Below are 72,089 nucleotides of genomic sequence, written 5' to 3'. Positions count from 1 at the left end.
CAGTGACCTCTATCATGAGAAGGGGGGGAGGGTATTTAGAAATAAAGTCCTTAGAATAGTAAGGAGGGTGAGTTTTATGACTCAATTGCATTATGAAAAGAGTACCTTTACAAGAAATCGCTACCATTTCTGCGAATCACAAGTATCACACGGTAATATTCATTAAGCTACAAAATTAAACTATTTTTTATTGCATTAAATTAGCGGCTATACAACCAACAAAATGTTTTAGTGAGGAATTAATGCAATTTTTAAAACAGATTTATACTCCAAAAGAATTAAATTAAAAGGCACTTATAAAAAGAATGGGATTGAAGAGCCTTGTTATAGGTTAAACTAAGTAAAATAAGAAATAAATGAATTTCGAACAATTAATATGACGGCGATGGCGAAAGATGTCATTTACGTTAGTGATGTTCAGCCTATAATATGACGATATTTATATTACATGATTTTGCCTCTAGTGACGTGGTAGTGAATGTGAAAATGATACTGCAAATTATATCCACCATTCTTTGATCTATTTTTATCATAATTTAATTTTAAATAAATAGTAGACCGAGATAAAACGATTGACATTTTGCATTTTTACCATAAAAATTTAGAAAGCAAATCAGAATACATTATCGTTTTATCAGCCCAATTCCTAGCCTATAGAATAAAAAATAAAGTGTAGTTCTTAGCCTATAATACTTTTGGAGCTACGATTAATTTTGTGAAGTGCGCTATTTTCTCTCCCAAACCAGCGTAAAATGGCTAAGCACCAGGGTAAAGTGGTTAAAAAATTGAATACAACTTTATTGTTTTATTGAAATTAGCAATTTTTACATGTTCATTCAAATTAGTGTTGTTAAACAGTCCGATTTGGGTAGTATTTAAAACAGCCTGATTTAGATTTTAAGCAATATTATTTTATGTAAGCCTGGAGATTTTGCTCAAAGATAGCAGAAAGGTTTGGACCTCTATTTTCCAAATCTCGGGGCTTAATTAATATTATTTTGGTTAAAATATTTATCGGGCCTTTTTCAAATCGACCCAATTCAAATAAATAAAAAATCAAGTTTATTTATAATAAAAAATTCCCAATGATTCAATGACTTACCACTTTCAGGAAGGTAGTAACTGCGCCGTGAAGAACCCCATAGGGGTCTCGTTATTAGCTTGGGGAGGGTGAGGCATGATGTCATTGGAAGTTCAGTACACGATGTAAAACGATTTTCAAAATCAATTTTTTAAAATTAGAAAAGACGAACTAACCAAGATTTGCTAAGCCCCTAAGGATATAGCTTAAAAATCGGTGTGCTCTGCTCTCCTCGACAAAATAAAAGAGTTTTCGATATTGTCCAAATTTTAAATAAAAATTTATCCAATCAAAATTATGTATAGAAGGGTATAAATTATCTCATTTTTATTTTTAAAATTTTATATTATTATCTTTTTATTGAATTGTTATGCTAATAAAGTTTTTAAATATGTTATCAGAGATCTACCGGAATATGTAAAACTAGTCAGGAATTTTTGGAGAATTTTAGTGGCCCTGCTCGAATTTTTAAAATTTATTTTGAATAATTTTTGGCTGTATTTTACAAATTGATTCAAAGGGAAAGTTTAGCAGAAAGTGAATAAACAAAAAGTTTAGCAGTAAGTGAATAAACAAATTCAAATAGGCCAGCCCAATTTTTTATGTTTTATCTATATTTTGAAGGTATCAAAACGGGTAATAATTTAACGTTAAACTTTATTAGTTTTTTAAATGTATTTTTATAAAAATATTACATTATGTCGTAAATTAAATTTATATACAAAAAAAAATTGTTCTGAATTAGTTTGTTTGGCTTAGATTAAAGACCTTGAATGAGTTACAGCCCGATGGTCGATAGGGAGTAAGGTAAAGATCAATTGTTTAATTCCTGAGAGAACCCATTTTTTCCTAAAAACCTACTTGATCAAGTAGCTAAGGATTCAAGGGATCGTATAAAGGTTAGAAAAATGAGGGTATGGTTAATATAATATACATATATTCAAATGGGTGTTATTGCATTTTAAAAATTTTTTGGTTCTGTTTAATAACTCTTAATTTATATATGTTGATTGCATCATATTATATAATTACCGTTAAAAAACTATATGACCCATTTATTTATTTTAAAATTTTAAAATACGAAATATTTTTAATGCTGAACTCTAAAATTTATTTCAATTTTTGTCAATTTTTACGCAAAAAATAATGATTCAAATCTTTAAACTCGATTTTCTCATTTATAATAAAAGGATAAGTAAAACCAAAAATTAAGGGACGAGACACATATAGAAATAAATAAATAAAAATCCAAACTAGAATCTCATCTTTTCGACGTATTTACCCTCGTAATCAATATAATCGAAACATATGGGATCAAAAAGTGTCCAATTTTTGTAACTAAAGCTAGCCCTTGCTACGAAGTCTAATTTGATATCGGGATAGGTTTTCCCGATAAAATTTTTTTTTTTAAATAAAATTTTTTTATCAAATTCGTTTTAAAATCTTATATTTTGGTTACTCGAAAGCTCCCCTTGGTATATGATTACATTATTGATATCGATCGAGACTTCTTTATTATTCACATCGTAACCAAAATGAATGATCCAATGGTATATTGCTATTATATTATTTGAAAAAAAAACATTATTCTAATTATTAGCATTATTAATAATAAAACATCAACTACAATTTAATAGGCCTATTACATTAAATAATACAGGATCACACTGAACGATAGAAAAAAAACATGTGTAAATAACATTTTTTATATTCGTTTCGATTCGAACATCATATATTAAAATAATTTTAAAAAATGTCAATTCCCTATCTTTCTCGTTCATTCGAACTAAGTTCATAAAAAAGAACATATCTTTGAATTTTTTAAATTTTTTCTTCAATATTTAAAAAGGTTGGTATATACCTCCAAAATATTTTTTTAAATAAATATTTTTATTATTTGATAAAATAAATACTCAATAATTTTAGGATGAATTTTATATTTTATGAAAAGTATAATCGAGAGTTAAAAAAAAATTTCTGACATCCAGAGTTGTTAAAGTAGCGCGCTACTTAGCGCGCTATCTTTTTTAGTAGCTATAGCTAATAGCGGCTACTTTTTTTGTAATTATTTAATTTTTTAGCGGCGCGCTACTTTTTTTGAAAGTTTTCAAAAAAACATAATGAAGGTGTATAAACATGAAAATTTAAATATAATATCATAATTAATTATAATTTTTATGATTTATTAATTAATTTTGAAATTGAAATATATTTTCAATTTGTAATTTATATTTTCATTTGTATTATAAACCTAAATCACGTGTTAATAATTTAAAATGTCATCGCCTATGGATATCCAAATCGTTGAAAGGATTCAGATAATGATATTAATGAAATGGAAGATACTAGGGAAGAAAATGTTCTTAATAGCTATAAGACAAATATCCCATTCCCTAGATTTGAAAAATTTTTTAAAATAAATATAAAAACCAAAACTGGCTTCAAATTTATTTGTTTAAAATGTAAAAAAAATATTTCCTCAAATCAATCCAGTTATAACCTCAAGAAACACCTAAAGTCTAAATTGTCATTTTTACATTCTAATAGTATTTATTTTATAAGACTGTTCATGCCAATAGTTTTAAGGAAATGGAGAAACATCTAAATAATTTTGGTATAGGCGACTCTACATCCAAAAAGACTAATTCAATTCAAACCAAATTAATTAATAATACAAATGCCAATATTTCTCAGAAATTGGCTGATAGTTATTGTTGATTTTATAATTGATGCAGTTCACGTTCAGCCAATGTCCTTGGTTTATAAAATCATTTACCATGATGATTAAAAATCTATCCACTGGTACAACAATTTTATATCGCCAGACACTAATGTATAAAATAGCAGATAACTTTAAAGTGATGAAAGATGCTCTAATAGTAGAGTTATCAAAGATATCATATATATGTACCACGGCAGATAGTTAGACACATTAGACAAGGTAAAAACTTATAAAATGCAACAAATTACCATAAATTTATTTTTATTACATAAATTTTTTTTGATCAAAACTTAACTATATTTTAATATTTATAAATGTTGATTTTTATATATTTACTATACAATAACATTATTAGCAAAAAATAAAAATTTTTTATAAATTTTTTTTTATAAAAAGTAGCTAAAGCTACTTTTAAAAAATAGTAGCTAATAGCGCGCTACTTTTTTGACAAATAGCGATAGCGGTAGCGCGCTAATTTTTTTGATAAATAGCGATAGCGGTAGCGCGCTACTTTTAAAAGTAGCGATTAACAACTCTTAAAAAAATTACCTTATTTATTTTCTTTTCTAAAAAAACCATAAAAACCTTGCCCGGAATCATTGAAAAACGGTAAAAATTTATTTTTATCTTTCGACTTAAAACGGCAAAAATTAAAATAAAGAGAGATCACAGGGTTAGAAAAATTTAGAAAGAAAAGATTAAAAATAATCACAAATTAAAGAAAAAAAATTCAAAAAAATGATATTTCAGGATTATTAACGACAACAAAAAAATTATAAAGTTTTTTTTAAAAAAATATACAAAATATATAATAAATAATGATTTTTATTTTTTGATCGGGCCTTTTCCTTTGTTGATCAGACTTTTCCTTTGTTGATCAGACTTTTCCTTTTTTATCAGGACGTTTCTATTGAATGGGAAACCCTGTAAATTAGCTGTAAATTTTATTTAGTTTTAGTTTGGGTAAATTTATTAAAAATAATAAATATTAAATTAGTAAAAAAAAAAAAAAAATTCAACAATTTTGAAATTATATTATTTAAGATTGCTTTAAATAAATTCAATATAAAATAAATAATTATATCTAATTCACATTTTTTTGGATCAGCTGTTATGCATGATTCACTTTTAGGGGGTATTAAACCGTCGATGGCTGTTTCCGGTGCAATGTTTCCGCCGTTTTCCAAATGATAATAATAATTTTTCTGGTTTTTTGAATATTTTCTTTGTGTGTAATATATTTTATTAGGAAAAGAATCACATCAAAAAATCATAAAATTTTAATTATCATTAAAAAGATTATACCATTGTAATAGTCGGAAAAAATGTAAATTTCGCAAATGGATAAATTCATAAAGTCTCTAGTGTCGAAATACAATAAAATAACTTTCCCGGGGTTTTCGCATTGTAAGTTTATAATAGTGTTTATCTTATGTTCTAAATAATCGTCAGTTTCTTTGGATTTTTCCTTGATTACTTTTGCACAAAATTCAAGATTCCCATCTTCTATATATATGTCTTCGTAGTGAACTTCCTGAAAATTTTCTAGATACAGCATACCAGTATATATAATCAATTTTTCGATAATCCCATGATCTTTTAAAAGTTTAAGGTCAAATTGTTTATAATTAAAATATGCGTTTTGAGATCAAAAAATATTAAATTTTAATAAGTTACTTTGTTCAGATCCAAAATAAATTTTAAATTGAAAATTGGAATAAATGCCTTAAATATCGTCTAATATCATGGCTATCCAAGGATGATATACATTTTCGAGTGTCACGCATGTCTCAATATTATCGTCGGCAATTTTTCCATTGAACCCCTTATTTATACTCTCAATCCTTTTAACTTGAATTCTTTAGGAGTTTGGTTGAAAATATTTAAATTTATAATTAAGAACATTTTAAAGGTAAAAATAATTTTCTTATCAAAATTGATAGAAATCATATAAAATTTAATTCGAACTATATTACATGGCCACTTAAATATTATTTATAAATTAAACTGTAACAAGCTGCAGATACGGCCTAGAACGGGCCATAAAAATAAAATAAATTTAAATTATATCGATTATCTGTTAAAAAATGTTGGAGAACATGTTATAAAGTTTTAATATTCATTTATTGCTCAGTTCATATTTTCAATTTCTATTTAAACAATTTGCAAAATAGCCAAATTTATAAATTTTAAAAATTATGAGCGGGAATGTAGAATGTTTCGATAGGCGCACTTTCTTACATACCTGGAATGCGATTTCAGCAGAAGGCTCTAAGTAGGCTGGAAATAATTGACAAAAAAATCACCAGCCGGTTAAGAAATAAAATTTTTTAATTTGGTTTGGGCCTAAAGTTTTGACTTCTGTGGGTTTCTGCTATAAAAATCTAAGGATTATAGATGGCTTCTTTACTTTGTGAAGGAATACATGACTTCATGATATAAAAATAACGGACCAAATTCAAATGCCCTTATGCATATTGGATATTAAGTAGATTTCATACTTAAAAAATAAATAGTGTAGGGGAGACCGGAGTAAAACGATTGATATTTTGCATTTTTACCATAATATTTTGAAATATTAACAAAGCAGAACAAATTATATATTTATAAGTAGTCAAATCCCTCATCTACAAAATAAAAAAAGTGTAACTCTCTGCCTACAATACTTTAGGAGCTGTGATTTATATGTGAAGTATACCATTTTAGCCATTTTACCTTGTACCCAGGGTAAGTTGCTAAGCATCGGGAAAAGGGATTAAAATAAAATTGAACATAACTATATTATTTAATTAAACGAAATTTGCAATTTTGACAGATATTCATCACTTTTAGTAAAAACTAATCAAAACAATTTCGGAATGTAAAAAATTATATCAAAGATAGCATATTTTGAATGTGCCCATTTTAGGCACATCGTACATTTCAATTATTCTTCTTCTTTTCCACTATTCATATATTCCAAATATAAACTATTTATTAATGTTCCCTTTTGCACAAAATATCTTTTGACATGATGTAGACGTAATATTAAAAAAATTTTCTTTTTATAGCTTTAAGACGGGACACTTTAACCGTGTTACCAATAGCAACTCTACCCCTAGGTGATATATATTGATTTTAAATTCTGAGCCTTAATATATTTTGCTAGAAGCAAAAAAACTAGAGGGTGATTTTTATCATTTTTGAGTAAACACGGCTTTTTGGCAAAATATGTCAAACCGCAAAAGTTTCCAAAATAGGGACAGAGGTAAGTAATTAGATATAAAAATACATCTTCACACTTCATTTAAAGTCTTTATGCTCAAGAAAGAAGTTATTCTCGTTAACATTGTTATCCCGCCAATCACTTTACCCCGTTTCCCACTAATAAAATATATTATCCAATAATTATCTCCCTAGTTTTAATTTAATAAGAATATAGTATTATTTTTTAGGCCCAAAATTTTATACAAAATTCAAATGGTTTCAAGTATATCAAAAAAAAGCAACATGGTATAAATTATCAGGCCAGTACTAAGCGAAATGGGAGGGGTAGCCGCTCAGGGCCACCAAAATTAGACTATTTTAAGAATCGATGTTTTTTATGCAAAATTATAATTTAAAAAAATTAAAAAAAATAAATTATGTTTAATATTATTTTATTGCAAATTATTTATATTTCACTTTATGGTGTTTAAATGCGCATTCAAATTGAACAAGTTTATGAATAAAATTTTGAAAACCCTCTTTCTAAAAAAAGGGTTAGGATTCTGGTTCAATGAGATATCTTTGAACAAGGTTCAGGTTCAGGGTTCACCCTCCAGAAAAATAATGATATATAAAATTTAGAAAAAATAACAGAAACATCAGTTTATTGTAAATATTTTACTCTATTTGTTCTTTAAAATTTTATAAACGAATTTTCATGATATCTTCCAAAATCTATGTTAAAATTAAACTAGCGATTTTTTATGTCTAACTATGATAGGAGAGTGCAATGCAACTTACATTAATAAAACTATTTTACTTTGTGATTTTATTCTTTTCTTTGATCTTAGAACTTTTAATTTAATAATTCAACAAACAAAAATAAATATGTGCTGGTAAAATTTTAAAATTTTTCCACAAAATGGAGTATTATTCTAAAATATAATAAAAATGTTTCCACGAAAAATGATTTACTCAAAAAATGTTTTCAAATTAAAAATAAAAAATAATTATGTTTTTAATAGTTTAGATTATTTTTATATTTAATTTTAATATAGTTTTATATATATATAATTTTTAATATATATTTTAAAATAAATAAAGTTTAATATCTTTTTTAAAAAACCCGGAACCCTAAATTTTAAAAGAAGGTTCGGGGTTTGGTTCAAGTAAATATCGAGGATTTGAAGGGTTCTGGTTTAGGGTTGATAAAATTAGTTTTCTTAAGAGAACAGATAGTGAATTTCTTTTATTTTGAACAAATTTTGGATGTGCACGTATTTATCTTTTTGAAGAACACCTTTTTTACATTCATTCAATTCACAATATTTAAACAAAATTTATTTTTTTTAATTTAAAATAATCTATCAGCTGAAGAGCGTGCCCCCCCCCCCTCCCCGACAATTTTAAAAATATAAAAAGGCTCAGACGCATAATCAGCAAGATTTTTTGAAAAAATATAAATGGGCTTCATGAATTGTGAATTGAAAAGTATTCTATTTCAAATGGATTATATTCTATTTTAAATTAAATTAATTATTATTTTATCTCATGAAAATTATAAGTTTAATTTCTTACATTTTTTGAACCTTAAACACTAAGAAAATTTTATTTAATTTATCTCTATTAATAACTATGATTATAAAATTTTTAAAGTGTATGAAATCTTCAGATATCAAAATAGACAGAATTTGCCGAATATAATTATTTCTGAAACTTCTTGTGCTACAGGAAAAAAGAAACTGCAGAAAGCCTGCACTACAAGATGAAGCCTTCGACATCAAGCTGTTACAGCATTTTTTGTATCTAAAAGAGCCTATTTGGTATGCTCTTGGAAAAAACACATATTTCATCTAAAGCTAATACATTATTAGATTTAATATGACTGTTTTTTTCATTGGAGTGTATTAATTACACAACAATTTTATGCAATATTTTCAAAAAAATCCAATTTTAACGTGGACTCAATTGAGGATCATTATAAAATAACCATTTTTATTCCAATTTTGGATTTAATTTTTACTCAAATCAATAAACAATTTGTGATTTATCAAATGGCTCTATCAAATTTACAAATACTATATATCATAACTTCTATTGATCTGAGAATATATCAAATCTTGATATTGAAAAATTTAATATTTATTAAAATTTTATTCAGAGGATATAAATGTATTTGAAGGCCAATTAATTTCTAAATTTAAATATGAAAGATTCATTTTTGTAGATAATCCTCCAAGATATACAGTGGTAGCATTACATACTTTAAAATATATTTTATAATCTAAATATATTAAAATTACTGTATAATTTGACAATGATACCAATTAGTACAAGCACAAATGAGAGAACCTTTTCTTCATTACAGAGAATAAAAACCCATTTCAAAAGTACGACATTTTATAATCGATTGAATAGACTAGCTTTATACTCAACGAGATCTAATCCCTAACACAAAACAAATAATCAAGAAATTGGCGCAATCGCAAAGAAAATTAAATTTACATTTAGCAGAGATATTTTGACCAATCTTTTAAATCATTGTAAATATTAACTTTAAATAAATTGTATTTTGCTTAAGGATACGATTTATAATAATTGATTGCTTATCGTAAATATACTTTCGATCAACATATAAACATATTACTGTTAATTATATTTTTGATCTTTTAATTATGTAATAATTAAAACTATATTTGATTCTTATAAAACATTTTATATCTTAAACAACAAATTGGCGACGATTAATTTTAAAAATACGTATTAAATTAAAAGGTTAATGAGGGGAAGAATATTATATTATGCCTGATGAAGACATGAAGATAGTTCTTAAGAACAAAGAAACATCAACATCTAGTCAATTTCATATTCCAGAATTTTTCAAATTAAAAGTGAATACTCAAGACTATGTATATAATTTAGAACTCATCTTTAAAGTTAAAAATTTGCCGATCATAATAGAAAAAAGATCTGTTACTAGCAAACATAGATGCGGATAACTTAATAAAAATAAAAAAATTTCATTACCCAATTAATTTAGAGAGCATTAATTACATAACTTTACTTGATAGTTTGGAGAAAATATTTAAGGATATCTCTAGTATTTTCCTACATCAAAATAATTTTTATACCTTAAAAAGAGGCTGAGAAACTATTATAGATTTTTAGATCAAATTAAAAGTATTTGCTCACTTTGCAATTTTAAATCATCTGTTGAAGAACTTTTAAGAGATATTTTTATCTTACGAGTAGGGCTGCCTGAGATGGATAAAGCGCTTTGGTTAAGTACACAGAAGGCATATCACTTTTGAAGATACCGTGCGTATAGTGATCACGCTGTCCAGGTAGGAGTTAATCATTAAACATAAGCCGACGCATGGTTCCAAAAACACGTATTTTAAAAAAATAGTTATAATAACGGCAATAAATTCAATAATTATAATAATAAAAATGCCAATAAATTGAATCATAATAATTATAAATCTAGTTTTAAACCTAACTTCATGCAAAAAAGGTCATATGCTATCGATGCAGCAAGGCAAACTATAGCAAAAGATTGTAAAACTCATACCATACAGATGAATCTACCACGGACAACTCGCCTGTTATTTTCTAACTTACCATGGATGGGAAACAAATAGTTTACGATACCGCTGCTGCGCGCAGTGTGATAGCTGAAGTTGTCTGGAGACGCATTGGCAAATAATCACGATATACTTCCAGAAGAAGTTTAAATAAATAAAATAAATGTTCCCACTTTGAATATTATTGCATCGAAATTTCCTCAAGTTTTTTAAAAAAAATTAGGAGAAATAAAACTCCGACAAGCAGTTAGCATGCAACCGAACGCATTATCGATAGCTTTACCAGCACAAGGAATTTCATTTCCTCTGCCTCATACCTTAGAAGCTGAGTTGGACAGACTTTTAGACGAAGGCGTTATCGAAAAGTTAGATTCAACAACTACTCCAATTACTTGGACTACGCCAACGGTTAATATCTTTAAAAAACCCGGTGCCGGATATGTGGAGATTTTAGTTTAAACAAATATTTAGCGATAGATAACGATTTACTACCAACTTACGCCGACCTAACAGATAGGATCGCGAGTGGTAAAATATTTTAGACTATAGATTTAAGAGATGCATTTAAATTCGGAGTAATTCCAGAATGTAGGGACCTTTTAGTAATTTAGACTCATGTGGGTTATTGTCGATACCAAGAATCCCTTCTGGGTTGACTACCGCTCCGATAATATTTCAACACGCACAACCTATTAAATTTAATTCCCATGGTTAGTGTGTTTTTAGACGAAGTAATAATTACGGGCAAGAATAATTTTGATCATATAGTTAATCTAGAAGAAGTATTAAGAAGATTTGATAAGGCTAGACTGACAACGACGATTGACAAAATCAAAATTGGTGAAAAGTCAATTACTTATTTGCGCCATGTAATTGATTCGGAATTCATCCTACAGAAGATAAGATGATTGCCATATAAAATTATAAAACACCGTCAAATATGAAAGAATTACGTTCGTTTCTTGGGATGGTGAATTAACATGACTCGTATATATAAAATTTATATTCTATTTGTTCTCCTTTACACCGACTAACTAGTAAAAATATTAGTTGTTTTGGTCAGCTCAAGAAAATAAAATATTTAATAAAGTTAAAAATATTTCAAAAGTCTAGGAACTTTTATTGCACACCGCTTTCTTACTGGCCAAGAGAAATTGATTGCGCACGCATCATGAACCCTTTCGGCGGCTGAAAAAAATGACGCCACCATTGACCGGGGTGCTTCGGCGATCAGGTTTGCTATCGAAAAGTTTCATCAATATATTTATGGAAAACATTTTATTTTGGTTCGGATCATAAACCTTTAAAATATATCTTAAGTGATAAAAGAGACATAAATAAAATAACAAATAACCTTTTAATACAGCTATTAATTTACGACAATGAGATAATTCATAGACCCGGTAATCATAACAAATGTGCCGACTCTCTGTTCCGTTTGGGGGGTAAAGAGAGAACACCCAATGAGGTTACATAAAAAAAACAAAGATGAAATCAGAGAATTAAAAATTAATTTAATAGAAGATTTATCATTCAATCGCAGTAAAGTTATAAGTAAAATGAGCTATGATATCAATCTGAAAGAGATTATTAAATTAATTAAAAATCATTAGTATATTGATAGTATAAATAATTATTCGGAGATTTTAAAAAATTTATCTTAATTAAAGATAATTTTGTTCTAAGGATTATTATTTTATATGGATAGGATTATTATCCCTGATAATCTAAAGGAGGTTTTGAATGTTATTTATCAAGGATATCTTGAGATAATGGGGATGAAATCATTATGTAGATATTATACTTTTGGGGAAATCGATCATAAAGTTGAAGATCTCGTTAAATGCTGCAAGAGTTTCCAGGAAGGAAAACCGGAGTTGAAGAAGTGCTGCCATACAATTGGAACATTCCTAACCGACCTTCGGAACGAATACACATTAATTTGACAGGCCCCGTATCTGGAAAGTATTGGTTAATTCGAGTAGACGCCTTCACCAAATAGGTTGAAGCTGCAATTTTAACCCATATTAATTCGGCGAGTGTAATAAATAATCTGCGTAATTATTGATAGATTTGGTTGCCTCGCTACATTGTTTCAGATTTGGAATTCAAAATGTGCCTTTTTAAAAACATCATAAAATATTTTAGATTGCCCCCTTATAGCCCCAAATCGAATGGTTTGGCTGAGCGCTATATACACACGATAAAGACTTGTTTATATACTGGAAGAAGATATGGGACTATTGATCAGTTAAATTTCGCGAATGTTTTAATCACTCACCGAAATACTCCAAATGCAACTACTGATAAATCCCCTGCCGAAATCATGTTTGAAAGGCCGCTCAGGACTGTTAGATTAGTGAATATTATCTAAAAGAGAAAGAACTGAAAACGCATTATGGACAAAAATATTGTAAAGATAGAAACGTTGAGCCCCGTGAATTTGAAGAGAAGCAAAAGGTTTGGGTAGAAGAGAAAGAACTGATGGATGGCATCAAGGGACAGTGGTTCAGCGGGAAAGTGCGATATTGTATGATGTTGAGTCTGAAGTTATTGTAAAAACAAGTATGCCGACCAACTGAGGAATGCTCATATAAGCTAAGGAAATACCCATAAGAATGACGGAAGATTTGGACAATACAGACATAACTTAAAAAAAAAGAGTTTCGAAACTCCCACTACGTTATGATGACGAATTCAATTTGTAGAGGGGAAAACAGTAATTTAACTTTAAATAAATTGTATTTTGTTTATGGATACAATTTATGGTAATTTATAGATTATAGTGAATGTACTTTCGATCAATATATAATAGTGAGCACAAATTGAGCGTTGCAACCCTCCGTTTTAAAAGCGAAAATGCATTTTAGATGGTATTGTGCAAATTGGATTTTTTAAGGCAAGCGTTAAAAAAAGCAAACTGGTTTGATTTTTTTATGCTTTTTTAATTTGCGCTAAAATTTGAAATTGGATACAGAATGTATTATCTCATATATTAATTGATATTATATCATTTAGAATATATTAATTGATATTTATATAATTGATATTTATATAATTGATAATTTTAAAATATATTTATATAATTTTAGAATATATTTATATAATTTTAGAATATATTAATTGATATTATTATTAGAATAATAAATTATATTTTTATTAGCATGGAGATGGAGTTTCCACAGGTAGTTGAATATGAACATATAAAATTCATGAAGCCAATGATAAAGGACAGAAAAACTACTGATAATTTTAGTCCCAAAGAAACAGGCGCGTAACCAATGGGAGGGGGGGTTGAATTTCTCCCCACCCCCCATTGCAAATTTGACTAATTACATCTAATAAAAATTTTACAAATATTTGAATATAAATTTCCCAACATAAAACTTATTTTTTATAAATATATTTTATTAAAATTTCCTTTCCTTGTGAGTAAATTAACATTATTCAAAAATATTAATAAAACCTTGGCTCAATTTCCTAATATTTTGAATTGAAGTTGTTTTATATTCTTGCATGTTTGCCTATTACAACATGTACGAATGAAAAAACTTTTTCCAAATTGAGAAGGTTGAAAACATATTTATGAAGTACTACTTCAGAATCTCGGCTAATTGGGTTAGCTCTGTTAAATATCCCCAGAGATTTGGTTTAAACAACAAACGAAATTCTTGATGAATTGGCAACATTCCCAGGAAAATTAAAAATCACATTATAATTATAGTATTTAATAAAAAAAATTTGTATAATATTGTATTTGATAAGAAGTTAAAAAACTTGTTTTTTAGATTATTTTCTAGTCAATATTTTATACACACTACTATTAGTATTTTCAATAAAAAAATTATATTCTACTTATATTGTATGAGAATTTAAGAAACTTTATTTCAACTTTACATTTAAAAAAACTTTATTAAATATAATACACCTAACTTAAAATAATAAAAAATAGGCTTGTAATATCCATAAACACGAATTAGTAAATAATAGTTAAAAATAGAAATATAATTATTATTAAATTATGAATAATAATTTAATAGAATAGCTAAAACATAAGACCAGGCCGAAGGCCGGGGAAAAGCTGGCCAAAGGCCAGGTAAGGGGGATTTGGGGGCTTCGCCTCCAAATTCCCTTCCCCCCCCCCATAAGAAAATTCTGGATACGCCACTGTAAAGAAACTACAGCAAAGGCTACTGGTTCAAAAATAAATGCACTCATGGGTGAGAGACTTTTGGCTCTTTTGGAAAGGGTGCCACCTGAAAGTCAGTAAAATATATATTTTTATCTATAAATTTAATATTATTTTATCTACAATCAATGGCAGAAGGCTTGAAAAGTATGAGCCATTCAAATAAATACTTTTCCATATGTGAAGTACCAAGATTGTATCATACTTTGATGGAGCAATCAAAGGATCAAAATACTACATTATCACCAACAAATTCAACAGAAACAACTTTAAATCAAACATCATTAGATTTATTATTAAATAAATTTTATCTTAGTGTGTTTATTTTTGTAAATATGTTTATTTATATATATAATAAAGTAATATTCCATATTATAGTGTCCATTTTTGAAAAATATATATAAATAAGCAAATTATTCAAAATTTATTTAGCATATATAAAAATAGATTATTATAAATATATTAAGGTAGGATAAACAAATAAATATTATATTAATCAAGTTATGAAAGAATGAGATTGAGTAAACAGTTATGAAAATCCAATAAATAAAAATATTAGGGGTAACATGATTGGAAGAAGTTACAATTAAGATCTAATAGTGTATATATAATATAAATTTTGACACAATAATTAATTATTGAGATCAAAATTTGAAGCCTTTCTAGGATTTTAATTCATTGACATATAATTTAGCCAATATTATCTTTAGAAATTAAATAAAATATTATGTATATAAAAAGAATAATAGTGTTTGATTTTTTAAGATATTGAGTATTTATATAGAAAACTTACTATGTTTTATTGAGCTAACAATTAGAGGTGGGCGCGGGTCTAATTTTTCATTCACGACCCGCCCGCTCACGGTGGTTATAAAATAAATTCACGCCCATTCACGCTTACCATTAAAAAAATTTCGACCCGCCCGCTCACGACAAGCAATATTTTGATTCACGTCCGTCACGCCCGAAAATTCACGATGTTTTTAAATTTTTCAAAACTATTGCTATAATTTTACACTTTTTTGAATTCATTCTATTTATTTCTCTAATTTCATAATCCATAATAATAACAAAAAATAATATAATCTATAAATCGAAATTTTTTAGAAAAAGAAGAATGCCCATCTTTTTTTATTTCAATTGTGTACGCCTTTCCTCTAATAAGAGATTGGCTACAGAAAATAACTTTTCACTAGAAGCCGAACTTGCAGCTGACAAAATTTTACTCGATAATTTTCTCAAAAAGGAAATGAATATTCCTGCTTCCAAAACTTCAAAATATTGTCGTTATTTATCTTATATGAATCTTTTAAGTTCATTCTCACAGCTTTCATCGGTGATGTTGATGCTTCTTCAGAATCATCTAGAAATTCTCTAAAAATTTTTTTAGAATATACGGTCTTTTATGAGTGTAGGATGAATTAGGAAAGTGATAGTTGGTATTGACCATTTAGAATATACGGTTTTTTATGAGTTTAGGATAAGTTAGGAAAATTATAAATGATAGTTGGCATCGACTTATGCATTTCATCTAATTTTATATCATTTAGCATTTTTATGATTGTTTTATATATATCATTTTCTTCTTTTATTAAAAACTTAAGTCTTTTGAAATTCGGATCTAGAATTAAGCCTACCTTATGTAGTGGCTGCATAATAATCTTTTAAAAGAAATCTTGTTCTGTATTTTAAGGTTTTGATTATTATTGTATCACGTTTAGAAGGTTAACAAAATTTTATTTTTTGTTTCCATAGAAAAACTTTATTTATTTTGGGACGAGAATCTGCTCTCAGATTATCCGAGCATTCTTTAAATATTGATAAAAATTTATCTAACTAGCGTATGATACTAAATATCAATTGTGGCTAATCTATTTAATTTTTGTTTGCTAAACATGTACACCTGTATTTCAGAATATGATTTTAAGAAACTCTGTATCATGATATATACAGAGTTCTATATCGTTATTCTGGCTATTACATCTTGTTCGAGGGTGTGGCTTAGTTTGATATTAGCTGTAGATTGTTTGAAATATTGTACTATTTTTTTACATCATTTATATTTAAGGCTATTTCAGTTAAACAATTGTCAAAAATATAATGCTTAATATTATTTAGTATATGGCATATACATGCTAGCATTTCGTCATCATTGAATGCACTTATAAGATTTGCTCCGTTATCACTCACAACTATACATTTATTTAAGTAATTTTTTACTTCTGTATATTCGCCTAAAATTGAATTGACTACACTTTTAATTTTGACGTTTTTTTCATCCATTGCCCTTGTGGCCAAAACAAATGTTTTTAATTTAAAATCCTTAATGAAAATATATCCTGTAATGGTTAAAAAACTTAGATTTTTATAGTCATCCGTCAAATATCAGTGATTATGGACAAGTAATTAATATTGATCATGCTTTTAATCTTAAATTTTATTTTATGGTATATTTTTGGACCTATAGTATTCATGAGAGTTTTCCGGTTCATAACTTTTATATTTTGTTATCCATATGTAACACCAACATTTATCTCTTGGCCTAGCTTTAAAATCCTGTCGCATTTAAAGATTGAAGATCTTTACAAATAAAATATAACTGACTTTTCTGTAAAAAGTTTAAGCAAAATTTAGCATAAAGTCTCGCGATAAAAAACACCTAAACATAAAAAGAAAATAGAACTAACAAAATGATACCGGATGTTGTTTATAAAATACGGAAGATTTTTAGTTTTCATATATTATTCTTTTTTAAAAAAGAACTAAATTAAATAAGAAAATATATAATGTAATTATTTATAAAAAAACAATTTTAAAAATTAAAATTTCCGTGATTCATGGGAAATTTGTGTTCACGCCCGATCACCCCCGGGAAAAATTTTGGGAAGGCCCGTCACGCCCAGTCACGCCTTGGAATTTAAAATTTATTCACACTCACGCCGTGACCCACCGTGACACGATGGGTCACGCATAATTTCACGGCCCGCGCCCACCTCTACTAACAATATTTAATTTTGACATCACCTTATGTGATTATAATAAAAAAAATTCAAAGACCAATTAAATAAAATTGGGCCAAGCTTCTGGCTTCAAACCAAACTCTCATACAGATGGTATGATTATATTATTTTAATAAAATATTTAATACTCTTACATGTACTGGTGTACATTTTTATTATTAAAGAATTGAAAATGTAATTAAATTATTTTATTTGCATTATTTGTAAATTATAATGTTCTCCTCATCCTTGTATAATTAAAATAAGCAATTAGTTGTTTATCTTGTAAACTAAAGAAATCCATATTGAATAAAAATTAAATCACGTTTTAAAACAAAGAAAAAACGTACTGCTTTCAATTTAAACAAAGATGCGTTGCGTTAAAAAACGTACTGCAAACGCAAACGCTCAATATTATTATTAAAGTTAAATTATCTTTTGATCTTTTCATTTTGTAAAAAATAAAATTATATTTGATTCTTATAAAATCTTTTATACTTTAAACACCACTTATCATTCATTATAAAATGTTTATTTTATATTTTATTGTGATTTTCTTACTGGTTTATATAGCTATAATATTTTATTTTTTAACTGTATTAGAGCTCTTATTTTGTATTTTCCAATATTTTATATTTGTGTTTGAAATTACAAGTTCTAATAAATTTTATATGATGATAAGTTCTAATTAATACTCTAAAAAAATTATTTCAATATTTAACCCCCCCCCCCACCCCATAGTAATTTCTTGGCTACGCGCCTGCTACTTCTACTTTAATTTAAAATCGTTATTTTATAATTTTATAAATATTTATACATTCAATATTAAACTCGAGCTCCTTGGATAAGGCTTCCACAAAAGGAAATGGTAAAAAATAAACTTATATCATATTTAAAGAAACCGGTAGAAAAGCCTAGAATTGAAGAGGCTTTAGGACAAACTGCTAATTCTAAAATCTGGTTTTTTCGACGATGAGTGTGTGGATAATTTTAGAAGAGGAATTCTTAAAAAAAATTAATATTTTAATAAATTTCTTGAAATAAGGCTCAAAACGAGCCGTTTAAAAACACGTGTTTAGTGTTGTTAAACGGCTCGTTTTGAGCCGATTTTTCAAAACGGCTAACTCAATATTTTGGCTAGAAATATATTGCTTAAGCCTCTAGATTTCGATAATATATATCCTAAACCTTGGTTCCTTCTATGAACAAAATCTTCAGGCTTGCGTAATATTTTTTCAGATGAAGTATTGAGTGCCGTTTTTAAAAATCGGAACTAGCCTTTTAATTCATGTGTTTATTCGGATTATAATGATTGATGTCAACTATATTTGACGGAATTAACTCTTATTATAAGTGTATATTATGTGGGGTCAATGTATTCATATAAACAATTGATATGGTTTTAATAATGAATTATCAATCTAAAAAAATACTGACCAATATAATACTCTTTTAAAATTGATCCTTAGCCTTATAATCCTTACATAAGATGATATTTGATCAAAATATTCTTGGTTTATAATACCGATATTTTAAAAGCAAAACCAATGCAATATTTAGCTTTTTTGATTCTAAATGAAACCGATTATAATAAAAGCTAAATAGAAAAATTTAATTAAACGGCAAAAAAATATTTATATCTAAACGATAAAACTTCAATTAATAAAGGAATAAAATAACTAAATTTTCAACGATTTTATTTTGCATTACCTTTTTTTTCTTATATGAATTAATTTTCTAAAATCATTATAATTATAATACATTAATTGAAATATGTTGTCTAAATGTATGAATACTCCTATAAATATTCCCCTCCCCTAACTAAAATAACATTTCTAGACATTCATGCTACTTGTGTATACTTTATGCCAGACATGAAAGTAAAAAAACATAGAAATATCTTACCACTACACTAAAGAAAACTTTGGCTTAACAGAATTTTAGAATTATAAAATAACTCAACAGTATTATGCATTTTTTGGATTTACCTATTTTATTTGGAATTCCCTCGACCGAATTTACATATGTGTAGTAAATTATAATTATAACATACATAATTTCAATGAAAACCTTTGACATTAAAACGATAATTCGATATTATTTTAGAATATGACTTTCTATAAATTATTTTTATAGCTTTCATCGGCTAGGGAGATGTAGAAGACGCCATTAGCATTTTTAAACAATTTTATTTGACCCATATTTATCATGATAAATTTAACTATCGTTGATTAGTCAGTCAGCAACGTGATTTTCCATTTATATTAGAGGCCGGCAAATCACGGCCCGCTTCGACCCTTTAAAAATTTTGAACAAGTTGTTCGATCTGGCCTAAAAATTTATTCACCAGGCCCAGCTCTTTATAGTTTTTTTTAATTTGTCCACCCCATCCATTATAATTATTTTAATTTGCCCGGCCAGGCCTGTAAAAAAAAGTTTGCATCTGCATATTAAAATTTTTTTGTACGAACCTTTCAGCCATCACATTTTTAATATCAATATCTAATTTTTTCCAAAGTCAATTATTCTTATATCTCTCCTCTGCGGCTATCTCTTTCTGCAAAAACTGTTAGTATCTGTATTGTGCATGTGTAATTGTGTCATATAAATAAATTGAATAATTTTTTGGAAGTTTACTAAATTACCTATAGATTTAATGCAGTTTGAGACACCTCTTAAAAAATACAAAAAAATAAGCATATTGTGATTTATTTTTAAATAGTATTATTCAAAATATTAGTTTGAAATTCATAAAAATATATTAAAGGCCTTTTGAAATTTTACGAAAAATCAGAGATGAGAGTCCCTTCTTATTTTATTTATAAATTGTCCGGTTCGACTAATTTTACACACAAATTGCAAGGCCCGTTATATATTTTGCTCGAGGGGAAGCCGGGGTAAAAGATTTGGTATTTCGCATTACCATAAAATTTCGTACAAACAAAACAAATTATAGATTTATATGTGGTCAAATGCCTCATCTACAAATAAAAATATCTCTACCTATAATATTTTTGGAGCTGATTAATTATGCGAAGTGTGTCATTTTACCTTATATCCAATGAGGGTAAAATAATTAAAATAAAATTGAACATAACTATATTGTTCAATTTTGACATCTATTCATAACTTTTAGTATAAACTAATCAATACAATACCGGAATATAAAAATTATATTAAAAATAGCCCATTTTGAATGTGCACATTTTAGGCACATCGTACATTTGAATTATTCTGACTATTCCTAAAGTTTTATTCTAAATAACACAAACTATATATTAATGTTACTTTTTGCTTAGAAGTATCTTTTTATATGATGTCAAAGTTTATATTTATAAGAAACATGTATACAAATATTTAAATTTTAGCAAAATATATTAGAGATGTTCACAATTTTTTGTCAAAAAACAGTTTTTTGGCAAAATATCTCAAATCAGGAATATTTTTCTAAAGATAAACACACGTAAAAAATTAGATTAAAAATACATTTTCACATCAAATTTAAGGTCTTATGCATAATGGCTAAAAATTCATCCGCGTCATATTGTTATGACATCAATCGCTTTAACCCGGTCTCCCCTAATTTTTTTTTTGATTTCAGCCCATCCGTTTTAATTTCCCGGCCGTAATTCATATTTAAAATTATTTTTATGTTTCCCATTGCATTTCGATTTAACTAAATTCATTTATATTCATACTAAGTGCAATGTTGTCTAAACTTAACTTCTGTATTTTAAAAAAATGGTTTTCAAGTCCTTAGCCAAAAAAATATTTCCTAAGCCTCGAGATTTCGCATATAAATGGCAAAAATGTTTAACTATTTTTTACCCAAATCTCGAGCTCAGGTCATACTTTTTTTAAATAAGCCTAAATCGAGGTTTTAGATAGCACTGTTTTCTTCTTTTTTTAAAAAATTCTTTCCCGTTTGAATGAAAGTCATGTTTTAAAAATAGTAAAAATCTTTATTATTGTAAAGTCCTGTTAGTCATTGGAGTTAAATACCCTGTGTATAATAATCAGAATGAATTATTAATAATATTGGCACGATTCTTTCATTAAATAAAGTAATATCAATAGATTGATGACTGCAAATTGTAATTCTAGTCCTACGCTTCCAAAATTTCAGCACGTCAGTTTCAACTCTGTTTGATGTCCTAAAAGCATATAGCATTCTTACTATTGTTTGTCAAAGATTATCTCATTATTAGAATCAGAATGTTTTGGGAAAATTTATTAAGATATAAATTTTTGTCACTGTTAATCCAGTGTTATTTTGTTGATATTGAATATTTTCCAATTGTTCAAATAAAATTGATTTGGGGTTAGATTTTTATTCGACAAATCGTTATATTTAAATAGTTGAAATCGATGATCCAGAAGGCTTGTAAAAATATTAAATTAGGATAAATACCTAGAATTCGATTATTAGAAATTTATGGTACAGTATCATATTTTGTTTAAGCATTTAATACTTTGACTGTTCGAATCATTAGGAACCAATTGGTTTTCAATTAGCTGCGAAAGTGTAGCCCTAAATTGATTGTAGAGCGTTTTTGAGCGGACACTCTCTACTGAAAAGTTTAAGAACTTAAAAAGATCTCCTATATATGAGTAAAGTTTCAAATTGTATTTAAATGTGTAAGAAATATAAATGATATTGGTACTGGTAAAAGTACTATATATTGTAAATATTTTTCTACAAATTTATTCTATTTAAAGATATTTACCAATAAACATGAAATATCTATATAGAGGGTCGGCGGTGGCATGGCGGCGCACAGGAATCATAGGAACCGGGTGACTTATGATCATGATTATTTAAGGTACTCCTTCTTTAGACTTTTCAAATACAAGTTTATAATGTAACTACAGTAAAGTGACTAGAAAATATGTTAGAAATTATTGATAAATTGCATGTATATTTCAATAATATTGAGATACAAGCTGCTTCAAAATGTCAAAAAAATTATTAAAACGATTTCTAAAAAACCAATGGTTCCATATGGTAACATTCATTATGTTTGATTTAAGTTATAAAATTGAAGTGTTTTTCGACTTATTAGCCACCTGACTAGCGGAAGGTTATGTAAATGCAAAAAAAATTATAGATAATAGGCCACTGGCTTAGGGGAGTGAGGGCATTTAAGACCTTAGGTAGCCAATATGTTTTTTAAATCAAACAATTTAATGTTATCAGTATGATTAATTGACTTTTCTGACTTTAATTTCAAAATTTATATAATAAATAATAATTTAAATATCGGAATATAATCGGTAGGAGAATTTGACAAATATCAAACATATAATTAAAATATAAGAAATTTTTTTCATTATTCAAAAAAAAATTTATTCTCTATAAAAAAAACTTATAGATAAATCTAACTTTACAAAGCTAATTATTTGTGGATTTAAACTAAATAATATTCTTTTTATTAATATTAAAATTAAATACAATAATGATGATGAATAAATTTTAAACGTTATATTTTAACATTGACAATTTGAGCAAAGTAAAAAATATTGCAACATAATAATTTCACGATTTAAAATTTAGATTGAATAAAAAATTAACGTATAAAATTAAAAACATATTAAATACAATTAATAATAAAGGAACAGGAAATTCAATTATTTGATGCGGTAAGGGTCCTCGACTCAGAAATTTTCTTGAAATATATAATTTTTTTATTTCTCCATCTTTAAAATAAAATTTGTGTAGGATTAAAAAAAGTTAAAATCGATTATATGTTAGCGACAATGTTTTATTTTTCTTAACTTTAAATCCTTTTTTGAGCGCGTTCTTTTTGAACTTAAAAATCTGATTTGAAATGTATTATAGCATGTTTAGAATACCTATCTTATAAATTATATAAACAATTTTGCCGTTAACCTTCGAGTCATTTATAATTTATAAAGAATATCTATGGAAAAACTAATATAAATTATATGTTCAAAATTCATGTCAAAATTGCCTGAAATTCATATGGTAGCTATTCCAAACATGATGGAATACATTTCCGGTAAATCAGATTTTTAAGTTAAAAAAACGGGCTCAAAAAAGGATAGTTAAAAAAACAACACATTGCTGCTAACATATATACTATAAAACATATATAATGATAGAGCTAAAAATTCTAATTTCAATATATCATATATAAACCTGAGTGAGATAAATTGCATTGCATTTTAAGAATTTATTAGTTGTTCCGGCGAATTATTAATTTACGTTAAAAAATTGCACAAATTTATAGAATAATAATTATACTAAATAAATATAATTTACATAAAAAGGTATAATTGTCCTCGGAGTATGAAAGTATATTGAACGTTTTCTATATTAAATATATTTATATATTCCATTAACATGGATCATCGAGATAAAAAAAATTCTATAATTAAATGATAGATTTTTGAGGTAGATTTAAAATATAAGTGATGGTTAAAAATTATAAAGATATATTACATAGTCTTTGGTAAAATTAACATCAAAACAAGTTATATATGTATAAAATTATTTATAAAATGGTAATGCACGGATCTATAACAATATTCCACCGACCGAGTGCGTCTAAATCGTAACAAACAGTATAAGGCTTATAATCTTTGATATGTATCCCTTCCTCAGATATATTATTGCAAGAATCTTCTGTGTTTTGGAGGCCATTCGCAATATTCTTGAGATTGATGGGACTTCTAGCAGGGGAACTTAGGTCAAATTTGAGGTATTTAAGTGCAGCGGCAATCTCCTGGCCAAGCCTTTGGCCTAATAAACCGTTCTCCGATCGTCTTACAAACTCCAAAGCGCACGAAAATATTTTTCCGTTATCGGTTTCAGCTTCATTTTTACCTTCGGTTTGGAACTCACCTGGGAATGTTTCCATTTTATTTGAAAAATTCTTTGGCAAATAATTGTTTTGGGTAAATTCTTTATCGAAAGCGAGATCTGAATCAGGATATATATAAGCTTCGAGAAGTAAGTTATATGGGGAATTTTCATTCAAATTAAAATTATTTTTAGAAGTTGTTAGGTTGAGAAGTTGGTTAAGTCTTTTGCAAGCGCCCTGAATTTCAATTTCTATGTTTAATTGCGTTTTAAGATAGTTGTCAGATTCTTGAAGATCATTTGATATGATGATCTTCTGCCTAACGTAAAATTTAAAAAAATGGGTGATTATAGAGATAATATTTTAATAATGTAATTTTGCTTATAGGTAGGTTTGTAAAAAAAATCCGAGTGATGCCAAACGGCCCTACTCATTTGAAAATCCATTATTCAAATCAAATCGGGCTTTGTTCTTACAAATAAATCTTCCAAAAGAGTGGAGCCTTCCTATAACCCCAATTTTTGCAACCCTACTAGCGGAATTTTTTTTTAAAAAAAAATTAATTAATTTAATTACCAATCAGGCCTTTTCTTTTCATGGTTGTTGAGAAATATGGCATTCAATAGCTGTCTAGTAGAACCGAAAGAGAGCGTAAGATAGGATGATGAAATACAAGTATCAAGGGGATCCGAATATCGGCGTTGGTAATTAAAATTATCATAAACATCTTGAATTTTGAACGTAGGAACAATGAAAGGTTGAGAAAATTCGTAAGAGTTATAAAAAGATTGAGAAGAATAAAAAGATGGTTGGCTATAGGATTGACTAGTAGGACCTATGAGCATGGGAATACAAGTACGGGCGAAACGGGCGACCCAATTGGGAGCTATCATGGCCATATTGTATTCTACTTCGTCTACAATAGGAAATAATTCATTTGTAACGATCAATTATTATAAAAATAACAACATTAAATCAAAATTTGAATATTGTCTTATTTATAATATCGAATAAAATTGTCTTTACAAAAATTAATTGTAATTATATGATCAATTAAGTAAGTGTTAAAAATTGAATTTAGTCAGATAAACAAATTAGATTTTAATTAATAACTTGAAAATAAATCATTTTTTACCCCACCTATTTTCTTAAATTATAATTCTTATTCTCTCGAAAATGGATATAAACTTTTTCCACAATCCAAAATTTCGGCCCGACTCGTATTCTCGAAAAAAATACTCGAATTGTGGTCGGACAGAATTTTATATTGTATCTCAAGTTTAAATATTTTAATATATATTTCTCAAAAAGTAATCAAATTACCTATATTAACATAATCGTTATCACTGGTTACTTTGGGAACAATGAATCTCGAAACGGGGAAATATGAAGCAGATGCGATTTCGTATGCGAGCGCAGAAATTTTTGGAGCGTGGAATATTCTCCTGTTGGAGTGCCCAAATTTGGATGACAAAAATTGGCCGACTAACTTAATTATGCTGGAAGATCTACGTCTATTGGCTCCGGCAAAATTACCTTACATCATTGGCAAAAAAAATGAATTAAAATAAATTATAGTCGATGTAATATATTAAAAAATATATATGATAATCATTATCTTTCTTGATAGGTTTTGAAATCTGAGCGTAATTTCCATAAAAATATAAATTACTAATTAGCCTAAAAAGGAGAGATAATAAAGTAAGGGCTTCATTATAAAATTATTAACAAGTTTAAAAAGATCAGATTTATAAGAAGCATATCGATATTTATTGAACCTATGTACAATTAATTTAATCATAATTCATACATTAAATGAGATTTTTTTTCACTCGTTTTAAATAAATAATGAGCTAGTGCTACATTATAATTTTTGGAAAATTATTACAATGTGTATATCAGATAAATTTCGTAGTTACAGGGCTGCCGAGTATGATTTCCTGACATTAGGTCGGAGGTTCAAACTCATTATTGCAGTGTTTACTAGCTGAATATTAAATTAGTTTTAGCAGAAAAAATTAACCTGATCTGCTTGATGATAACGGCTGCAGATCTGGTATGGAAGATCCATAAGATAAGATTTATAAAAATCTGATTTGTGCTTAAAAATAAGGAATAAATTAAAAACACAGTTGATAATTAATTATATGATGATCGGTCCTTCCCCTTGCCTTAAAAAAGTAATAATAAAATATATATGCAAATTATGGGTGTGGGTTGTATTAATCTGTCGATGTTTATGTAATAGTCTTAGGACTATTACGCGTATAAATTCGTGTGGCTTGCCCACATGTGTGAAGGGCTTCTCATTTCTTCCCTTTCTATTAAATATCCAGTTTAGTGGATTGGATAACTTAACGTAGCTCTGTTGCATGTCAATACTAGAGGGCTTAGTGTCATGTATAAAGTTAATTTATACATTTAAAACTAAATCTTCATAAATTTAATTTCTTAATATTAAACTTTAGATTAATTACGAATAAAGTCAATCGTTCTCTCCAATTTTAATTCAACACCGCACTTTTATTTTCAATACAAAAAAACTAATTTTAGATGTAAAGCAAATCCTTCAATGGTTAAATAAGATAATCTTTAGAGAAAAGCAAAGAATATGGAAGTAAAGATCATAAAAAATAAGTTGCTTTTTAATTATTAGCTTTAGTAATAATGGAAGAAAAGGAACAAAGTGTAGTTTATCTGTAATTCACCAAGGATTAGATATATCCCATTCCTGTGGTCTAAGGCTTTTGAAACCCACTTAGGCATTAATAAACTAAGTTAAAACTCTCTGAAAGGTATTTATCATCATGTTATATTTGATATTATAGATATTGATGGCCATGATTATAACAAGACACATTTATTTTAAAAAATCATGTGATAGATGTCAAAAAGCAAAAACAATTTTTAATATAGATATTAAGCTGAAACACTTAATATACACTGTGAACCAAACATTTTATTGATAGGGTATCATCTAAAAATCAAGGTAAACTAGATTTGAATTTGAAACAACCGCCAATAACCTTAATATGTATATTAAAAGAAATTATTTGAATTTTTAAAACATGCATTTATATTACCTTCAAGATATTCACTCAATAAAAATTTGTTAAACGATACGAAAGTATTAAAAATATAGTAATTGAAAGATTAAATAAAAATTTGATCCTCATTAATGATGGGCGGACAAATGCAAGATGGGAATGTAATATAAATTCCATTATACCAGCCCCAAGGCCCGTATTATGTAAATCAATTAAAACATGGTCCAATATGCATATGGGGGAATATATATCTAATTGGGTTGGCCAATTTAAATCAATTTGAATTTTTTTTAAAAATCAATGATTTAAATCAAAATTTTAAATAGTGACAAATAAGGATTTAGAATTCTCAAAAACTTATTGATGATTGCACGCATAAATATAATCTCTGTTACAAGTTTTGTCACTGACAATGCAGCTAATATGACAAAAATGAGGGTTAATTGAAAAGAAATAATGAAAATATTATATAATAACCTATGGGTGTAGTGCTCATTTTTTGAATCTACTCTCAAAAGATTTGGAAAATAAAAGTATCCGGGAACAAATAATGTGGCAAAGTATTTCAAGAGTTTCAAACTTAAACAAGAGAGAGTGTGATCTCTTGTCACTCCACAAGATATTCGTTGGAACTCAGTTGTAGATAGTTTAGATGCCTACATAACTGAATGCGCCAATTATTTAAAATATGTTAAAGCACTCAAAATAAAATCAACATTGCAATAGAAAAAAAGATTGAAAATATCATACTCAAAAGAGCTGCTGAAAATATATTTGAAATCCTAAACTAATTGCGAAATGTTTAAAAATTTTAGAAAGAAATAAACAGATATTTCAGACACAGTATATTGTTGGAAGAATTTGCAAAAGTTTTTCACCACCTTATATGATAATTAAAAAAAAATGAGTAGGAATTAACTTTTATCCTTTGCTAAACAATACAATCAAGCTTTAACTCCAGCACACTTCTTATCCTACCTTTTAAACCCAAAATATCATTCAAATTTAACAACCAATGAAATGGAATACGGGAAGCTTGACACTGACATTTTGTCTATCTTAGTAAAGTTTCAAAGAAGAACAGAGGGATTTACTAAAATTATGTTTTCGGATAATATAGCAAATAAAGTAACCTAATTGAATGGTGGGGGCCCAAGATAATTTGATGAAGAATGTATATATTCTAAAAATAATAAAACAACTATTTACTGCATTTTCATCATCTGCTTCAGTCGAGAGTATTCTCATCGTTTGGAGTTGTTCACTCGAAACTTAAGAATAGGTTATGAACAAAAAAAGGCAGGAAAATTAATTTTTTTATTTAAGCAATTAAATTCTAATACCAATGTCGACGATATACATTACTTGTTATTTTTAGTATATGATATTTCTTAATTTTACAAACTAATTAATTTTTTTTATTATAAAGAAATAAAAAAAATTTTAAATATGTGTAGATTTTAGGTATTAGTTTAGTTTTATATTTAGAATATTTTTTAATATTACGATTAGGATCAATAAATTCTTTTGTCTAATAAGTTGTAATTACTAGTGCAATTTGGTTATTTATTTAGATTTTGCTCATCTAATTCCTTATCTTTCATTATTTTAAGTTTTTTAAATCATTCACTTTTTTGTTTATGGGGGAAATCAACTTATGCAAATAACAAATTGCTAGGTTCTAGATGTTCAAGCTCTTATCTAGAATCGTTTTCATCTTCAAACAAAGATAACGAACAAAATAATCAAAATTATATGATATTTGTTCAAATAATTATGTTAATAATCTACGTGTTTTCAATAAAACTAAATTAAAAAATCAATATATAAAGTATTTTTTTAAGGAAATTTTTCGTAATAGTTTCGTGGAGTATAAGGAAAAAATTATTAATAATAAAATTTTGACCAAGCTTAAGATCAAAAAGTGACTAAATGCATTATCTTGTAAATTTATCAATATTTAGGGTCAGTCTTGGTTCGACTTATTCCCCTTGCCTACACCACTGAATATAAATGTATTTCATGTTTTGTTAAAATCAAAGTTTGATTTTGAAAAATGAAAATATTCCTGACAACATTTTTGAGAATATAAAGAAAATTCTGATATAAAAATAAATAAAATTGTCCAATTTGCAAAAAAATTAGAAACTACTATATTTTTATAAAAAATAAAGTTTAAAAAAATCTGGGCTAAATATTTTACAATTAGGTTTACCTAGTTCCAATTCATAATGGATTTTCCAGTTTACCCAAGTCCCACAGAGTTGGGCCAGACTCTGACTAGTTTATGGGTTCATAGTTGGGTATTGGCTTAATGTGTTCTAATTCGGTTCTACATACGTGTGCCGAAGAAAATCGGTTTTTTAATCTATATTAGTTTCTTTCAAATTTGAGCTGTTATATTTTTAAGAAAAACTCCTAGGTGAAAATGATAGTTTCGGCTAAAAATATAGTAATTACCCAACTATACATGGACTCAAGTGTATATTATTGCTGTTTTCTTATTTTAATTTCATTTAATTATTCTCCTATAGTAGTGTTGTTAAACGGCCCGATCTCAGTTGATTTAAAACAATCAGATTAAGATTTTGACCAAAATAATATTATGTTCTAAAAATTTTGGTCTTTGATTGTATAAATATTTGGACCTCTACCAAAGCTTAGGATTTACATAAGGACGTTTTTAAAATATGACCCAAATCGGGTAATTCAACAACCCTATCTAACAGGAATTTAAGAAATCTTATTTCATAAAAATATAGTAATATTTTTAAAGTTATTAGTAAAAAATGATAATAAACCTTTATCATATCCCAGGCTTAATTTACTGAACCGACTTTTGATATTTTTAACCATAGAATTTTCCGCTAGTGAGGCCCTCTTGAAACTTATTTTGTTATTATAGAATTTTGATATCATAGCTGATAAAGAATTGGTCCTACTATATTTTTTATCGCAACTATTATTGATTTTTTGGTTAATATGTTGATAAAGATTATCATTGCCTATATTATTATCAGAAGAAAATACTTTGTAGCTTTCATTTACCTTTTTCGGCTTCCTATCTTCTACATGAGGTAGTTGGAGTATTTCTGTGTTAATCTTGCCACCACACAAAACAGAAAGCTCAAAAATAATTTTGGATGTGTAAAATTCTTGTAGCAATCGCATGGTTAGAGCTTCAGATTCATTGATCAGCAATAGAGATGAGGTTTCATTATTCAATTCATAGTTTTTTTTGATATCAACAGTGACTTGATCATCATCTAAGCTATTCTCAACTGCAGAAAATGTTTTTCTCTCATCATCAGCATTATTTACATCTGTATCAGATTTGTTCAACATATCAATATTACAACTAAAACCTCCAAATATTGAAATTTCCAAAATAGGCTCCATCATGGCCAGTCTAAGTTTCTGGGCCATTGTTATAATCTTAATAACAACTTCGGATATGCATTCCTAAATAATTTATGGTATATAATCTTTAGTTTTCATTAATACAGAGTAAGATATTATTTTTATAATAATTGAAAAATAAGTCAATGTGTATTTATATTTGTTATGTGTAAAATATGCATACACAATGAAAAAACTACATAAAAATTAAACATCAAATAATTTTTTAAAAATATAGTTTATTCCAATTTTCTACATAATTATGACTCATAAAATATAGTTCAACATAAATTACATTTTAAAAAATTACCTTAATTCATTAGTTGTCCTCGACAACTTATCTCCAAATAATAGTGCTGTAAAGTAACGTAGTTACTAACTTCGTTACCTTTTTTGAAGAAAAGGAACTCCATTCGTTACTTTTTCTATAGGGAACGAGTAACGGTAACTCTTTTTCTTGAGTAACGGTAACGCTAAACGTTACTTACAATTTTTTCATAATATTAAAAAAATAAAAACATATCTCTATAAAGTTTAGGGCTGAGCCGATATTAAATATCGGATCGGCAACGATATTTGGCGTTTCCCAAAAATATCGAATCAAGCTGATACCTGTAAAAACCAATCCGATAATTTAATTTTCTTTTTTTTTTGCTATTTTATGTATATTTATTTTACATTAATAATAATTTCTAAATAATTTTTTTTTAAACAATGGAAATGCACAAAACCTCTTAAATTTTATTTATTTTTTAAAATAGATTTATAGTATTTTAAAAGTTTTTTATAAAAATAGAAAGGAACACCCAAAGTTTAGTGTTGTTAAATGGCTCTATTCAGAAAAATATTACGCAAGCCTGAAGATTTTGCTCATAGAAGAAACAAAAGTCTAGACATATATTCTCGAAATCTTGAGGCTTAGGCAATATTTTTCTAAAATAACGAGCCGATTTTTTAACAAAACTACCAAAGTTTAATTTATTTTAAATAATAACGCCAATTTTATTATTATAATTTAATATTTACAAATTTCTAACTATAATTTATTAAATTAAAATAATTATAAAAATTTATAAGTATTTTGGAAGAAGGGTCTTTCTTTATTCAATATATACTTCTTTCTTTTCTATACTCATTACTAAACATATATATGGCTCGGGTGTAGTTCCACACCTCATATCTAAGTTACAAGGCTTGTTGGTATCCAAAAAAATCGGCATAATTATATAAAGGATGGGCCTTAATATAATTCACGTATGCACACCTTTAAGCAGGTCTATGACCCACGTTCAAATAAAAAATTTATACTTTATAAAAGAATTTTTTAAAATATAGTATCTGAATTATGGAAATATTTTATAAAAGACAAAGACAATTTTGAAAAATGCGTTTTCTGCGGAATTCTAATTTCACGGGGAGGAATAATGAAAAATTCATTTAATACTACCAATATCCGTAAATATTTTTTAATTATTGTAGAAATAAAAAAATTAAATTAAATGCATAATTCGATTTTTTATTGATTTCTTAATTACATTTGGTTCAAAAGGGGGGTGGTGAAAAATCAATATAAATATCGGATCGGGTTTGAACCAATATCGGATAGGATTGGTGAAAAATATGTGGTCGACACAGCTCTAATTAAATTATTTTTCAATATAAACAATTTAAGCCGGTTTTAAATTCATATCAACCACCATTCCTTCATTTTAATTTTAAATTCTCGTTAAATTTTCGGTCGAATTTTAATCTATTAATATTCAATCAAAATTAAAAATGTTAATAATAATATTATTCTATTTTATAATTTATTTTAAGAATATTATGTCCATAGTACTTACTTCTTCAGATGAAAATGATCTAACCGTCCCTGGCCCCAATTTAAAACATATTTAACACCATTAAAGAAAATTGTGTAAAAAGTCTACACTTTGTATACGTAAATTATGTCCCAACGCAAATATTTCAACCTCAATGTCCAGCAGTTCTAACTTAAAAAAGCATATGAAAGTAAAAAGATGAATTAATATATTATTATTTCAAATATTACTTTAATAATAGAATGTTAAAACATGGGTTTTATAAAATAATCATTAAAAAAAGTATTCTTTCATAATATTTTGAAAATCTTAATCATGAAATTAAAATATAAGCAATTAAATTCTACTATAGTATAGGGCTGGGAACCAACATTAAAAACCCAAGATTAACAAAATATTGGTATTGGTTAAAAATAGGGGTGTACCGATACCACTTTTTGGAGGCCGATCCGATATTAAATTGATATGGGCCATTACCGAACAGATATGATATCTAATTTTGTATTTTGTAAAGTTATACTTTTTATTAGTATAACATCTATAATTTAACTATACCATAACTTATGTCATTTAAATATATTATTTTATAATGATAAGTTATATTTTATATTCAATTTAATTGCAATTCTAAAAGTATATAAAATATTTTTATTGTTAAATCACTTTTATATAACTTTATTCTATATACATAATAACTAATAAACAAATATATTATGAAATTTGAAATAAATATTTGTTAAAGATGTTTTGAATTTCTTTCTTTTTGTAAAATAGATCTTTGACAAATAAGGTTCGGACGACCTTTTCGTAATTCTTTCTTTTTCGTTTTTTTGAAATAGATTTATATAACCTTATAAAAACTTAAACTTTTCTTTTTTTGATATGTAAAAACTTATTTTAATTTGTAAATAATATTATTATATATATAGAGTTGTAAAAAGATATAATAAGAGTGTTAATAAAAAATAAATAAAACAAAATCCATAGCCTTCCGTAGAAATTTTTATGGTGGCAGAGAAGCTACTTCAGAGATTTTTTTAGATAATTTCAAAGACAAATTAAAGATATGATTTTAGAGACGAAAGAGGATTATGGAAAATGATGTTAATTTAATTCTAAAACACGTAAGAGATGATTAAAATGTAAAATTAAAAATAAATATAATAAAATTTTAATAATAAAATATTTAAAATATAAATAAACCTATATGGGACAATAAGAATAAAACAAAATCCATAGATGAATTAGATGATTATTTAATATATCATGATAGTAAAGAAGTTTTAAGCTTAATATTTAATTTACCAGATGATTTATATTTGCTTATGGACGCAATGTTACCGAAAGATGGAAGTTCAAGTTATGAAGAAGCAATGTATATATTAAAATGTTTTTGTAATTATATAACAGATTAAATCATGGGGAAATTTTATTTTTTTTTTATTTATTTTTTTTAAAATATATTTTTTTATTTATTATTTTTTTTAAATTTAAAAAAAAATCTAAAGTATATTTAAGAATTTAGAAAAAAAGAGTATATTTAAGAATTTAGAAAAAAAGAGTATATTTAAGAATTTAGAAAAAAAGAGTATATTTAAGAATTTAGAAAAAAAGAGTATATTTAAGAATTTAGAAAAAAAGAGTATATTTAAGAATTTAATAAAAATAGGTATACTAAATAATTAATCAATTTATTTGAATAAACATAACATATATACAATGATAATATAGATATATATATTTTTAAGGAAAAACAAAAATAGTTCTATATAAATTTATATCATTTAAAAATTTAATTAATTTATTTATATTAGACATATTTTTAATATTACGGAAATAAGAATATTCACATAAATATAAATGAGAAAAAGATTTTTTTCCATTTCTTGGGATGCTTGCCTTAAGATCCCTCCATAAACGTTCAATACGTTGAGTGTGTGTTGATATATCATTAGGGTCTATAAAGTTTTTGCTATGATTGACAGAGTAATGATCATATTTTCATATATTATTTTTTTTTTATTATTTTTTTTTAATATTTTTTTTTTATTTATTTTTTTTAGATTGTCTGGATTTTGGTAGAAATTTCTGAATGTTACCTTTTTCTTTCAATTGGCGTATTTTTAGATTTTTTTTTGATAAATAAATATCGTGTGGATTTTGAAGGAAATTTTTTGATACAATATCAAAGTTTTTTAAATTTAACATTTTACCTCTTTATGGATAACATAAATTTCACCAATATGTGTATTTTTTATACAAGGACCATGGCTTTTTTAAAAGATCATGAGTTTCTTATCAATCACACATGTTGTAATAATAACATGAAAATAGAGAAAAATGGAGCTACTTATAGAGTAAGATGTTCAAAATGCTAAAGCAGCTATTCTATATGAAAGGGTTTAATATTATTATTTTTTAGATTATATTTTATTAATTAGGTACTATATTTGAAAATATTAATCTTCCTATTAACAAATTTATTCACTTAATGTATCTTTTTGTGTCCAGGACTTCTATTAGTGATAGTCTTGGTTTAATAAAATTATCTAAAACTACTATTGGAAAATGGTAAAATATATCTAATAAATTTGGCAATAATTTTTTTAGATATGTTATATTTAGAAAAATTTGTTGCCATGCACAGGCCATCTCTTTGAGAGAATAGGGGGTCCTGGACATGTTATTGAAATAGACGAATCTCATGTTTTTAAAAGAAAAAATAACACGGGGAGGATTTTAAAATCCAACGCTATTTGGGTTGTAGGTGGGATATCTAGAAATGATGAAATATTTTTTTAGCTGAAACTGAGAAAAGAGATAAAGAGACCCTTCTGGGTATAATTACTAAGCACGTCCATAAAGATTCAACTATAATGACAGACAAATGGAAGGGGTAGATTAAATATTGATATATCTTAAAATTAAATATTTTTCCAAGTTATAACAATCTGAATGAAAATGGATATGATCATTACTCTGTCAATCATAGCAAAAACTTTATAGACCCTAATGATATATCAACACACACTCAACGTATTGAACGTTTATGGAGAAATCTTAAGGCAAGCATCCCAAGAAATGGAAAAAAATCTTTTTCTCATTTATATTTATGTGAATATTCTTATTTCCGTAATATTAAAAATATGTCTAATATAAATAAATTAATTAAATTTTTAAATGATATAAATTTATAAAGAACTATTTTTGTTTTTAATTAAAAATATATATATCTATATTATCATTGTAATATGTTATGTTTATTCAAATTAATTGATTAATTATTTAGTATACCTATTTTTATTAAATTCTTAAATATACTTTTTTTCTAAATTCTTAAATATACTCTTTTTTTCTAAATTCTTAAATATACTTAATATTTTTTTTAAATTTAAAAAAAATAATAAATAAAAAAATATATTTTAAAAAAAATAAATAAAAAAAAATATTAAAAAAAAAAATAATATATGAAAATTTCCCCATGATTTAATCTGTTACCTATTGAAGTTTTTTTAAAAAAATTGATAATATAAAGATCCACAATTCTCAGACGCGGAGAAGGCGTATGCATTCACGCAAAAACTTCCTGAAGAAGAATACTTGAAACTAGAAGCGATATGTACTCCAACAGAATTTTGCAATCCGTCAATCGTACTCGAAAGATTTAGATTATTATATCCAGACAAATCGTATATAACGTATCTAAAAGAATTTAGTGAAGTTGTACAAGAAATAAATGAAACATTCAGTAATTGGGTAACTAGATTATGTATGTTGAGTAATAAATGCAGATTCAGTAATTATAGTAGAGCGATTTAGAGAATAAAAATATTTTCAATTAATAAAGAGATACGTCAGATCATATATAAAAAGTGTAGATATACCAGAGATATTAAAAATAGGAAAGGAAATTGAGGAACAAGAAGCGTATGATAAAATAATTAATAAAATTGATAACATAAAAATAGAAGGAGAAACTATGGAAATAAAACAAATAGAGATGCAGAGAGATAATAACCAAAAATGATCATTTTCCAAATAATATTAATACCAAATTTGGTCGATCGAATCGAATATTTAGTAAGTGGTCGGTTTTGAGCTCGCTATTCGGTCATATCATAATATTTTCAAAAAATTATTTAGGATAATGCTTAACACCTTATTGTTCACTTATAAACTAAAAATGAAGAATTTTTCATGGAGAGCACCAGCAATATGTTCCTTACAAACTTTCTACTATTATTCGATTCTAAACCTACTCATTAATTAAATATCAAAGAAACCTCTATTTTTTAAAAATTTTTTAGGTTTTTCACATGTATTTATACCCAAATACAAAAAAAGCGCTATCCAATATTTATTCTGGTTTCCTAAGAATATATTTTCATATTTATGCATTTAACGCCCTCTTATGGATATAAATTTGTTAAATTTTGTAATTGAAAAATAAAATTTATGTTGTAATAAGGTAAATATATTTTTTTCCAATAATATTAAGTAAAAATAGAATTTTAAATTATTTGATATTTAATATCAATTTTTTACTTAATTAAAAAGTGATTTATGTAAAATAAAAAAAATGTTTTTGAAAAAAATTTTTTTAAAAATATATAAACAAATTTTGATGCATTTTAATGCATTTTAGCAACGCAGTATTTAGTCATATTTCTTATACGACCTAGAAAATGATTGTTATAAATAAATAAAAATTTGAAAAAATATAGACAAAAATTTGAAAGCTAAGGAAATGGGATGATCAATACAAATAGCAAATCAACAAGCATTCAACCAACGATGTTTCACTAATGATAATAATAAACGATTCAACAAACGATAATTTGATGGTCAAACAAACAAACTCAAGACGTACTAACAAATAATGACTAATGGAGGAATTGAGAAACAAATGACTGGTGGTGAAGATAAGAAACTGAGGAAGGAAGTCAATTAAAAAAAGAGGGAAATGTTAAAGATGTTTTGAATGTTAAAACTTATTCTTTCTTTCTTTTTCTTTTTGTAAAATAATTTAAATGACCTTTGACAAATAAGGTTCGGACGACCTTTTCGTAATTCTTTCTTTTTCGTTTTTTTGAAATAGATTTATATAACCTTTTAAAAACTTATTATACTTTTCTTTTTTTGATATGTAAAAACTTATTTTAATCTGTAAATAATATTGAGTTGTAAAAAGATATAATAAGAGTGTTAATAAAAAATAAATAAAATATAAAATCCATATCCTTCCGTAGAAATTATTAATATTTAACATTAATATATCGAAGATTTCTTTTTGGAAATACCAAAATTCAAATTTATCAGAGGTCAGCCTGCGGCGATTGTAACTGTCAATATCACCAGCTTCACTAAAAACAGATTCTGAAGAGATTATTGCACATTTTTATAAACAGAATGCGGAAAAAAAATTACAATATGGCAGAATGTTTATTAATTAATTATTATTATTAAAAAAATATACATAAAAATGGATTTCGATTTTAATTATAAAAATAAATGATTTTAAATATAACTTTTTTTAAATTTTATAACATTTTATTTTTGTTAAAGTTGCCATTTTATATCGGATCGGATCGGGAAATTTTATAATATAAGCCGATAAGCGATATTTTAAAATGGGTGAAATATCGGCCCGATCCGATATAAAATATTGGTGCATCCCTAGCTAAAACTTATTTCCAGAGATCTTGATAAAGAAAGAGCATACTTAATTCCTTTATATAACACATACCAGAATATTTTCTGATAAAGATAAAAAAAATTTATGAGGAAATGAAAATGAAGATTCTCGTGAAGATGATCTATTAAGCTTTTTTCAAAATAAAGATAATTCTTAAATATTTTTAATAAATTCCCCGAATTAAAATTTTTATTTATTAAATATAATACAACTCTCCCATCCTCTGCGACAATTGAACGTGTGTTTAGCATGGCGAAAGCAACGCTCTTATGCTAAAATAAATAAAAAATTGTTACAAAAGGATGCTAAAAAATAAAATATTATTTTGTATTATTTTATTTATATTATATATTGTAGGAAAAAAATAAACATTTTTTTGTATATAATATTTAATTTTTTAAGTAACGTGTAAACCGTTATTTTTTGAATAGTCAGTAACACGTCACAAGTGTTCCTTTTTTCAGTAATGAGTAACGGTCTCAAGTTTCTTTTTTATAGTAACGTTTACAGCACTACCAGAAACATCATAAGGAATAAATTGATTAAGAATTGAGATTACATTTGAACGACTTCATTTTTTGTATTTGGTCGGGTATTTGTCTTTTAAACTCCATAGAAATTTATTAGGCCGAGTTGTGACGAATAGTGGTAAACATTCTATTCGCTCTTTAAAGCTATTAACGCGATGACGTTTGTGGATCTACAATAAATTCATTACTTAAAAATGGGAATTGATAATATGGAAATTATTTGTAGATGAAATATTAGGGTATTGAATTAGATAAAAAAAAAATAATCAGGAATTGATAAAAATGAATTTATTGAGTTTTGGTGTTACTAGATAAAATTTGTGGTATACATTTGAAAAAATAGAAAATTGTATTTTTTTTTATAAAATAAATGCAAAAAAAAATAAGCAAAATTTTTACCATTTTTGATATAAAATTATTTGATGTAAAAAAATTTAAATTATACAGTTAATTTGGGCATCGTTAAAAAAAACATTTTACTATCTTTTATATTTTTAGTTTAGAAAAAGTGAGATTATGTTCAGCCATTTTCAAATTCCTTAAATCATGAGTAAAATTATGTATGTATGTGTATGTTGTATTACGATATCCATGGGGATTCAAATTTCTCAATTTTAAATCAATTAATAAGATAAATCTTTAAATTAGAAAAATCTAATTTGACCGGAAGTGGATTCCAGTATGTATAGAGAACCAACACTGAATTTCAAGCAATTTTACCTTCTTAATTTATATTCATTTTTTTATATATTTTTGATATAAATTAAATTACACATAATTGCAAAAATGGTCCAAAATTCAGAGTAGTTACTATGCATAAGCTGGAATATATTTCCGGTTAAAGATTTTCAATATTTAAAAACTGTTCTCAATAAATTATATAAAATTAAGAGATTCCGAATCTCCATGGATTCCTTATCCTAACACGACATATACATATAAACGTATACTAAATAAGAAGCACGGAAAATTGGGCATTTATTAAATTAAAATTTCATAGTTTCATTTACTAATTGCGAATTCTCATATTATCAATAGGTTTAATATACATTTAACAATATAATATTATTTCAATGTCCTGAATTTTTGGTGGGCCAATCCTACCATGTTATAGTTCGATGGTCCAAAAAATTTTTTTTTAAATGTATTGGCGCCTTTCCTACAATTCGACCAGGTTTGCCAGATTCCATCAAACAAAAAGCGGGATTTTTTTATGATTATTTCTATATTTAAATGAATATATCTAATACCCAAAAGTAAAATAAAGGAAGATCGTATATTATTTTATTGGAAATTTACAACCTCTTTCAGTTGGGAATGTTTTAGTATTTCCATTATTTGATGCATCAGTTAATAAAGAAAATAGATGACTTTCCTTCATCCTCTAAGATGTGTTTCTTTTTCAGGACCTAGGTTATTTAAAGCTATTTTTGACGCTTTTGTTCTTATACATTTTGTGCTTTTGACTATATTTGAATCAAGAAATATGATAGAGAGTAAATTTGTAATGCAATCTGTAGATAAATAACTAAGTGAATGTTTTAACGTGTGATAAATGAATGCCGTTTGGCTATTGCAGTATTATCATCACATAAATGATTGTTTTTGAAATATGGTTGGATATTAATTGATGATTCCTTAATTTTAAACTGTCAATATGTTTTTGCCTTGTTGACCGTTTTTTTATATCATGAACTCTTCCTAATATTAAATTTTGTATTGCATATTTGAATAAATTGAATCCCAAGTTTTATAGATTAAAAATTTTTTTGGATGTTAAACTTATCTTTATACTGAAAATTATATATAATTTAAATGAATGAAATAAAATTGGAAAAGGAATGAAATATCAGGAGAAAACTTTATTTAATTAATCAAAAATTATTAGGCTATATAAAACTTTTAAAATTTAAAATAATAAATTGCTTACTTCTAAAATATCATTTTATATAGATTGATTTCTAAAAATTAAATAAAATATTTCACATTTACATAAAAATCATTTTCATCATCAGCAAAATCAGAGGAAGTATTATATGATTTATCATAACAATTTATTTTAAAATTAAAAGATATTAAATATTATTATTATATTTTAAAATTAAAAGATATTAAATATTATTATTATATTTTAAATTGGAAAGTTTTTGGAGATCGATTTATAAAAAAAACGGGAGAATTTTTTTTAGAAAAATCGGAAGAAAACGTAAAAAATCGGGATAACGCGTAAATCAATAGATGGCGTGTTTTGGCGTAAACTAAAGTAAAAAATTAGGAACTTACACCAAAAGCGGGAGATCTGGCAACCCTGGTTACAACCTAAACTGCTAAGAATATTAATATTCGCTAATGCACAAAATCTTATCTTGCAGAGTAGCCACTGGTATCAGGTAGTACATGTCAACCCGTTCCCCTAAATTTTTTCAACTTTGAACCCTTCATGTCCTAGGCCTAAAACGGTTGTACCCACAATATTTGCCCTGTTGCCTAACTCAGGTAACATTGGTTTTGGATGAAGTTAAAAAGTAAATCCTGTTGATAATGACGATTTTGAATCAGCCGAAATCAATGTATTTAGCCATTCATTTTCTACAATTACTAAAAGGGGTTATTCCCACATATGACGCAAGCAATTTGGAGACACCATTCAAGGAGATAGCGAATTACTAGCTCATTATTTAAATAAATTTGCAGGGTATGAGTGGTCAATAAAAATTAGACAAGCGCCATCTTTCGCATTTATTACTGTTGATCATTTGTTATGATATTAGCGGTGAAAGACGAGCACCAATATTTCAAATTTCCCTATGTAATAAATATGCGACTACATTGGAGGAATCCGAAAGACGAACAATACAATTGAGTGTAAATTATTTTTAAATTTGCTTTACAGTCTTTTTAATAGTTGTTGTAAAATCATTTTTTTTATAATTTACGTTTAATTCATCCTAGAGGTCGGCACAAATGGTTTTCATCTCTGCTATCGTCGCATCATCCTTCTATTTGAAAGGCTCTACGTTTAGAACAATCGTTTAATGAAGAAAAAATTTAATAGTATATTTCTGGCACTCAACCCCAAAATCAAGAAAGGTATATAGCGATACTGCTCAAAATATTGAATTTAAATTTTAAAAAATGTGTAATTCTTTTTGATTATTTTAAAATAGAAAAATTAGCTTATAAACATCATTTATTTTTTAAAATAATTAATATTTCACTTCGCTGTTTAAAATAATGATAACGTGCCCATCTAACGTGGTGGTGGGAAAAAAGATTGATTAAGTGATCCATAGCCAAACCTCATTTAAAACTGTTATATACCACTCCAACCCTTATACATATTAATAAAGTTATGGATATTATAAAATAATGTAAGTTGATTTTTAGTAAATCTAAAAAATTTATTTCAGGTAAAAATTTTATTACAATCGTAGAAACATTCCCAAATAATATTGCACCTATCGGATTGATCCACTGAATGTTTTTGGTAACCAGTATATCCACCAAAAATTTAGGATATTAATAGAAAATTATGTCATCAAAATATTTATATTAAATCTATTGCTAATATGAGAATACACAATTAAAAAATGAAATAGTAATTTAATAAAGGCTGAATTGTTGGCGCCTAATTTAGTCACTTCGATATATGTTTGCATGTCGTTTGATAAATGTCTTTAAAATTTATGTTCTTCTAGAAATATTAAATATTTTAGCATATTCTATTGAGAATAACCTAAATTTTTTTAATTAACGATAACTCTGACCTGAATATTTTTCAAAAAATGATAAAATTTTATAATATAAATGAATGAATGCAACAAAAAACACAAACCTATTTTATAAAAGTTCAAAGTAAGGGGAAAAAAATCTACCTACTTATCAAAGTAGACAGTTGCTTAATTTATCAAGGCATAATCTCATATAGTTAATAAGAATATGATTGGGACTCAAATTTTGGTCATTAGAGAGTTGCCAAAATTATCAAGAGCCCAATATTTTACCTATATAGAAATAAAATATAATTGACTACTAATGTTTTTATATAATCATTTATTTTGTAAGTAATATAAAAAAATATAAACACACGTTCACTTATTTTTTAATTGTTTATTTAAAAAAACATAAAATTTGTTCAAGAAAAATTAAACTTTATTTAACCCTTCACTACAAAGGTGGGGTAAATAGGACCCCACAACTTTTATAATCTTTGTAATACAAAAGCTAGAAGATATTCCGACCTGATTTTTTCAGTAGTTTAATATTTTGTAACAAGGAATACAACTTCCAAATTTCATGATTATTGATTTGATAGTTTTTGAGATATATGCTATTTGTTGAGCTTGGGGTAAAATATACCCCACCTATGTAATGATGTAATTTTTTTTTTAAATCCAATTCTTTTTTGTTACTAATTATATTTATGTATGTCAGGTTAATAAATATAATTGAAAAAAATATAATTATATCTATTTTTTGATTGATATATATGACTTTAAATTAGAAAATTTTATTTTTTCGGTGGAGTAAAAAATCATAAATTTAACATATGATTTTTAATTTGAATTATTCTAGTGACATTTTATACTTTGAAAATAGAATTATATGCTGGCAATCAGCCTGAAGGACCTTATAAATTGAGAAATAAGCCTTTTGATGTGGTTGAAAGGTTAATTCAGCCCATTTTTAAGAGTAATAGGAATGTCACCACAGATAACTGGTTTACCAGTTATGAACTTGCTATACATTTATTAAATTCCCATTCATTAACAATAGTAGGAACTTTAAGAAAAAATAAATAGCAGTTTCCAACATCATTTAATTTAAAAAAAAGATATTTTTTCAAGTTAATTTGCCTGCTAATATAATATGACATTAGTATCATATGTACCAAAAAAGTATAAGCATGATGCTTTCTACCCTTCACTATGATAACAATATTGATACATCAACTGGGGATTTGAAAAAACCAGAAATTATCACATTTTACAATCTCACCAAAGCTGGTGTTGATGTTGTGGATCAGCTATGTTCAAATTATTCAATATCCAGAATAACAAATAGATGGCCATGACAATTTTTTATAATTTGTTGAATATATCTTGCATAAATTCTTTAATAATTTATAAATCCAATAATTTAAAGGAGATTTATAGATCAAAGTTTATAAAATTATTAGCAATGGAGCTAATAACTCTATTAATGAGTAATAGATATGAAAACCCACATGTTAATAAACTACTAAGGGATAATATTGGGAACATGCTAAATATAGAGGAATTAAAACCTATTTCAACCAACAAAAAGGAAGGTGCCCCTCTTGTCTAAGGGTTAGGGACAAGAAATCCTCATTTATTTGTTCAAAATTTATATGCAAAGATCATATGTATGTAACATGTCGTGAATGTTTTTTAAAAAAAATGCATGAACTTTAATATCAAATATTTTTTTTAATATCTGATGTTTTATTATAAAATTCATTTAATTATTACTATAAAATATTGAATTAATAAATAATATAATCAAATTTGCTTCCATTCATTTATTTTTGGTCATATATGATTAAGGAAAGTTCCAAAAAAAAGATTTTTTTTTGAGCAGCTTTAGTAAATATATCATAACATCATTTATAAATAAATGTAAATCTAGAAATTTTGTATTTATTATCTCTAATATTTTTACAATAAGTATATAAAATTTTAGTTCTTAAATTTTATTATTTTCTGAGATATAGCTATTTAAAATTTGGGGTAAAATAGACCCCACCTATGTAACCGCGGGAGTTTTTTTCACCTATGTAGTGAAGGGTTAACAATAATTTATAATTTTGAATTGAATACTAAATATAAACCAGAATACAAAATATACTGTTAACATAAAGATAGCTTTCATTAAAATGGTATGAAAATCGTAATTTTCAGCCAACCCTTTTTAATTTCTATAAAAATTTGCAAGCAGGTTATAGATATTCAAGTAATATCTAAAATAAAATTTTGCTCATTAGCAATTTAATTACCTGAGATGATGGCGATTAAAGGTGTAAAAATCAACTTTTTAACCTATTACTGATGTTAAATAATTAGTTTTAAATCAAAAGCTAAATTAGTTCGAATAGAATCTAATATTAATATTGATAATTATGGGGAAAGTATCAAAATTAAATTTTTTAAATATTGGTCACCTTATATCTATTTGAAATTACTATTTCGAATAATTTTTCAAATTTTTGTTTTCTATTATTCTTTTACTATTTTTTTAATAATTTGTTGAATAACTTGTGTGGCTATAAAATTATTTAAAAATTAAAATATCATGAATAATGTATAAAAACCTATAGATGGCGCTATATATGAACATTTTAATGTAATAAAAGGCTTTTTCTATAGCTAAAAATCATTTTAAGGCATTATAATTGATTTACGAGTAATATTATGCATATTGAAAAAACAATTTTTTTTTATATAATTTATTTATTCTTAAAATATTGCTAAAAATTATTTTTTTCAATATGCATGATATTTGTTCGTAAATAGGATTGGCAAATTCCCGGAAATTTTCCTTGCAGTAACCTTCCCATGGGAATTTTGGGAATAAACGAGAATTTATGAGAATAAATGGAAATCTATGGGAATTAATAATATTTCTTAAAATTTTCAATTTTTATATAGGTACCACCATTTCTATCTTTTATTTCTTAACTTATTTCTTGGTTTAGAGTGTGAGTTTCTAGAAAATGACCAAGTTCTGATGAAGCAAATTCTTTAGGCAATTGTAGATTTGGGTTGTACAGTTCACCATGTTATAGGGGTAGGCTTAGGAAAAAAATATGTAAACTATGAGAATATTTTGAATGAATATATCTAAGCTATTCATGATTATTTATAAGAAATGGAATTTAACCTTTTTTTAATGATATAACTTAAAAAATTGGGAATTTTGTGATTCCTTTCAATAAATTCACAAGGAAAAATATGTCTGGGTTTAACCACCCTATTTGTAAATCAATTTTAATTCCTTGAAATGATTTAAAATGATTAAAAAAAAATGCATTTTATAGCATTATAATGTTCATATATAGTGTCATATATATATTTTTTTAACACATTATTTATGATATTTTAATTTTCAAATAATTATCCAGCCACTTAATTATTAAAAAAATTATCAGAAAAATTAATTGGAAATTAAAATCTGAAAAATTGAAGCTCATATATATTTAAAAGATTAATCTTAATTTTTCAAACACAAAATGACCAATATTTTTTAAAAAGACTGATTTTGATGTTTCCCCTTTAATTATCAATTATTAATTCAGTTATTAATATTAGGTTCAATATTCTAACAAATTTAATTTAAATTTAAGACTAATTATTTAACAATAAAAGGTTAACAAAACCCCATTTTTGCACCTTTAATTGCCATATCTCAGGCAATATAATTGCTAGTGTTGTTAAACGGCTCGATTTGAGCCGATTTTTAAAAACGGGTAACTCAACATTATATCCAGGAAAATATTGCCTAAGCGTCGCGATTTTGCCAAATGGATGTTCAATCCTATATGTCATCTATCAAAATCTCTAAGCTTGCACAATATTTTTCTGGATAAGATATTGAGTTAGCCACTTTTAAAAATCGGTTCAAATTTAATAACACTAATAATTGCTAATGAGCTAATGTACCTACCAATTTTATTGAAAGAGGTCATCCAAAAGGTGTTTGATTTTACATGGGATAATTAAATTACTACTACAAAAACTCCTGTAGATAAGTTGGCTTAGCAGCCTCATATTTTATGCTAAACTGTGTTTCTGCAAAGTTTCATGTATTTTTAATTTTTAATATATAAACATTTTTTAAAGACACTACTAAAAATATTAATTATATATACATCACAAATATATTTTTATAGTAAAAATATGAAATATAGTAATTAAGACAATTCTTTTTTACAAAATTTCTTGAATTTATATTTAATATATTTCTATATTTACAATTAATCTTAGATTAACTAAAATTATCAAAGCTTAATATAAGAATTTTTAAAAAGGAGGTGGCTATGTTTTGACTCAACCATTAGCATTATATTTTACACCTTACATTTCTCATTGGTTAAATAATAATTCATTTATATCAATTTCAAACAAATAGGTGGGTTTACAATGTATTTTTTAATATAGGAAATAATATTTTAGATATAGATTTCTATATTTCTTTTTAAATAAAGCAAAATTTATGATACAAATAAATTGACCAATAAATATGAATTAATAATTGATAGATAATTACTTCTATATCAAATTCCTGTCCTAAATGAATAAATCCAAAAATCCCAGATAATGGTTCTTTGATAATCAAAATAACTGAATTTATTGCCAAATCTGATCCAACATATTTTACCTTTGTTTCCAATGGATTTATTATCGCATATTCTCCCTTAAAGAGATATAATAAAAAGCTTGGATCATCAAATTCAATTCGATCTAAGTTTATTACATCTAAAGATCGTTCTTTTAATTTTTGAAATATTATAAAGAATTGATTTAATGATGCTGGAAATCGATCGGGAAATATTTCATCAATTTTTAATGGCATTTGTAAAAATTCGAATTCGGTACGAAATAGCGAAATACGAAACAACGAAAAATTGGGAATTTCGTCGCTTATATCTCCTAGAAAATTTTTAAAGTAAATTTAAACTAAATATTAATAGATTGAGGTATCTATTTAAATTAAATTTTTAATGTATAAAAATAGATAAAGGTATCATCGTTAACCTCAATTTGATTCCCAAATTAGGAATATGGAGAATATTTCGTCTATTTTTGCCGATTTTTTAAAAACTTTATCTAAATAGATGTATTTACTTTCCTAGCATCTATTTATATCAATTTCAAATTTACTTTAAAAATTTTCTAGGAGATATAAGCGAGATTCCCATTTTTTATTTCGTTTTTCGCTGTACATACTATAGGGCCCATATGATTTAGATAATTCTCAGTAAAATTAAATATAAGTTTTTTTCCAATCTAAAAAGGACAAATAAAAAAATATTACAATGGTAAATATAATAGTTATGCATAAACTGTTTCAATACATTAATATTAAATAACATTTAAATAATGGTTATTTATTAAGCTAATGCCTTCATTTCGTATATTTCATGCATCAATCCAAATATTATTAATAATATACTAGTAAGGATGTACCCAGGACTTATAGGCCAGGGTTGACTAAAAAAGAAACTTCGTCCGCAAACTGTCATTTTCCCGAGTTTTCCCCGGGTCCCATCTAAAATTCTTAGTATTTTAATTTTCCGCAGGTACTCAGGCTCCTCGAATGGTGGGTGGGGGGAAGGGATCGTAGTATGGGAGACCCGGCGTCATAAAAATTATTATTAGTCACTTATCCAAAATCGGTTAGGCGTGAATAATATCCTGATTTCAGTGAGTTTGGCAGAACCTATTAAGGTTGCTTTTGAGGATTGCTAGGGCAAGGTATAAAACACAAATCATAGGATCAAGTTAATTTAAATCTAAAGTAGATCCCCTTTTTAAGGCATAAAAACTGCATCCAAAGATTAATAAATATATTAACTTTCATAATTAATTAAATTAAAATAAAATAAAATAAAAAGGTGAAGATAATTACTATAAAAATTTAATAATCAAATTTTTTGTTTTCGCTTGCTCTTTATAAAATAATATTTTCGACTTATTCTTAAATATGTAATGATTTGCCTGCCATCATTTCATGCTTTAAAGAGCATGTCAGTGCTTTACATACCAAGACATCGTCTACATGAACGAGGGTGGGGGGGGGGGGGGGGTAGAAACAATTTGTCTCAAAATTTCCTAAGGGCGTAAAGGGTTAGACACCTGAGTGGAGGGGGGTTAATCATGGAGGGGGGGGGGTACCTAATATATTTTTTGGTGCTATTTACCATTTTTTATAATATAAATATTGTATAATTAAAGGAAACATATTTGTATATATAAAATTGCAATATATTTATTTAATATTACCTTTGTGATTACTACAAGGCCAACAAATATTTCTTTTAATAATTCGTTGATATTTATGGTAAATGTCAATGAGAAAACAACATAAGTTTCAACCCGATCCTTCAGAGTTTGCTAAAATTTTTACTAGAGTTATACTAAGAAAAAACTAAATTTTAGAATCCAACTCCAAACAGCTACGATACTAGCCTCTAGCGGTCTAAAAAAAGACATTTTGAACAAATCAAAAACCAGTTGTATAAAGCCGGAAATACTCATATAATCAATTTGTATTTTTTTTCTTTTAATTTTGTGTATGTAATACCATAGGGCCAATTAATAAATAATATTCAAAGTTAGGCCGAGCTTAGGTTTAGGATATATGTCATCATTAGCCAATTATTATCGTATAATATTTAATAAATCATTATTTCTAATATATTTAAGCTAAAATCTTTTAAACATTCTATTATTTTATATATATATAAATAAAAGATTAATTAGATTGAGTGGGTGAGGGGGAAGACTATTGTTATTTCGTGAATCAAATTTACGTGTTCATAAAATTCACACAATTTGGATAAACTATAAGAAATCAACCTAATTTGCATTATATGGCTTAAGATATCGAGAAATATATTTGGAACAACATTTTCTCGAAAGATTTTGTCGAGGGCGAGCTAAATTTTTATAAAATTGGAGGGGGAACTGTGTGCACTTGCATCCCCCCATTTATACTACATTCTTAGCCTCATCTCATCCAATGACATTGCCTCATCCCACAAGATGATTATTTTTAATTTAATGGTCTTTTTCCAAATTTTTTTTATATGAATTATAGGTATGTGATCATCAGAGTTGTTAATCGCTACTTTTAAAAGTAGCGCGCTACCGCTATCGCTATTTGTCAAAATAATTAGCGCGCTACCGCTATCGCTATTTGTCAAAATAATTAGCGCGCTACCGCTACGCTAATTGTTAAAAAAAGTAGCTTTATCTACTTTTAGGCTACTTTTTTATATTTTGCATATAATGTAATTGTATAGTAAATAATATATAAAAATCAACATTTATAAATATTAAAATATAGTTAATTTTGACAATTTATGTAATAAATTTTAAATATTTATGGTAATTCGTGAATTTTAATAATAAAATCATTTCAATAATCATCCCCAAGTCTAGAGCGACGATCAAAAAGTATCCGTTTTGCCTTACTAAATAATCTCTTTGTGTCTCACCTTCAGCATTATCCTCACCAAATATTCTATATTCATATTAAATAGTATAAATTATTCATCCCGTTTTAATAGAAATGTGTTGTTATATTTATCAAAAATAGAGTGGTAAAATCATTAGGTTGCTATTCTAAATTTTAAACCTCAGGAATTATAATGTAACTAAGTAAAAATATTTTATCAAATGAATACATTGAATTCCCTGTACTGTATATAAATTAATGGATATTAATCAATAAGAAATAAATATAGTAAAAATCTAATCGTCCATGAAATATTCAATAACCATATCGTATCTATATTATAATTTTCCGATGTCCTCACTACGTCATCGTGACATCATGTCATCGCTACGTCATGTCTCGCTGTCATGTCATTGCTACGTCATGTCATCGGTACGTATTTATTTTGATTTTTTTTATTTGTTGATTTTATTTATTTATTTTATAAAAACAGATGAAAGGAATTTCGAGAATTGATAGTGTACACATACCTAACATCGATTGAGAGATTTGAAAAATCATCTTTACAATATTCCCTCAACTTTCTAAATATGAATGAAATAAATGATGTGAATAAAAAGATTCAAACTAATATTTCACTTAATCCTTTCTTTATTTTTTAGATTACCTTATCAATTTTCATCTCATATTATAAATTACACATTAATGAAATCTCTACAAGATACTCAACTTGTATATTTATTTTGAACATACTCACAATTTTTGTCAGTACTTACATTACAATTTTTTTCTTTCATAACCAATAATTAAGAAGATAATCAAGTATATTCAAATATTTAAATATCCTTATCCTAACTTATTTATAATCTCCAATCCTTATAAATAACTCTTTCTTTATTTTTTGCGCCTCCCTTAATGAATTTATTTATCACTAAATTTTATTATCTCATTCTTTTCTTTCTATCTCTATTATCTATTAACCACTATTTCTCAAAACCTTATCAATTCCTTTAATTTAATTTTTATTATTTTTATAATATAATAATTTATACCTTCTTTTTTGCCCCTTTTTTTAATCTTATTTTTTAATTACCTTACAATTAATTAACCTTAATCTTAATAACATTACATTCATCATGTTATTTTAACTTATAGAATATCATAATAGGAATGATAAGTCCCCCAAAATTTTTTTTAATGATAGCCCTCTAACTACTAGAAATATGCATCAAATATTGACCCATCTACCGGTTTTACATTATTTTAATGTTTGTTTTATATTTTTGCCTGATTTCTTTATTTGTCACATTGCTACAAAACAAGATGAATCTATTAATAAAGATAAGCAAAGAAAATAATGACGATTAAACAAACGCCTTACCCGTTCTTGAGTTACTAGTAAACAAAATAATAAAGAACTACGCTTGAAATGAACTTATCTGGAGGTTTATTATTTTTTTTTTATCTTATGTTTTATATCTATGTTTATTTTATTTTCACCCATTTCTCAAAATGATATTTCTATCACCACTACACAATCCTTATTCCCTCCGCCTATTTTTTAACAAATATAAACATTTAATTCTGTACTATCATTCACTTCACTAGGAGTTAATATAAATATTACTTTATCCGATTCTCTGAGAAACTTTCATGAATATTTAGAGGAATGTTCAAACTCGAATGTACACTACGGCCAATTTCATCAACTTTATTAATGGAAAAATATGCAGTATTCTGTCGTGGCCTTTATAACAATACCTACGACCGTTTTATGGTGGAGTTAACATTATGATTCTATTTTAGAAGGGGATACCGATGCTGTCATTGACAGAAATATCGTTTTGCGTGTTCAAACTTGAATGTACAGTACAGCCAACTTTATCAACTTTATTAATGGAAAAATATGCAGTAGTTCTGTCGTGGCCTTTATAACAATACTTACGATCGTTTTATGGTTTAGTTAACATTGTCGTTCATGATTCTATTTTAAAGGGGGATACCAATGCTGACATTGACAGAAATATCGTTTTGCGTTCTCATTTTACCAGTGTCTCAAGGCATAAGCATATCATCTTTATCAGCACGTATTGTGTTTTGTACACTGCTTTGGTAATCGGTCATTACTTTCATCTACAACCCTAAATGATATAAAATTATACATTAATTATTTCCTCTCCAGACGACCGCCCAGATTTATTTAGTCACTTTTTCCATCAAAAATCAAAATGTCAACAAGGATTTGCTATTAATTTTATCAAAACATAATAAATATTCCTCATTATTTTTTAAAAAAATTATCCTAAATTTATATGTCAATAAAAAAAAATATCTTAAAAAATATATAAATAATTTGCATATAAGTTTCATTAGTGTTTAATGGCATTTTTGTAATTTAAATAAACAGCATTTTTTTTTTACTTAACATAAAAAAATATATATCCCTTATCAGATTCTTTGACAAATAATTTCAGAAATGCAAGACATACATTAAATTCATCTGAAAAACAACAATAACCTTATATAATAAACAACATATTTTTTAGATATAATTTTAATTGATCATATTACAAAAAGGTATAAGAGTCGGTTATTTTTATTTTATTTGTCATGATTCTCTAATAAGTGGTTTCCCAGGCCTTCCCAGTTTCCCTTAATACGGAATTTACATGTTTTTTTCCATATTAGACTAATTGGTAAATCAGATATTTCCTGTTTATGTGATTATATTAAAAATTTAACTATCTCCGAGGCGGGAAAAAATTTTCAAAATTATAATGGGTAGGACTGGGCTTGGAATCTCAAAATTAATATTAGCTTGCACCTGACTTGGGAATATCTTTTACAAATTATTAAGGTTTGAGCTAGGCTTGATAAACATTTTTATAATTATAAGATCTTGGATGCTTCCAAATATTGTGAGCTTGAACCTGGCATGACATCTATCGTAAAAAATGAATAAAAATCTCATTCCTTGTCATTTTTGACGGGCTTTCTACTAGTTAAATGCTAAGCTCAATGACACTGTGCAATAAAAACTAATAAAATAATCCTGTTGTAAATATAATTAGTAAATTCACTAATTTTTTTATAATTTGATATAAATTATGATATAATATTACTAAAATATGTATGTATTTAGTTAATAAAAATTCTATATATAATGTGAAATATTAAACAACTTTTAAATAAATACTGAAAAATTTAATTAATAACTTAACTATTACTTGATTTAATTTTATTACTCTAAATATTTTAAAAATTAATTTATAATACTGAAGGCCTTCAGCTAATTGGACCCATTATCGGTCACCATCTTGCAAACTTTATTATGAATCCTAAAAGACTTGTGGACGCCAATAATTTTATTTGCAAGTACATTGTATGTCTGGCATCCTATTATCCTTTTGAGGGCTAATACTACTGATCTTCTTTTTGAAGTCCTAGGGTTTAGCCAATGCTGTGATTCCCAAATAAGCTCTAAAAATATTTAATCAGATCAATTTATAAATATAAATAAGTGTTTACCTTCTGTTATGTGTCCAACTATCTGCGGTGGTATATATGTGATATCTCTGATAATTCTGCTATTAAAGAGTCTTTCATCACTTTAAACTTATCTGCTATTTTATTCACAAGTGTCTGGCAACATAAAATAGTTGTACCAGGTGATAAAGTTTTAATCATCATAGTAAATGATGGATTATCAACCAAGGACATTGGCTGAACTGTATCAATTATAAAATCCACAATAACTTTATCAGTTAATTTCTGAGAAATATTCAAATTTATATTATTAATTAATTTTGTCTGAATGGAATTAGTCTTTTTGGATGTAGATTCACCTATGTCAAATTTATTTAAATGTTGTTCAATTTTCTTAAACCATTAGCATGAACAATCTTATAAAATAAATATTTTTATTTTATGTAAAAATGATAATTTACCTTTAGGTGTTTCTTGAGGTTATAGCTACTGGATTGATTTGAGGAAATATTTTTTTACATTTTAAACATATAAATTTGAAGCGAGTTTTTGTTTTAATATTTATCTTGAAAAATTTTTGAAATTTAGGGAATGGGAAAGTATTGCTATGAATATTATTTTTTTCCCTGGTATCTTCCATTTCATTAATATCATTGTCTGACTCTGAATCACATTTTCAACGATTTGGATATCCATATGCGATTTTAAATTATTAACAGGTGATTTAGGTTTATAATACAAATTGAAAATATATTTCAATTTCAAAATTAAATAATAAATCATAAAAATTATAATTAATTATGGTATTATATTTAAATTTTCGTGCTTATACTCACATTCATTATATTTTTTTTAAAAAGTAGCCGCTATTAGCTATAACTACCTAAACAGATAGCGCTACAAGTAGCGCGCTACTTTAACAACTCTGGTGATCATTATGTCTGGTTCAATTATATCATTGGTCAGGTTTTAATAAAGAATATTTTAAAAAATTTATATTTATTTGAGTTTATATTCGTTTTACGATATTAACCAATCAAAATATTTCGCTCTTACTCTTAAGATTTGAATTTATCCCCTAAATAGTTCATTGCCCATTTGTATTTAGACAAGGTAATTGGGTGGTATAATTTTAAATATGAAATTTGATTTTAAATATGAAATTGAGTTTCTTAGAAATGATTTTGTCATACAAACTAATACTATTGTGAATTTTTATTTAAAGTCTTATGAGGATTATGAAATTAAGATAACATCAATTTACAAAAATAGCAAACAAATGATTGAATTAAAAGGTTTAATAACTTAAATAATATGTTTAAATAATTTTATATATTAGAAAAAATATTTAATATCAATCAGGAAATTTATAAAATAAATCTTAACAAAGGTTTATAAAATTTAAATAAGTTTTTAAATAATCTTATAAAAGTTGTTATAGGTGAAGAATTTATTAAATATAACAATGAAGAACTTCAAAATAAAATACTCAATATTTGCTGCAAAAGTGAATATCAGAAAAATATAAAAAAATTAAATGAGGATTGTAAAATACGAGAATATTCTGGTTTGAATTTTATTTATATATTAATCTATTTTGTTTGAAGAATCTATTAATAAATTCCAAATATATAATTCATATACAAATAAGTTTAGAAGAAAACATCAAATTTTGTCTGAATTTTTAGGAATATATATTGTCCCTGAACCAAGTAAGCAATTACAAAATTATATTTATTAAAAGCTATTTAGAAAACAAAATGGTTAAAATATCTCTTAAAGCTAATATCTTGCATAGCTGTTCTCCAAATATGGGCTCTTTCTGGATCAAAGTATTAGAATATCCAAAAAATTGTATGGAAAATAATGATATAACAAATTTTAAAGATGCAATCTATAATTATATTGGTTTGTCTATTAATAATATGTCTATTATTTTAAATTAGTTGTCAAGACAGATCCTCTTATTGATGAAAACCTCATGAATAAATGGACAATTGATTTGAATAGAGATGATAACTTTATTTTATTTTTATGTCGAATTAGAGAGGAATTTAAAAAATTAATATAAATTATTTATATTATATATATATTAAATTATTCATTGTTTGATAGATTTTAGGTATGAATATAAAATTTTTTACTTTGTCAATAACACATTCTAAATAAATATAAAAGCTCAAGCAAATGCTTAAATAATTTGCATTAATGAAATTTTAAAATTTAAATTATTTATTCCCCACCTCATTAACCAATAAATGAATACCAGGAAATAAAAATTATTTTTTGCAATATTTTAGGTTGTAAATTATTCATGATAAAAAAAATATTTATATTGAAATATAATTCTCTATATATGAATACAAGTATTGAACAAAAAATATAAATTGAAGATGTTATGCAAACTATTTGAAAAAAAAAATAAAATAGCCACATCTTTTGCCTGAATCAGAGACCTTTACAGGCCTGGATTTTAGGATCGGGTATGGACCAGACCTTTAATAAAAATTTTATATGTCCAGCCCTGGCCTATATTTAAAATTAAAAAATATTAACCAACGTGAGTTTCAAAAATTTTGACAAGCCCATATCCAAACATTTAATTTATTCTATTAGATGAAAATAAACAATATTTCAGTGTATTTAGACAATCAATTTATTTGTATGAAATTTATTATTATTAGAAGAAAAAAAATTTTTTCAACTGTTTTAAATAAGCGAAATTAATATTTCTTAGGCTCAAGCCTATTAATAATTTTTTTCCCAAAAACCCAAGCACAATAGGAAATATAATATCAGACCCATGCCAGCCCAATCCATAAAAATCTCTAACCTGAATGATACAAATGCATTAAAAATTTAAACAAAATTATAATACAATCAAATCTGTCCAATTTTGGCACCATTCAAACCAACATTTATGCCCAACTTAGACAGTTTTCAGCTTATCAATACTACTTTTAAAAAAAAAACATTTTAATATCTGTTATATTCTTAGGTTAGCAAAAAGTGAGAATGTTCAACCATTTTTAAATATATTTTTAATATTAATTCATGAAAATCAGGAGTGAAATTATGTATATATGTTAGTGGCATCATTTTTTGAGCAAGTTTTTTAAAATTTAAAAATCTGATTTTACCAGAAATATATTCCATCATGTTTGGAATATAATCCTATAAATATCAGACAATTTTGCCATGAACTTTTGAATTTAATAAATTTTTATTAGTTCTTCCTAGTGTTGTGTACGAACGGATTCGTGAACGAAGTTCGTTTTTTTGGTTCCTTTTATTTTTGACGAACTTTGAACGTGAACGCGTTTATTTTTTATGGCGAACGCGTTCGAATTTAACGTTCGTTCAATTTTAAAAATACTTTTTATTTATTTAAAAAATTTAATATTTCCGATTTTTTTTTAAAAACTATTATTTATATTTTTTAATCGGCTGTGTTTTTCCTTTTCACATTTCAATTTTTCTAACACATAATTTATTAATTTGAATATTATTGTTTATATTTTAATTTAATAGGTTAGCGTAAGCATGGATATTATTATTTAATCCTCATCATCTGATTCTGAAAATTCAAAATCAGATGAATTATCATTACCATGGCCAAATATGATAAATATTTTACAGTAACATCCTATATTGAAGGAACTAATTCAATGCTTACCAGGTGTAAAAGTGGCCAGAAAGTATTATATTTTCAAAATCTTCAGTTTCCAATTTAAAAGACATTTGATTGTAATATTAATTATTTTATATAATAAAACTAAATAAAATCATTAAATTTGAAGAAATAATGCATTTGGGATATTTGACCCCAATAATAACGATAGTTATTTTAAAATTAAAAAATATTAGTGGCCTCAAATATGGTCAACCATTGATAGACGCCGTATTAAATGGGATTAATAAAAGGTATTAAACCTATCACTCTCAATTAATTACATATATTTTATTTTTTTAAAGATTTGAACATATATATATAAAGATAAATATGTTCTTTCTGCAATTATACATCCAGCATTGAAACTTCACTGGCCATGAATAAAACTTCCACAGAACGAACCTATTAAAAATAAACTTATAGCGTCGTTATTGAAAAAAATGCTTTGAAACCATAGAGAATTGTTAATTTCGAGATATCCTTTATTTTTGTCGAGGAAGTAGAGAATGGATTGGAGGAGGATAACTTATCTCAATTTTTTGAAGCAAATAAAACAATAAATGTTTTTAATTAATTCTTCACGTTAAAAGAGCTGTTTATTAAGAATAATACCGCAATCCCCTCATCTGCCCCTTAAGAGCGTGTTTTTAGTATAGCTAATGTAAGTGTTCCTGTCTATCAGATAAATATTTTGAAAACAATTGTTATTAAAATTTAATTAGAAAAATTATTTATAAATAAAAATATCTTTTTATTCTCTATATTATATTATATTTTATTTATAATTATATTATCAAAATAAAACTTATTTTTTAACATAGCTAGTATATTGTATTAAAAAATATAAGTTTATTTATATTAATTAAATTTTAAAAAAAATTTGTAAAATTTTGAACAGTTCGTGAACGTGAACGCATTCCTTTTTTTTGAACATGAACTTGAACGTGAACGCGTTCGATTTTTTTAGAAATGTTTACAGCACTAGTTCTTCCATTAATTTTTTATGTTAATTATAAAAGACAAGGTTAATGGTAAAATTAAGAGAGGTATTCTAAACATGTTCGAATACATTTCTGGTAAAATCTGATTTTTAAATTTAAAAAAATATGATTTAAAATTGGAAAAAATAACACATTGCTGCTAAAATATATTCATAAACCTATACAAAATAAGATTGTATGTAATTGTTATAAAATGTATGAATAAATATATACAATTAATTTATGAAATAAAATAACATGTTTTGCTTGTTTATTTGGCAAAATATGACTTATTTCTATGGCGTTTTATCTATTTGAATTTATGAATATTTTGAACAGTTCCTTTAGAAATACTAAATTTTGTAGCACATTCTAATTGAGTATGACGATTTAGATTAAATAACCTATTTTTTCAATAAATAATGTGTTACATTTTTTGTTTTCTTTTAATTTTCTTATTTGACATGAATAATTTTAAAAAAGGATAAAAATTTTTTAATTTAAATATATGAATGTAATAAAAACAAAAAATCTTCACTTTATAGGATCTTAAGCAAATGAATTAAAAGTCTACCCACTTCTCAGACTAGATAGTAGGCCAATATATCACGATTATTTCTATAAGTGGTTTGGTTAATAGAAATTTGATTGGGACTCATAATTTTGGTCAAATTATGGAGTTTCCCAAATTAGACAGGTTTGACTGTACTGTTCATGTGCAGGATAATTTTTAGTAATTATATTTGGTGCATTCAGGGACGCAGTAGCGTTGAACGTTCTAGCGGTCGAATGTAAAGTTTCATATATTTCTATATTAACTTGAAAGGATGAATCGCTCTATTTACGCCCTAGCCCCTTCTATTAAATTTTTAAAGGTGTCCACAAGAATTAAAATATGTTTAGATCCGTTCCCTAGTGTGGCTAATAACTCATTTATTATGGGTAAATATTTGTATTAACGGTCTATCGGAAGTTACCACAAATTAGTAGGGATCCATCCTTTTTCAGTACAGGTGCTATTGGAAATTTGTGAAAATTTTATTTTTTCTAAAACTCCCATAGATTCTAATCGTTGCAGTTTATTTTCTAATTTGGTCACGCAAATGGTATAAAGCTGATTTTGAGACGATGAAAGTGGAATTGGGTTATTTCCTTGTAAATAATATCCCCCCCCCCCCCATATTATCCCCTCAAACCTCATTTATTGCACAGCAATGTTTCTCAAATTTATTTATCGCTATAATATTTGACCGCAGATCCTATGTCAATTTAAAAATTACATAATTTTTTTATTTATTGCAATTTCATCTTAAAACTTATTCGCGACTCCTGGGAGCATCTATCGTTTGAATAAATTATCATTTAATGCGATTCTTTCTGCGTATTTTCGGTTGATTACCTTTGATCCTGCAATTATAACAAATTGCGTTTAAATTTGGGCATTTTATTTTTCGATTTTCTAACCAGTAGCAATAACAAATGATTTTATTTTTGATAATCGTTTATAGTTGTTATAATTATCTCTAGACCAGTTTTATTTACCTCAGATTCTTTGGATAATTATGTCGCCGTTATCATTTCTGTCTTCTCCAACAATATGACGATTTGTACTTTTTTCTCTTATTTTTTTAATTATTCCTAGTTTTTACAATGGTTAATATATATTTAATTTACCATATGTCAATAAATATAATAAAATACATTAAACATTTGTAACTGTTGTAAAAATTTAAAAATTAATTATATTGAAATATCTATAAATATTTAATTTATTATTAAGGTTTTTTTTCCAAAAATGTAACTAGTTACCAGTAAACTAGTAATTTAAACAACAAATCTCATTCATCTCTAAAAATACCAAGATGATCAGTCTTTTATACTAAACCCCTTGAATTTTATTTCAAAAATTGAATAGAAATGAATTAGTACTCATTGATTGTACCCAAATTACTTGTACGAGATGGGAGATCTGACAAGACTTTAGCCTAGAGCGGATATTGGTATATCGTTATTATGCAAAATTTTTCGTCGAAAGATATAACAGAATGTATTTCCGTATATGTTTTATCGCGAATTTAATAAGTTGAGTTCGTAACTCAAAGATGCTTTACAAAATTATTGCGGATGTATTACCATAAATGTATTAACGCTTAACATCCAAGAATTATGATAGCCAATGTATCATAAAATAATTACTGAAAATAAGAATACGCGAATATACAGCAAAATTACTGATAATGTCCAACCCATGGCTTAATTGACAGTTGTGATATAAATAATAAAAATAAAACTGGTAAATTTTAACATATTTGACAATTTATTTAGGATTAACATTGTAATATGAACAAAAACGCACTGCGAATAGCACTTTATATAATGGCCGGACGACCGAACCTGACTAAATATTTTAAGGGTTGAATTATTTTTAGTAGGAAAAGGTTGAAATTGATTTTCAATAGTAGAACATGGACTTATTATTCTGTTTTTTTTAGCTTGGTTATCGTGATTCTAAATTTTTAAAAATTGCTTCAATCCAGGCAGGGTTTGTTTTTGCCCATGTCCCAAATCTTTGATGTTTCCACTCACATGCTTCTCTATTTAGTTAAGTGTCTTATCGGGCATTGTAATTAATATTTAATTTTATCTTGTAGGCCTGTGGAGGTTGCAATAATTTTATTGATGTTAACTGATTATTTGTAAAGCTTGACCGAGCGTTAAATTTTTATATATTGAGCTGTTTTTCTTTAGAATGTATTCACTCTTAGTTTTAATGGGTTAAACTTAGCCTAAAGTGAGAAAAGGGGTGGGTGGGGGGGGGGGGGTTTAAAAAATAAAAATTGGATAGGTTCAAATAAAATGAAATATCGATCGTAAAGAATGCAAAAAATTATCATTCCCAGACATTCTTGACTGGCTATCTACTAGTTATAATATAAACATGTAAAACTATTGCTAAAATAATATAATAGATGATTATAAATAATTAATAGACACTTATTACCATAAAAAATTTTTCTGGAGTTAATACCGTGAAAACATTACCGTAAATGCATTATCACGAATATATATTATTGAGGAATTATTACGGCGAATGCATCAGAGCGCATATGTGGTAAGTGTATCTAGAATAAAGACTAATCCACAATCATCTTTGAAAAATCTCTCAATTTTAAAACATTCATTGAAAAGCGATTTTTACTTTGAAATATCTGTTTTTGACGGAAATAAATTTTAAAATTGAGGAATTTTAAATCAGCAAAAGAGGATTCTGGATTATCTTATTCCAGATTAACTACCACCTATTTTCCAATGAAAAATTATTTGCTATTCTCTTTAAAATTCTTTTTATTTAATGTTTTATTATATAATCTAACTCCAAACCATTTCATTATTTACTAACCCTGGTCACATGGTCTTTATAACTTGATAATTGGATATAATCTACCGGTTAAAATTCTCTAAAAATGGAGAAACAAGTATAAAAATTACTTCAAAATTTGTATCATTATTATTTTTATATTAAGTTGATATTACAACAAATATCCTTATTTTTCAAGTGGAAGGTATAACTCTTAGGATACAGAACGGGACTTATGAAGCCAATCTCTTCGACGGGTATAGGTAGAGGGTCGTCAGATATAGAGTAGAGTTAATATATTTAAAAAGTAATCTAATAAAATTTGGACAGTAAATTGCTATAAGGGTTTTTCCTAATTTCGAAAAATTCTTATATAGGGAATCATTATCCCTTTTTTTTCATTTCTATGGGACCCTTGACTACACCGATGCTTTGGCTATACCTATTTTTCGGTAAATATATGCATTTGCAGTAATTTTAAAATGTATGTCAGAGACCTGCAGAGGTACCATTTACACGGCCTGGCCCGGATTTTTTAAAAATAAATTACATTTAATCTTAATTTTTATAGCTAATAATAGCGATTTAAAATATTCGGTTTTAAAATATACGGCCCGGTCTAGCCCGTTATTTTTTTAAAAAAATTTGGGTCAGCCCAGGTATTTAAAAAAAAATTAAAATCGGGGCTGCAGGTCTCTGATATGTGTATTATCAATGTTTTCGTGATAATATAATAGCAGAAATTCCGGATTTTTAGGGAAAGGAGTTCTAATTCAGGGTCTTAATCGTTTTTGAATTCGGTATGAATCTGAAAAACATCCTGAGCACTTGATCCAGAACCCTGGTATCTTGTTCAAAAAAATATTTTTTTATGCGAAATAAATCTATGAAATTACATATGTCATAGTGAAAAAAAATTGAACGACAACATTCCATATTTTTTTATTTTTAAAACCTTTTTATAAAAATTAAAATGATACTTTACATGTTTGAAATGATTCACTTTAATACTTTACGAGGAAAAATGATTATATTTAAAATATATACTAAAACTAAAGTTAATAGTATTAACTTTCTTTCATAAATGTTTTAATATATTTTTTATTAAATTTTAGTTCATTTTAAAAAAAAATTAAATTCATCATAATTTTTTTTATATAAAAATTATTGAAAAGGGAATAAAATTTTTAGATAATACAAAAATATCAAGCGACATCTCTTAACCTAATAAGTAATAATAATTTTTTTTATCACTTCATAAAATTTTATTTTAATCATATTTATTGAATTGACAATAGTTTTTTATAAGTTTAAAATTATTAACCTTTATTTTTAATTGAGTTTGTAAAAAAAAAGTTCAAAAAAATAGGTGTGTGATCTAGTTAAGAGCTATGGAAAAATAAGTAATTAAGAAAGAAATATGAGTTTTTTTAGTACCATGGAATAAAATAATTTTGCGATTCAATTTTATTAATTAATCCTTTAATTGCGAAAAACATAACGAATGATAAAAGAAAATTATGGGTTCGAAAACTAAATATTCTAGTTATATCTCTAGAAACCATAAAACAATTTTATCTTCTTTATGACAATTATTTCACGGTGTTAAACAAAAAAAATAATTTTAAGATCATCTTCTTATATCTAAAAACATGTGGCTATATTTATCGATAATCATTTTCCATTTCATTGACCCCATTCATTCGCAAGAAAAATATTTGGATTCCCAAAAGTTAAGAGACGATGATTTTCCAGTTTCTATAAATCAGATTCAACAATGTTCTGAAAGTAATTGTAAATTACCCGATTGCAAATGCTTTGATTCTACGGATGCAGTTCTAGGTTTAGACATTTTACAGACCCCACAAATAGTTATGATATCTTTTGATGACTCTGTCACATCACCTAACAATGATCAATACAAATTACTTTTGGATGGAAGGTTAAATCCCAATGATTGTCCGATATCTACCACATTTTTTGTCAGTCACGAGTATACGAATTATCAAATGGTAGAAGAATGGTATACCAAAGGTCACGAAATTGCATCACATTCAATTAGGTAGAAGTTAGAATATTTTACAAGTCTATATTGCTAACAAGATCAATTGAGCATAATATTTGTATTTTATTTCTGTATTAACTTTGCATTAGCCATCGAGTGCCTCAAACATGGTGGGCGAATGCATCCTATGAAGATTGGATCGAAGAAATAGCTGGGCAAAAGGAAATACTGATTGATTTAGCAAATATACCCAGGGACAAAATTGTTGGTAGCCGAGCACCCTTTTTACAGGTAGGGAAAAATAAATTATAATAATTTACGAAATAGAGGATTTTAAAATAATTTAATGAGCAAGTTTATTAACAACCCAGACGTAAGATCTCAATTGATTATATTCTAGCTTAACAATTTTTTTTAAAAATCCATTTAGTTTAATAACAGATTTAAAAAAATCAAGGAGAAATATCCTAAAAGAATTTATATTTGTTAAAAAAGCAGTCCCTAATTTGTTCTAAATAAGTCTTATTTTAAACCTTAATTAAGTCTCATTATAATTTAATTTAAAAACGAATAAAAGTCTAATCTCTGTTTTGATTATAAAAGTTTAAATTTATTATTTACTAAAAATGTCTTGAACCTTTTATAACATCATCAGTGATCAGCCTTGAGTGAAAAAAATATCAATACGATAAACTGGCTTATGCTGCTAAAAAGGTTCATCTCTAAATAAACTTATTAGAAAAAAAAACTTATAATTACAATAATAAATATTATTTGCTTTTAATAATTTCAATCAAATAATATCATATTCATAATATTCGCATTCGAGAAATAGGGATAAAACAAATACTCATATTCTTTCTAAACAATTAGAATACTTCTTTTCCTCATTTCGATTCTAATTTGGGACTAATTTCTATATTAATAGAAAATAAACTTATAAAATAGATTTTATTCAGTGTAATAATTATATATTGTCAATTTATTTATTTTTTATTATGAGTGGACTAGTGGGGTTGGTGTATTATAAACCTCTTAGAAAACGAATAATAAACGAATAGTGTAGTTGTTGCTAAATGTTAGATTTGAGCTGATTTCTAAAAACGGATAAATATTTTATACAGAAAAATACTATGCAAGTTTGAAGATATTGATCACAAATAGTACAAATATTTGGATATTTTTTAGCGAAATCTCGATGTTTAGGCAACATTTTTCTGGTTAAAATATTGAGTTAGCCGTTTTTATCGGATCGAATGGAACTGTTTAATAACACTAGAATATTGCTTTATTCGTATTAAAATTTTACTCTCAAATTAAAAACAAAATGCATTAAAATCTATCAAATAAAATTATAAATACACATAGATTTTATGATATTTGGATAATTTGGAAATAAAGAAAGTTGAAAAAATATATAATTATATTTTTTTCAAAGTTATTTAAAAAAATATGAATTATGTGATTTTTTATTTATTATATATATATATTTATAGGGTTGATTTATTTATTTAGAATTAGAACTAAGAAAGCAAATTTTACTGAAATGTGAATTAATTAATAAACTTCAAAAACGGTTAGAAATTTCAAAATTTCTTAATTTGCGCCAGAAATGATATTGTACAAATTAAAAATATATAAAATACACGAGATTCAAAATCGAATATATCAAATAACGAATTATTCGTATTCGATTTTTTACGAATTGAATTACTTACTATCAGTGATTGTACCAATCGAATAAGAATAATAAATATTATTATTTGTACAATATTATTCAGGCGAAATAAACAGAACAGACTTCAATTTATTAAAAATAAAAGTTTTATTTTTTAATATTGCATATTATATGTATTTAATTAAAAATACATTAGAATAAATAAATAAAGAGTCAAGGAAACTATTAAAATAATTTTTAAACATTAGGCGGACGGGTTAAACAAAATTTATAAATAAGCTGGCAGGCGGGTGAATTTAAAAAAAATTAGAAGTGGGTGGAAGCGCGGGTTATAACAATTTTAAATCAGCGAGTGGGCTGGCTTTTTTTTGGCATAAACTTACCCATTGCAGACCTTTAGTTCATAGGCATCTTAGCAGTTATGTTCAGATGCGGATAGAAAAATTTTAAAGTTCGGGTTGGATAAAATTAATACAGGTTAATACCTGTTTAAAAATTCAGCTCAGGCTCGGGTTGGATCCCTCTAAAAAATCCGCCGAAATAAAATAATAAATAAGATAAATTCCTTCGAAAATATAAATAATAATATAATAACTAAATTTTAAAAAAGTATATTCAAATTTCGGTTAATTTTTTGTAGATGGAGGATCTTCCTTTTTCTAAACTTTGTCATCATTTATTATCATTATATAATAAGAGTTTTATAAGTTTTGAGTGATATTAACAATAAAGTTAATCTGTAAGGGTTGGGAAATTAGTCATGAGTTATTCAAATCGACTAATTGTTGTTCTTATATGAGCGAATTGAATAATTTATTATTCATATTAACGAATAATTTAATACTTGTATTTTTTAACAAAATTCTAATTTTGAAACGATTCGAATCTTAGATTTTTTAAAATGGCTAGTGTGTGGGCAAAATAATGTTGTTCTTTACTTTTATGGTTAAGGTAGCATATTTAATCTCCTTTAGAAATAATAAAAACAACCTAGAGCTAATGGCATTGACTAGAGCCTTCAACGTAAGTACACTTTTAATAAATCAATCATCAATCAATTAACTTAAATTTTTTAAAAATTTATTAGATTGGAGGCGATGTCTACTTCAGAATGTTAACCGATTATGGTTTTAATTGGGATTCATCCATAACCTCGAAAGTAAAAACTCCGCCTATATGGCCTTTCACTGTTGATTACCAAATTACAGAGCGATGCAATATACCTCCATGTCCTCAAGCCTCTTACCCGGGTAAGCATTAAATGAAAGTAAAATTCTTTCGGATAGTGTCAAATTGTGCAATATTTTTAATGACTATTCTCCTGAATTTCTTAAAAAATATTTATCTTATGATAATTCAAGCTAGTGATTTTTTCCTTAGCGAAATCTTTTATAAGGCCGGACTGACCGGATCAGGGCGGGCAACATAGATATCTGATTATTATAGCTTATTAAGAATAATTGAGAGAAAGTGATCTAGTTTACAACCCAACTTTCTCGAGACCAATTTATTTTTTTCAGGAAGCTATGCACAATAAACAGAAAATATATGTTATAAAAATTATAATTCGCTAATGAAATATTTATTTATTATATAATATAGTACTTTGAAGATAGCAAAAAAAAGTTTAAAGATGAGACTAAATCATCTTAGTAAATAATAAAACTACTGTTATTAAATTTTTCCCGGGAATAAAAAATAAGAAAATTAGTTATGGGATTGGGTAAATTGAAAGAATAAATGTAGAATAAACGATAAACTATTGGAAAACTTTACCAATGATAACAAAAAATATATTATAAATGGATTATATAAACATAAATCGAATAAAATTCATTGGATATAACTGAAAGTGAATCAATATAATCGTCACCTGATAATAAAAAATCGAAAGTGGAGGATTTTGTTAATATTTCGAAATGGCGTTATAATAAAATTGTCCTATAAAATAAATAGTGTGTGGGTAGCTATGGCAATTCCCTTATCAAATCAAAGATTGATGGGCCGAAATATTTCACAGTTTAATAATTATGGGAATAGCACTATTTATTAAAGAACCTATAATTATGGGAATAGCACTATTTATTAAAGACCCTAATAAGGAGATTGAAACCCGATCAATAACGTTAAAGCTGTTAGAATTTCAGTAGAGAATCCCTTTAAAAATGTTTTACCCTTTTAATCGGCTGTTTGGCCGGTGCTATGTTGAACCAGAACACACCATATCAATTTTTTTTATTATCACTAATTAATTCTAATATCGATAATAGGTATGTGGGAGGTACCTTTGGTTCATTACACTGATAAAAATGGTTTTGGGTGTGCAATGGTAGATGCATGTTATCCTCCCGATAACGAAGAGGAGGCTTATGAATTATTGAATGCAAATTTTGAAAGACATTATCATTCAAATAGGTAAATTGTTAAGAAATTAAATATTTACTCTAATAAATGTAACTTATTTAAGAGCTCCATTTCCGATGTTTTTTCATCCAATGTGGTTTTACATTCCTCATTATCGTAATGGATTAAAAAGATTTTTGGATAAATTAGACGAAAATAAGGATGTCTATATAGTTTCGATTAGCAAAGCTATAGAATGGATAAAAAATCCTACTCCCCTTCCAAAAATAAGTATTATATATATTAACTTTTTATTTATTTATTGATAATTATTTATAACTAGAAAATTTTGACGCGTGGACATGTAAGAAATCTCAAGATGGCAACATAGAAATGGTTAAACCTAGTTGCTTAGAAAATCAATCTAATGTATGCACTTATTTTACCGAATATGGTTATAGATATGTTAGAACTTGCTCTAATTGTCCTAAAGTTTACCCATGGTATGGTAATCCTTATGGAGAACTTTCTTTTGTTACTACTACTTATACCTCTAATACGATTAATCAAAATACAAAGGCGCAAAAAATAAACCGTATATCTAACACTTACGATTCCGGCTTAACATACGATGTTAATGATAATACACCTAAGCCAAAATACTATAAAAGTCCTACCCAAATCAATTCGTTTGTTATAGAAAAAAAAAAATTTCAAATGGTGAAAAATAAAAATGTTAGCAATCTCAACAGAATTAATAATATTGGGAATTTACTGATTAAAAATAGATATGATAGGGAGAAGACCCCCATATCTGTCAAAAGATCGGATAACTCGGCCAAATCATTTTTGAATAAATTAGATAGGATTAAAACAGATATAAAGGCCGGCCTGAATGATCACAAATTTGAAATGGGTGGGGGCAGAGGTTTCAAGCATGCTAACCTTGTAAAGGCTGAATCAGATATGGCTGAGAGATATGATTCATCAGATAACTTAACAAATGATGAAAATAATCACTTACTAAATAAACTTGTGTCTCCTCGATTGAAGGATTTTATTCAAATTCATAAACTAAATCAGCAAAAGGCGCTATTCGATTACGATGATAGAAAGGTAATTTCTGATATGATGACTTATAAAACTGTGAGTCATCGTATGAAGCCAGTTAATAAAGTATTACATAAAAGTTTTGATAGAGGTTTCGAGTTTTCATCAAATTTACAAAATTCGCATAATTACGAAGAACTAAATTTCAAACAAAATAACCAACCCAAAGGATATGCCAAGTTACAATCAAATTTCGCAAACATATTTAAAATTATAGATGAAACAACTAAAATGTATGTAATTGCAACTACCTCCAAATATGAGGACATAACTTCCTATATAAAATCGAATATATCTCATGGTAATAATAAAAATGTGCATCATTATAAAGATAACTTAAAGGGATTTAAAATTGATGTATCAAATCAAAAGAAACCAACATTTGGTCCATTGTTGCCACATACTAATTTGTTAAGTAGTAATACTTATGGTAATAGAAAATTCTTCGAGGATATTCTGCAAAGGCAACAAAAATTTAGTCATACAAAAAATACTCATGTCGCTCAATTACAAGAATACACAACTCAAATTCCCGATAAAAGTGTGATAACTTTGTCACTTGGAGATAAAATATATACAACAAACTATAAGTTTAAGCGTCGTACTAGATTAACAAATCTTGATTATTTACCACTTGAAGCACGCATGGATTCCGTTACATCTATAAAATTGAATAATAGGGACCTTAAAAATAAATCTGATATGTCTGAAAACTTGCAATATACTAAAATAACAAAGGCCAATCTAAAATCTCAAAGGGAGGATATTGATGATGAGGAAATCATTAACCTATCAAATGGTAAGAATTTATATCTAGCCAGTGCTCACCAGGATATTCATGATACCTTTAATATCGATCAGGATAAAAGGGACAACACAAGAGCCCGATATATGGAATTGTTTCATTTAAACACTAAAAACAAATTCCATATAAACGATCCCAACGGGTCACTGTACAAACGGGGAATGAAATCTAATGGTCTGCTTAGAGAATCGTTGTCTAAAGATAAATTTTTTAATAAACATAGAACCTTGGATGATTATGATAAAAATATTTTTAACATTAGGTTACCTCCCTTATGGCGGCAATATATGAAAAAATTTACATCCACAAAAAATACAACAGAATTTACCTCGGCAAAAATAAAAAGTTCAAAATCATCTTATTATAAAGGTAAAGAATCTAACATTTTGAAGATAAATAATTATTTAACGGCTCACAGAGAGAAAAAATATAAATTTCCAAAAGAAAAAATTAGAACTAGCATAAAAATTTTACCAAATAGAGATCCACAAATCTTAACTAGCAATAATATTTACAATGCTGGTTATATTGACAACGATATTGCATTAAGGAATGTCAAGTCATTCAAAATTTCGACATCGGATAACTTGAAATTATCAATGATAGGTAATAAAGACACGCCTAAATATTTGACAACCATTAAGCCAGAGTTTGCAAAGGATAAGGTAATATCAGACAATAAAATAATTGCCAATCTCAAAGCAAAGTATGCCAAGCAATTTGAAAAGTATTTCAAGCCTCTTTTAAATATTTCCGCCTTAAAATTATCATTAAAAAATGACAAAATTGATAGGTATAAATTCAAAAAACAACCTAAATATTTTAAAAAAAAGTTGAGTAATAAAAATGTTATCTCCAATTATAATAATTTTTATTCCCTAAAAAATTCCAAACCCAGCCGTAGTTCCATAGTTCAATATAATTCGCCTAAAAAATATATTCATAAATCGAATTCCTATAAAAGGTTTAAAAGGGATAAGAAATCAAAAGAAATAGAGGAATCTCCGAAAGAAATAAAAGTTGTATCAAAGCTCATATTATATGATAACTCTTCCAATATTCGAGATTACAGGAGGGCTTGGTTTTCTCAGGCATTTCCAAAAAATTTTAACTCGTTTTGGAAGAATTATTCGATCCCTAAATTTAATGATATTAATTATTATTATATTCCTTATATTAAAAAACATTTAAAAAACAATTAGAGAAACTGGAAATAAATATTATGCTGATATTTTGATTCATGTCCAACTGAAAAAAAAACTTTTCTTATAAATTTATTTTATTGATAAAATTTTGATTTTACGTATTTATATAATTAGCTTAATATTTTATAACATAATTTATTAATTAACATTTTTATGCGAGATTGAATTTGGTGTTATGGGATGGACAAAGCATTTCACCCTAAACTTTTATTTTGTTTGATTAAAATTAATAAAATTATAATTTTCGATAATAAAATTATACTTGGAAGAAGTCCGTCAAGAATGACGGATGAATCAAAATTTTCTCCTTTATTTAATGATGGATTAATCAGAAATTTGCCCATTTTATTAGATATGAATCAGAAATTTACCTTTATTTTGATGTGAGATTATTCCGAAATTTTTAATTCTTTTAATAAAATATATTAATGAAATTTAGTGCCTTCAATGTGAACGAATGGCTAATAATTGTAACATAGTGATATATGATCTTCTTCCCTCGCTAAATGACCCAATAAATTTCATATTTGTATGCCATTCATAATCACTATAAAGTAATAATAAGGAATAATTATAGAATCTAAATTAGACTGAGTACATTTAAGATAACCAAATTTGAATCTCCATATCGTGGATAAACTTTAAATCACGTTGAAACTATGATTCTCCATCATCCTTATTAAAAACCATGACAACTTCACCAATGGTTAAGAACATTATATCTTCTGTTATTAGGCACGATCAAGACAAAAATCAATTACCTTTGGTAAAAGATGGTTTTCCAACATTGCTTTCATTTCTTCTGCCTTCTCCTCTCTCAATGTTTTAAAGCTTAAAGGATATGAGTTTTTGGCGAATTAAGATATCAAGTTTTTACAGGCACAATTTTCTTAAAGGTAACAATTTTTTATAGACTGAGATGTTTCAAGAATATATAATTGTACATATTTGGAGGAAGGGCCTTAGGAGGATACAAATGTGAAGTTCAATGGTTGATTTGTTCATGAACCCTAAAACAATAAGGACCATGATTTAATAAATTATTTTAAGTCCCCATAAAAGCAAAGGCTAAAGAACCTTTTTAAGAACGAATATTATGAGAATTTTTATAATTAGGAGTGTCTAAGTTTGAAAGAAAATCTTTTAAAAGATTGGGATATTGTATAGAAAA

General features: G+C 26.2%; 2 protein-coding genes across 10 annotated transcripts; one reads left to right on the top strand and one right to left on the bottom strand.

The window, feature by feature from the left end:
• Positions 1-23,304: 23,304 nt before the first annotated feature.
• Positions 23,305-47,638, bottom strand: LOC135931326 (uncharacterized). The gene is made up of 6 exons (XM_065468360.1): positions 47,363-47,638; positions 30,998-31,094; positions 30,434-30,955; positions 25,909-26,121; positions 25,162-25,501; positions 23,305-24,904 (listed from the first exon to the last, which is right to left on the bottom strand). Exons 2-6 carry the CDS (start codon positions 31,056-31,058, stop codon positions 24,277-24,279), a joined length of 1,764 nt encoding a protein of 587 aa, XP_065324432.1. The 5' UTR covers positions 31,059-31,094; positions 47,363-47,638; the 3' UTR covers positions 23,305-24,276.
• Positions 47,639-54,354: 6,716 nt separating this feature from the next.
• On the top strand, positions 54,355-55,910 carry LOC135932046 (uncharacterized). Of its 9 annotated transcripts, none has more exons than XM_065469388.1 (8): positions 54,355-54,480; positions 54,625-54,727; positions 54,987-55,056; positions 55,101-55,151; positions 55,194-55,328; positions 55,369-55,473; positions 55,514-55,669; positions 55,708-55,910. In XM_065469388.1, the coding sequence occupies exons 3-8, from the start codon at positions 55,041-55,043 to the stop codon at positions 55,830-55,832; spliced, it is 588 nt and encodes a 195-aa protein (XP_065325460.1). In that variant the 5' UTR covers positions 54,355-54,480; positions 54,625-54,727; positions 54,987-55,040; the 3' UTR covers positions 55,833-55,910. The 9 variants fall into 9 exon arrangements, 8 of the variants coding, with proteins under 8 accessions (XP_065325460.1, XP_065325455.1, XP_065325458.1 ...); XM_065469386.1 differs by having other exon boundaries at positions 54,395-54,480; positions 54,622-54,727; XM_065469389.1 differs by having other exon boundaries at positions 54,419-54,489.
• The last annotated feature ends 16,179 nt before the right edge of the window (positions 55,911-72,089 follow it).

The sequence above is a fragment of the Gordionus sp. m RMFG-2023 genome, chromosome 1 (genome assembly GCF_954871325.1).
Source record: "Gordionus sp. m RMFG-2023 chromosome 1, tfGorSpeb1-WG-v2, whole genome shotgun sequence".
NCBI classification, from domain to species: Eukaryota; Metazoa; Nematomorpha; class Gordioida; order Chordodea; family Parachordodidae; genus Gordionus; species Gordionus sp. m RMFG-2023.
The sequence above is the reverse complement of the archived record's forward strand: the minus strand, read 5'-3'. Positions and strand labels throughout refer to the sequence as shown.

What these genes read in the sequence shown, in the direction of transcription:
- LOC135931326 (XM_065468360.1), bottom strand. Translation starts at nt 31,058, where the DNA reads ATGGCCCAGAAACTTAGACTGGCCATGATGGAGCCTATTTTGGAAATT. An exon ending in AAGCCTGGGATATGATAAAG is followed by an intron (nt 26,122 to 30,433) that starts GTTTATTATCAT and finishes CAATGATGTAAG; the next exon opens with GTAATTTTGCCGGAGCCAAT. An exon ending in TAACGATTATGTTAATATAG is followed by an intron (nt 25,502 to 25,908) that starts GTAATTTGATTA and finishes TTCCTATTGTAG; the next exon opens with ACGAAGTAGAATACAATATG.
- LOC135932046 (XM_065469383.1), top strand. Translation starts at nt 54,900, where the DNA reads ATGAAATTTGATTTTAAATATGAAATTGAGTTTCTTAGAAATGATTTT. An exon ending in TAAAATAAATCTTAACAAAG is followed by an intron (nt 55,152 to 55,193) that starts GTTTATAAAATT and finishes ATCTTATAAAAG; the next exon opens with TTGTTATAGGTGAAGAATTT. An exon ending in TGCAATCTATAATTATATTG is followed by an intron (nt 55,670 to 55,707) that starts GTTTGTCTATTA and finishes ATTTTAAATTAG; the next exon opens with TTGTCAAGACAGATCCTCTT.